The sequence below is a fragment of the Castor canadensis genome, chromosome 8 (genome assembly GCF_047511655.1).
Source record: "Castor canadensis chromosome 8, mCasCan1.hap1v2, whole genome shotgun sequence".
NCBI lineage: Eukaryota > Metazoa > Chordata > Mammalia > Rodentia > Castoridae > Castor > Castor canadensis.
In genome coordinates, this window is record NC_133393.1 from 5269836 (window position 1) to 5341924 (window position 72089).

The 72089-nt window shown below is 42.4% G+C and overlaps 1 protein-coding gene and 1 pseudogene across 3 annotated transcripts; both read left to right on the forward strand.

The window, feature by feature from the left end:
• Positions 1 to 9466: 9466 nt before the first annotated feature.
• On the forward strand, positions 9467 to 48960 carry Gclc (glutamate-cysteine ligase catalytic subunit). 3 transcript variants are annotated; one of them, XM_020184934.2, is made up of 16 exons: positions 9467 to 9988; positions 28403 to 28515; positions 29271 to 29453; positions 32916 to 33029; positions 34517 to 34575; positions 34665 to 34795; positions 39164 to 39238; positions 39674 to 39790; positions 40675 to 40813; positions 41243 to 41355; positions 41838 to 41930; positions 42246 to 42350; positions 46650 to 46731; positions 46808 to 46914; positions 46986 to 47106; positions 47535 to 48960. In XM_020184934.2, exons 1-16 carry the CDS (start codon positions 9839 to 9841, stop codon positions 47744 to 47746), a joined length of 1914 nt encoding a protein of 637 aa, XP_020040523.1. In that variant the 5' UTR covers positions 9467 to 9838; the 3' UTR covers positions 47747 to 48960. The 3 variants fall into 3 exon arrangements, with proteins under 3 accessions (XP_020040523.1, XP_020040524.1, XP_073938020.1); XM_020184935.2 differs by having other exon boundaries at positions 46811 to 46914; XM_074081919.1 differs by lacking the exon at positions 39164 to 39238.
• Positions 48961 to 62452: 13492 nt separating this feature from the next.
• The window catches only part of LOC109699975 (CD63 antigen pseudogene), an 11421-nt pseudogene continuing 1784 nt past the window's right edge, over positions 62453 to 72089 (forward strand).

Sequence of the window (72089 nt, forward strand, 5' to 3'; positions counted from 1 at the left end):
AACTGGCCAAAACTTGAAGACTAAAACTTGGAAGCCTCAAAACATATTTCTATAATTAAAATGCAGCAACCCTGAATCTCTTTTTACCATCTGTAAAATATAAGAACAGTTAGTTTTATTGGGGACTTCATTTTCAGGCAGAACTTATGTTTTTTTTTTTTTAAATGAGTAACCCCTTCCCTGGATTTATAAGCAACCTTGAGAGTAATGCAATCAATATGGATTAAATTATTTCTTAAATATCTAACACTATCGACTGTATCAAGTTTGGGAAAAAGAGGACTATTTGTACTTTTTTTCTTCTTGTTTTACATTCTACCATCCTGAGCAAGAACCTTGTATTAGTCTGATCTTCCTGCAAAATACTTTAATATAATATCAACAAAGCCAAGACATTAATTTGCTTCATCCCAAGCAAATTTTGGGGTTGGGGAGGGGGAAACTATGTAACAGGTCAAGTCAATTTAAAGTATCAGTCAAATATTCTTTGACATTTTAACAACATTTGGCTTAATGAATAAATCTCGTTATGCTGCATACTTTAGCAATTGGTTAAATGTAATGTTTTTAAAGATCTATAGATTCTTAACAGAAGTTAGGGAACTAAGGCATCTCTTTCAACAAGTCACAATGACCTCACTTTGCATTTAAGAAGGAAGTCATATGCCCTACCTGGAGGAAAAGGGGGGGGGGTGAAATTCTACTTCAACTGTCATATTTCACCTCCAGCTAAAGCAAAGGAAAATTCTAAGAGCTGGCAACTCTTTTGGCATGCAAAACTCACAGCACCTGTAGCTAAGTCATTAGCAAAACCAACCAGAAGACAAGCTGACAGTACACATTCTCATAGAGAACAATAGGTGCTCTCTATTACCGTCTTCAAAATGACAACTAAGAAGATCAAATCTAGTTTATTTTGTCTTCTTATTCTAGAAGGAACGCTTGTGTGAGCAGAAATGTTGCCGATCTCATTCACCTACTGTTCCCAGCACTAAGAACAGGACCCACATAGAGTTGGTGTCTAGGATTTGTTAAATAAACCAGCACAAATTTAATCTGACTGGCAGGAAATTTCCTAAGTTATATAATCATTCTGCTTCACACACTGTGCAAACTTCCAAACGAAGTTCTTTGTGGCCCAGATCAACAGTGCCACCAATGTCACAGCTAACTTGTTAAATATTTAGAAACATTTGTAAAAAAATATTTGAGGGGGACTGTTGAGGGGGAAGCCAGCAGGAGGGATGGACAAGGTGTAGAGAGTGAATATGATCAAAGCATAATAAAAAAATTTAAAAGCAGGACAGAGGAAGGAAGGATAAGAGAAAGGGAAGAGTAGGAGAGGGGGTGAATTTGATCAAAGTACACTATATGCATGTATGGAAATGCCACAATGAAACCCTTTTGTACAGTTAATTTATGCTAATAATTTAAATTTAAAAAAAGACTATAACTTCTATCTTGGGAAGTCTCTTCTGTCCTGGACCGGATCATTTAAAGGGAAGCCAGCAGCTGTGTCACACAATGTCATGAGGCAGCCCTTGGACAGATCTACTGAGGTCTGCCATAGCCATGGGAGAGACTGTGGAAACAGCATCATCAAAGACCCTGCACCACAACGACCCAGGGAGACCACCCTGGATCCCTGGCCAAAAGAAAGTACAATGTAATAAATGTGTATTGTTTTTCTTAAAAAATCTTTTCTTCCAGTGCTGGAGCCTTGAACATATAGATAAGCACAATGTCACCGAGCTACATTCTCCAGCCTTGTAAAAGATTCCTTAGTTATTTACTTTGAATAATGAAAACAGAAAGATAGTGCCAATGTAACCCCAGTCAAAACCTACTTTCAAAGACAGATTCTCACATCCAAGGTTTTAGCTACTGCTATCATCATTGCAACTGAATTATGACTCAGAAAAACTACATGCCTGCAACTCCAGGATTGTGGCCCTCACCTTTCTGAGGACAGTGTAAACAGGGGTGAGTTCCCTGCATGGGGCAATAGTTCACCACCTCCCACAAAACAATTTCAATTTGGTTTTTCTGGACTGGAAAAAAAATTCCTTTACTGTGTCCTTGCCAGACATTCTAGATGGAGAATTTTCATTATGGATATCATGAATTTTACTGGATGATATTATGAACTATACTGAAAAGGAACAGCCCATTTTATTCACACTGATCATACTTCTTTAAGGTCTTACTTAAAGAGAAATTTCCTTTAAAAAGAAATCATCACTGCAGGTCTTCTAGCTCTCTTTACTCCTACATTAATGACAATTGCTCAAGTCTGTACTTCACACTAGCATCCCAACTTCTGATGGCCCTTTTGTCTTTCCTTTAGCACAATTTATATAGTATTCTAAAACCCAAAAATTGTGGTCAAAGAAATCAAAGGGCCTGTTCTGCACTCCTGTTCTGCAATTTTGTAAAAGAAAAATAAAATGACATTTTTGTTTGTGTAAGGTTCTGCCTGGGGAGGTTGGTACCAGTGGGAGGGGGAGGATGTGGAGAAAGGGTGTAGGAGGATAAATATGGTGCAAATACTGTACGTACATGTACACATGTATATAAACAGAAAATGATACCTGTCAAAACTACTCCTGAAATGGGGGAGGGGGAATAAAGGAGAATGGTGGAGGGGGTGAGTTCAAATTGTATATCAAGTACAATATATTTGATATATTGTAAGTACTTTTGTAAATGCCACAATGTACCCCCACCCAGCACAATAAAAAAAATCAAAGGGCATGTAGGTCTTTTAAAACATGTAAAAACTAAAAATATCAAGATTAAGAGTTATTTTTGTAGTCTTGACCTAGTAAACACACGTTTTTATTTTGAAAATGTATGTTAATTATACCATCACTCAGCCAAAAGACCTGGGTTTCTATCACCGTTTCTCTGAGAATTGATTTCTATAAATTCTCTTAGAATTTCTCTAAAGTTCTCTAAGTTTGCTAAGAACTGAGATCTGAAAAGTAGTGGAACACAGAGAGAAAATTATGAAAGAACAAATTAAATTCATTTTTAAAAAAAACCCAAGACTGTCTACTGTAAGTTTATGCATAAGAAATTAAAACTGTTAAGATTAAGTAGGATTCTTAGTGTAAAACACAAGGTGTATTGTAGGCATATGAGAAGCTATGTCCTTCCCCTCTCATTTCCTCCTTTTTCTTTCAAAGCCCTCTGTAAGTCTGACCTATTCAAATTTCAGGTGCTACTGTTTGTATAGTTTGGTTTTGTTTTTTGAACTGTGAGGAAAGTGGAGTGAACTTGACCTTTGAAGGCAAACAGACCTGGGCCAAGTTCTGTTTCTGCTCTTTACAAATGTGACCTGTTAGTGTGTTAGTAGCCTTTCTCAACCTTTTTGATAACATTGTACCTTGAAAATGAGAGTATTTGCATATTTTACTTCCCTCCCTCCCTGCCAATACCCCCCCTTCTTCCCTCCCCATCCTTCCCTCATTCTCACTCATTCGCTTTTGTTTTTGTGTTTTTGAGAAAGGATCTCACTGTGCAGCCCAGGCTGCCTTGAACTTGTGATTCTCCTGACTCCATCATCCTAGTGTTGGAATTACAGTCATGTACCACCAAGCTTGGCAAGAGTATTTTCACTGGAAAGGTCATTGCTCCCCGCAGCTAGTGGGCACCATATTGCCAAATCAGTTCCCGCTTAGCTATCACATTTGACAGTACATCTTTAAACATGTAGACCAAGCTTCTCAATTTGATACTTGGTACTGTTGACCTTGTGAGCTGGATGATTGTTGAGGGACCATCCTATACGATAAACTGCTTTTTTAGCTGAGCTGAATGTTTTTTTTTTCCTGAGGTACCTGCTATATTTATGTCTAAGTGGTAAAATAAGTGACAGTGTATATAGTGTGTGGAAAATAACACAAGAAGTATGATTATGCTATTGCTTTTTTGTGGCTTTTAGGAACTGGTGTTATCTAAGCAAAATTGCTCAATATTCAGTACAGTTGTCACAGATATAACTATGATTATCCCCTTTTTACATTTCATCATACATAAACAGTAGGTTGCTGTGTGCTGAGGTCAATTGTTTAGTGTTATCTAATGTAATATGAAGTCTGTATATATTTATGTGAATTTAGGTGAATGAAATAAAAAGAAAAGGGGGTCTGAGGACATGGTTTAGTGGCAGAGTGCAAGAGGCCCTGGGTTCAATACCACAGAAAGTGGAAGAAAGAAGGGGAAGGAGGGAAGAAGGGAGGGAAAAGAAAGGAAAGATAGAAAGAGAAGATAAGAAAAAAGAGAGGAGAAGGGAAGAAAGAAAACCAAAACAAAAATAAATGAGGGGGAAAAGGTGGTTGCTCCCCACACAACTGGGAATGACAGGTGCATATCACCAGGCCCAGCCATTGCTTGAGATGGGGTCTTGTGAACTTTTCTGCCTACACTACCTTTGAACTGGGATCCTCCCATCTCTGCCTCCAGAGTAGTTAGGATTACAGGCTTGAGTCCTGGCACCTGTCTTTAAAGCAGGTGTTTTAAAAGGATAAATACCTGCTTGAAAGCTCTTATTTACTTTTTGACACTTCGCCTAGTCAAGTGTCATTGTGAAGCAGTTTATACTACATGTGACAAGCATGAATATTTGTTTTTGAGGTTATTTTTGAATGCAAGTTAGAACAGCTACATGATTTAGAATGAAAAGTAACTAGATAGGGAAGGTAAAAATCTCCACTCCCATTAAGGAATTAACCTACTGCTCACTCCTTTCCATCTTCCTGGCCCCAACCATTGTTGAAACCATCTTTCATATTCCTCTTCCTTCATCTCCCAGAGCTTGTAGGTAACTACCCAGGATCCTACTCCAGTGAAATCTGCTTTAAACTAACGGGAGGGGTAAATAACTGAAGATTATCCATGTGGTAACACCGAAGTTGGGTAACAGATACATCAAGAGTCATTCCACCATTGTGTCCTCTACATTTGTGTGATGGAAATGTCCTGAATAAAAACATGCTTTTTAAACCATACTCCAGTGAGAAGAATTAAGTCTACTGGACTCACCTTTCATCCTCCCACTCAACACATCATCTTGGCACCTTTTATTATTATTATTATTTGATTTTTTTTGTGGTACTGGAGTTTGAGCTCAGGGCCTACACCTTAAGCCTTGAGCTACTCCACCAGCCCTTTCCCTGATGGGTATTTCTGATATAGGGTCTCTGGAACTATTTGCCTGGGCTGGCTTCAAACCATGACCCTCCTGATCTCTGCCTCCTAAGTAGCTAGGATTACAGATGTGAGCCACTGGTGCCTGGCTCATCCTGGCACCTTCATCTTCTTCCTTATTACCTCATGAGGGAGCCAATGATACTCTTCTGGGAAAAAGAGCTCACCAATACCCATCAAATCATGCCCTCTGAGAGATCTGGCTTCTAAAGCATCCTTTCTTGCTCCCTCTTCCTTGATCTTGTGCTGTGTTGACCCTCGAGCTTCTCTATTTTGAAAAAGGCATTCACTTGACTGTATTGACCTGTAACTACATGAAAATAAGCACATTTATAATTTTCAAAAGTCCACATAAATGCTGCATACCTATAAACCCCAATACTGAAAAAGAATAGCCAGGTGAAGCCCCAAGCTACATAGGGAGTTGAGTTGTTATTATCGTTTTGGAGTCCCCCCCACCAAAAAAAAAATTCATGTAAACTAAAATTTAGCTTAGGCAGCAAGTAAAAACAAAAGTCCTTACATTCTGAATGAAAATGACAGTAGCACATCTCTGCTGCAGGTGTCAGAAACACTACAAGGCAAAAGGATTTGCATTATTTGCAGAGAAAGTTGAGGCTGCCAGGGACGCTGTTCTTAACTCACTCACTAGGGCAGGGAGTCCCTCTCTCAGCTGGAGTGAAAAGCCTGCCTTTAGCTACCGCTCTTCTACCCCAAGGACCTGGAGACCTTCTTGCATATGATCAATTCCACGTCTAATACAAGTGCAGGGAGGAAATTCCTTCTAAAGCTTTTGTATCGTGCCACGATGCACACTTAAGAAATGCAAAGCACTTCCCCGGCAGACCTAGGCCTTGGGAAAGCCTGCCAGTGAAAGGCCATAATGGACGCGGTAAGACCTGGAAGGCGCCATCAGCCTCGCCCAGGCCTGTGAAGTAGCAGACAACACAAGGCTCTGAGTCGCGAGTTCGGGTCCCCACCTGGCCACTAGCTGTCCTTAGTATTCATGACCTTGGTGGCCTCGCATAGAAAACCTGCCACCAGGTCTGTTCTAAGGGTTCCGATAGAACCAGGCATGAAGCAAATGCTCCCTACGGAGGAACTATATGAGACGCCCCATAAAGACCACCAAGCACAAGGGCAGCACGGGTGCGGGGGGGGTGGGGGGTGATCGCACGTGGCTTGAACCTAGCAGTGCTTTCGTCCTGTGCCTCGGGAAGTGGTGACACCGAAATGGCTGCTGTGACCCCGGCATCCGCGTCCAGGCTGCAGGAGCGACGCTATGGCGGGGACTTTGGCCCGGCAACCTCTGAGGTCCCGGCACGGAGCTGCACGGAGCGCTGAGTCACGGTGAGGCGGCACCGGGCGAGCGGTCACGTGGCGGGGGCCGGATCACAACAACGGCGCGGCGTGCCCGCCCACGCCCCGCCCGCGCGCCCCGCCCCTCCCGCGCGCCCCGCCCCGCCCCGCCCCGCCCGCGCTCCCTCCGCCGCCCGCTCCGAGCATGCTCAGCGCGGCGGCCGCCGACTCCCGCAGCCGGAATCCGCACGCCGGGTTTTCTGGACAGCCAGGGGGCGGGGCTTGCGCCTGAGATGGGAAGTGCACGGCGAGGATTCCCCGGCGCGACCACCGCCGGGCTGGGGAGCGGCGTGGGAACCCACTCGGCGAGACTGGGAAGAAATGACCGAGGGTCGGTCTTAGATCGTGGCCCTGGAGGAGCTGATGCTGCAAGATGGGAGCTCCTTCTCCCTTTCAGTCGTCAGAGTGACTCGGCTGGCCGCTGAAATGTACCCCAAATGTCCAAACCCACTCTACAGAGTGAAATCCAGGAGTAGACCTCAAATGCAAAGCGCGGCCACCGGGCAATAACTTAACTTGGACTTGGCGCTTTGATCTCCCCTCCCGCCCCATCTACACGGAAATCGGGCTCTGCGGAGATCATGACTTAAGTGCCACAGCACCTGCACCCAATTTGGGTTTTCTAGAGCCCTGAGACCCTCGCTTTGGGGTGCTGGTTCCGAATTCACAGGGTGGAAGAGGCCTCGGCACGTGAGTGTGGACCAGCATTTGGGGCACACTGACTCGTAGCGTTGATCCTCAGTCCGTTCACGTCGCGTCGGACTTTGCTACACTACAACTCAGTCTCTGTGAGCCGCGCAAGAACCGATTTCCCTGCAGGTGAACTTGACCCGAGTCTCCGCGAGAAACGGCAGGCGTTAGGGGAGAGAGCTTTGCACCGGGCAGCGCGCTGTTGCAGCAAAGTGGGGTGCGGGCCAAATATGTAACCTTCAGAACGCAAAAAACAGATGAATTAATTTAAATGATATATTTCTGAACATGTAATCAATAAAAAAAAGTTGAATGGGGTATTTTTACTCCTTTTTCGTCCTAAGTCTTGGAATCTGGTGTAGGGATTAAATTTTCATTGGAATACTTGATTCGCATTCAGATTTCATAAAATTTACAGTTCAAAATTCAGTGGCTTCACATTTCAACTCATTCCACATTTACTTAAAATAGTTTTCCAATTACCGAATGAAATATCAATTTTCAAATTTATATGTAGATGGTTAAATAAAGCTAAAAACTCAGTTAAGTCATCAGATACATTTCAGATGCTCCATAACCACCTGTGCTTGATAGCTATTGTGTCAAACAATGCAGGCCTGTGGAAATGTGAGATGAGATTATAAAAATAGCGTGATCTTTTGGATGCCTTCTTGCAGGTGAAACACTGTTTCTTTCCTTCCCCCAGAACCTGTGTCCCACAGGCAAGCTAACATTATTAAGCACCTACTCTGTACCGAGCATTTTTCTAGAGTTGAAGGCGCCAAAAGCCTTCCCCAGGGAAGTCACTATCTAGTATGGAGATATATATTTTTAAATGCTTCTATCACAATGTGTAAATAGAAGCATGTACAAATCCAACCGCAATACAGAGAGGACTCACTAGGACTAAAAAGATGAACCGATAAAACATTACAAATAAAACAGAAGAAATACAGGTCTGGTGAGATTGGTGGGGAAGATGCAATCAGAGAAGGGCCTGTAGCTGAGGTTGCTGAGTGGGCTGGGGGAAATTAGAATGAATCTCGGTTTTTATTCTGTGTGCTACTGAGTGAAATCATCTTGTCAGTTCCAAGCATCACCTCCCATACACACATACTCACCCACGCACATCCACACTTCCCGCAGCCGAAATCACAGCCAGACCTTCAGTTTCTATGTTCCCAAGCTCTGTGATGGGCACATTGAATACAAAGGTATGGGAGAAGACTCCTACTATCAAGTCCTCATTCAGCAAGAAGTAAATGCTCATTAAACGTTAACGCTCTACCTCAGGGGAAGGGTGCACGATAAATACTTTCTGGCCTCAGTACATGATCTCGTTGCTATCACCTGTCATTGATCGGTCAACACATATTTATTGAACAATTACTTAGGGCAAGATACCTCCTTCCTTCATTTGCCATCAAAATAGGGCTAAGTTCAGTTGTTTGTTGGTGTCTTTAACGTCTATGGTAAGCACCTGTGAACATCATTTTGCTCACTTATGGGATAAGTCTTAGGTTTGGATGGCAGATACATTTTTGGAGATGGTTTTTTCTTATGGAGATGTTCACAAACCTTGATTTGTTGCAATGACTGGTGTCTGTGTCATCCAGAAACGTCATCAAATAGGGAAATAAATAATAGTAACATACACATGTTTAAAACCTTCGGGACACACTGATTCCTCTTAATAAAATTGAACAGCAACACCTACACTATGTACATTTTTACGATATCAATAAAAGATAGGATTAATTTAACTTTCTATAGGTAAAAGTCATCGCGATCATTAAGAGGTGGAGCCTGACTCCCAAGATAGTATTTTTCACAACACATTCTGCCAGTCTCAACCTGCTTTTGTAATTATGAAGCCTTTTCCACCTAAAAAGTAATCTGATGGGTTCTTCATTAATTCAAGTAATCAGCTTTCTTTACCCAATCCGGATTTTCTCTGTTGACTGGGAGAAAGATTTTCTTACTACCAGGCCTAACTCCCGCCCCGCCCATCGCCCCGCCCATCGCCCCGCCCATCGCCCCGCCTCCCGCGAGCACGGCCCTTCGGCTCCTCCCTAAGCACGCGTGCGCGGGCCCCCTTGCAGCCCCGCCCCTCGGGCGCTAAACCACGCCTCCCTTCTGCACCGCCTCCTTTCCCCGCCCCCCGCCCGCAGTCTATAAAACCTGGAGCTTCGGATCGTGTCCTGGAGTTGCGAGCCAGCGGACGCGGACACTGGGCATGCTCGGAGGCGGCGCAGGTTTCGGTCACAAGTAGGAAGCCTGTGCACGACACCGTCAAAGAGAAGCGGGAGCCGCCGCCGCCCCGCGGCCTTGGGGACCGCGGTCGCCGGGCGAGACTCCTGCCTCTGTCCGCCGGACCCCGGTCTGTCACCTGGGCTGGAGGACCACCTCCCGAGGAGCCGGAACGGACAGGAGCCCCCCCCCGTTTTCCCTCCCTCAGTCCGTGGCCGAGAGCACCCCCGGGGTGGAGCAGCTGCCGCCTCCTGCGGGCCGCTGAGTGTCCTGCCCGCGCCCCGCGCCCGGAGCGAGCGGCCGCTGGCGCCGCGGGCAGGGGGCGGCCATGGGGCTGCTGTCCCAGGGCTCGCCGCTGAGCTGGGAGGAGACCCAGCGCCACGCCGACCATGTGCGGCGGCACGGCATCCTCCAGTTCCTGCACATCTACCACGCCGTCAAGGACCGGCACAAGGACGTGCTCAAGTGGGGCGACGAGGTGAGCGCCCCACCACCCGCGTGCCTTTGTCCCGCCAGGCCGGCCCCGCTCCCCGCACTGCGCCCCGGGGTCCTTGGCCGCCATCTCCAGGGCTGTGCGCGCCTGCTAGCCACGCTCCTGTCTGTCTCTCGGTCTGTCAGTCTCTCCTTCGTTCACTCATTTTGGGAGGTTTCCCCCTCCTCCAGTAAGAGCGCATCGGGCGCTGGGAAGGGTAAGCGTGCAGCCAGGGGTGTCCGTGCGTCCGTGCGCCCGTGTGCGTGCACAGGTCCAGCGCATCACCACCTGCGGCCGCCGCCCGCCGTTCCGGCTCTGGCGATTGGTGTGAACAGCGCCAAGTGGTCCCCCAGGCTGCTTCTGTTAGAAATCAGGTCTCCAGGGTGTGTGTGTTGGTCCGCCCTCATCCAGGTGTTCGTTAAGCTTTGCTTACTTCCTCTCACCGCCCCTCCCCCCCCCCCGAACTTCATGGCTATAAATTGAAACAAAGCAATTAGGAGGATAAGGACTGCAGCTGTTTTCCTAAAGGAGGCGGAAGCTTCCTGACGCCGTTGCTATGTAAGTGGCAGTGCTTACAGTGTCAGAGTTAGGGTGCTGGTGTCTTTTTCCCGGGACAGATGCTGCAGCTAAACTCTACCAGCCAGTGCTGCCACATGTGTTCTGCCTCTGAGGGCATCTCTCTGGATCCTCAGAATGTTGAGGTGTTTATTGGGATGCTTTGGAGTGGTGCTATCCCAGTGCAGAAATACCCCCTTGCAAAAAGTTATCCTTTCTCGAAGATTGGTAGATAGTTCTGTTTCCTACAGCTTGATGGAATTGTGCTTTGTTTAAATTAGACAAGTATAATGATTAGAAATTTACATTTATACAAAAACGGCCCATCACATTTTGGACAGAAAAGGAAGCACAACACTATTTCAGTTTTAATGTAAAAGTCGGTGTTTCTTTACCGCACTGATACTTACATACTCAACTTGTATCAATCCAAGGAGGTCAGGGATAGCCTGCTTCTTGTCAGCTGTTTCGCCCTAAGGCCTGAGCTTGTGCCTGGTGTGGTTAGCACTATTTAACGTTCACATGGTAAGAAACTAGCAATTCTCAAGCAACTAAAAGTTGAAGTTTTACATGTGCCTGTTTTGACGTTTAACTAGGACAGTTTCTCCAGTTGGCAGGAAGAGCATTTAGAACTACCTGTTTTAAGTGACTTGTAGCGTTGAGTAAACTGGATGGGGAGGGAGGAGCTGAAGAATAGCACTTAAAGTACAGTGCAGATGTTTCCATTTTGACAGGCCAAAAGATTAAGGGGAGTGGAGAAGAGTGGCAACAGAACTCCTGTTCTGTTTCTATATGGGGAGAAAATTTGGCCTAGCATTTCAGCCAGGTAACGCTTCTCGAAAAGATGGTGATGTTGAGAAATTCAGCCTTCAGTGTCATAATACTCTAATAAAAATGGACTATATAGCATGGCTCTTACACTAAAGTAGGTTAAGGTGTTCCATGAAAACATAGTGACTGTTGAAACTGCCCGCTCAGATTTCTCGTTCCAATGAAATACAAAGCTATAAATTGATTTTATTTTCCCCCTGCCTGCCAGTGTTGAAAGTCCAGTTGGAAATAATGCAGCCTAACATGGGAAGAATTAAGATTATGAAAACTGCCCAGATGGTTAGGAAAAGAAGACACCCTGCCCTCCTTTTCAGAAGTGCCATTTTAGTGTCCCTCTCCCAACCTGGACCTGTGGGGTACAGTTCCTAATTCTTCGTTGAGGTACTTCTGAATCTCTGTGGGCAAAGAGCATGACCTTTTCAGGGGTCTCAGCCTACGTATGTGCTGAAGCCTCTGACCCTCTAGCCTCACCCTGAGTAATCACCTCTCAGGAGGAAGGTAGGACATGATTTTTCCAGTTACAAGTCATGATCCATTAGTGGTTTGATAAATAAATTTGAACCCCAACCAAGACTCCTTTTTTGATGGTAATAACACTTAACATGAGATCTATCTTCTTAGCAAATTTTAAGTGTACTATCCAGTATTGTGAACTGCAGAAACAATGTCATACCAGTCACTGGAATGTGTTCACCTTGCATAATTGAAACTGTTTGTTGATTCTTTATCCTAGCCCCCCATAACCACTGTTCTACTGTCTAACAGTAGCATTTTAAATATTTTAGAATCTCGTATAAGTGAAATAATACAATATTTGTCCTGTGATAGGTTTATTTCACTTAACATATCTTCGAGGTTCATCCAATTTGTCACATATTGGAGGATTTCTTCTTAAGGCTAAATAATATTCCATTGTTTCTTTATATCAAATTTTCTTTATCCATTCTTTGAGTGAACATTTAGGTTTCTACATCTTGGCTACTGTGATTAGTGCTGCAGTGAACATTGGAGTGCAAATACCTCTGTCAATGAGGACTTCCAAAAATTAAACTGATACTCTTCATTCTATTCCATTTTATCATTTATAGTAGAATATCATGTTTGACTTTTATACTTGATAGAGTGAACAGGGTTGTGTTGCATATGAATTATTTCTTCCTGTGATTCTCAGTTAAAGGAGTTCAAAAGCCAAAGTCTCGGATTTGTGGTGGAAGGCTTCTGTGACAAGGTGAGCCTCGTGAAAAAGAGCCAAAGGTTAGCACGAGTCCTTGCACACAGTAGGCACTCATCATTGCGTACACTGAATGGTCAGAGTTGCAGCATCAGCCTGCAAGTGACTTGCCTGTGTGCAGAGCTGGGAGATAGCCAAGAAACAGGCTGAGCAGATAAAAGCAGAGAGAGGTGTGGTGTGTGGTGTGGACCCTGGAGATGAAGAATAACCCTGCAAGACAGAAAGTAGTGTTTGCCTGTGATACATTGGACAGCACGGGTCTCCCACCAAATGTTGTCTTTCATGGTTTGATGTTGAGCTTCCAGCACTTGGCTTAAAGACATACATAACCCCCGCCTTCTCTTAGAACTATTGTGGGTGATTGGAAGGCAGCCCGCCAGTTTAGAAATTCTCAACCTCACTTACTAGGACTGTTTTTATATATCTCCACACCAGAAAGAACCTGGATTTTGGGTTCAATTTGTGTTCAAGTCCAAGGTCTGTCAAACTGCTGCGTGATTTTTAAACCTGAGTTTCCTCATTTAGAAAATGAAAGGATTGGATCTTACCTCTTCCAGCTTGTATAATTTGAATAAATACAGTTTGAGTAAGATTTTTAATAATGTACCTATTTTAAAACAGAATATTAAGTTTTTGAAATTCACATGGAGATGCCACCAGCCATTGTGGTAAAATAGTTTATATTATAAAGGCCAGAGGGTGCTGGCTTTTGGGAACTCAAAAGTATTCTCTGTGAGAACCTTACAGATAATAGGTAGGTTCCAAGATCAGCCCGTGGATGCCCGTTTCACATATAATCTGACAGGTGCTAAGCCCGGCCACCACTTTTATGGGGAATAAAAGTTCTGACTCCTAGGTGCCACAGAAATACCTCATTCTACCCCAGGATGGGGCTTGTGAGGGAGCGGTGAGGTAGATATTTCGGGGATCCTCTGTTGCCTGAAGGAATGCAAAAAAGTAAGGACAAGCACTATTTTGGCATAGCCCTGCACAATTTTCAAATAAAGATTTTGTTTATAACTTGGTGTGTGAACATTAAACAAAAAGCCAGGCATGATTCCAGCCTTGAGACAGGAGGATCACAAGTTTGAGGCCAGCCTGGGCTGCATATGGAGACCCTGTCTCAAATGACCACCAACAAAAACAATCATGAGAGACCGATGTAGGTAGGAATCTGCAATGCAAGTATGGTAATAAATTCCACTCTTGATTTTCCTTTGTGATCACACCATTGTGAGCTGCTAGGCCTTTTCAGCTTCCTAGTGGCAGAGTTGCTATCAGAATGAAATCTGTCTGGCTCCAGGTCCATTTCTTAAACACATTACTCCAGGTTGTGGATTATTTGCAGTACATGAGATTTCAATCCTCCTTTTACAGTGTTGAGGCTGTACAGGTTCTAGAATTGTCAGGAGACAGCACTTAACATCATCATATATGAAAATGTCACCATGAAACTTATTATACAAATCTTTTTTCTCAAGTTTTAGTAGAAAAAAAAAAAACAAACCACGGTTCTGAGAAAGGCAAGTGGTTATCTTCTAGTTCAGAAAAATCCATGTGAACTTTGAGAGGAAAATTTGTGTGGTGCCTTTAGTATTTATGAGTGCGCTAACATGGATAAAACCAGTAAAACTGAGATGGACTTATTAAGGGCTGGATCATCATCTATTGAGTTTGAACAAAAAATTGGCCCATATTAGGTTTTAGAATGCTTACTTGACTATTTAGAAAATGTATACCTTATAAAATAAATTTATGCTTCTAAAACATATAGTTTAAATGTAGAGTAGGCAAAAGCATAGTCCTTTGAATCTAAGTGGGGGTTTTTGTGTGGCTTTGGACAAATTGCTGTGTCTACCAACCTCAGTTTTGCCACCTGTAGAGCAGGAACAGTAATACCTTCCTTGTAGGATTATAGTGAGATTAAATGAGGTAATGTTTACAGAGGTGATTTGCCAGGATCTAGACTGTTACATAGATACATTCATAAGCAATACTTAAAATGTTTACTTGGGAATTTAAATATACCCAATATATCTCATTTAAACAGCCATGGTCACTGGGGAGTGAGGCCTTCCACGTACAGAGTTTTTCCCCAATTAATTGAATTTGCATAGTCAGATACAGCTGTATGCCATGACCTCAGTAATTTTCATAGAATTTTCTAGATTACATTTCAAAGTCTAAATTGCATTTTCAAAGTACATTTGACTTAAGATATTGAGCAGAAATCATTTCTTAATAAAAGACTCAGGTTTCGTCTGTGGGTCATTGTATGTTCTGTAGCACAAGCAAAGTTGTTGCATCTATTTGTCTGTTAGCTGTCACTGGACATCACTTCAACACCTTTATTAAACAGTGAAGTAAGGAAAACAACCAGTCATGGTTGGAGCCTTCTGGTGCCTTTTTTGTTTTGTTTTTTTCTCCAAAGGTACCCTTTTTTTGGCCTTTTTTGAAGGTTAGGAAACCGAGTAGCAGGAATGAATGGAGGCTGAGATTTAACTAGTCAAATATGAGCTTGACTACTACTTCTGGTGTTCAGCTCATTTTTGGTGGTTTGTTGTGTTTCGTTCTGCTCTTCTTGTGTTATATAGTTTTGTGTGGATGTTCTTTTTAAACCAATTTAATTATACTTTGCATACAAAATTAATATGTATCCATTTACTTTACAATATATACAACCAGTTATCTGCCACCACAGTCAAAACATAAAATCACGGGTGCACAAACACACACAAAAGAAAACATAGGTAAAACACTTCTGTCATCCCCCAGGGGTTCCCTCCTGTAGTTGGCAGAGAATCTGTGGTCTTTAGATAAAGAGAAGCGAAGGCACTCTAGACAGAAGAGCGTAACGGAGCAGGGAGGGTGAGAAATGCCACGTGTGAAGGTTTACGTGCACTTGGTGGTGTAAGTGCAGTGACCAGGCATGGCCAGTTTATAGAGGTCTTTGTATGATTCTGAATAAGTAGAGTTTTGCTGTACTTTAAAAAGCATGAGGTTGATTGAGTGGGATAAAATGGTTTTATTAGTCCTGTATACTTGGCCTCCCCGGAAAGTCTTTCTGGACTCGAGAATCAGTCTGTATAACTCTGCCATATCATTATTGTATTCTCCGTGCAAAGATCCTGCTGTCTAGAAGAGGTACTAGCAGTACTGAGAATTACAGCTCAGGGCTATACTACCTGCCTGCCCACCTTGAGTGAAGCCTTGCCTGGATTCAGACCCCAGCAACCCCCTAATCCCCCCCCCCCCCAAGAAAAAGAGGTAGAAGAGATATTAGCAAATTCATTTATTGATACTCTGGGTAGCTACATTCTAAAGCATAAACATAGGTATAAGGTTCAGTAAAACCCCGTATCTTAAGAAAAGATGTCACAATATTGAGCTCTGAATTTGACTGTACGGGGCATTGTCAGTGTTGCTGAGCTTGCATGAATGCTCACGCATGTTAACAGCTTTATACTGAGGTATAATTGACAAAAAGCAAGTTCTCTTTATTTAAATTTGTAATTTGATAAGTTTTTGTTCTGATTTTTGGTGCTGTGAATTGAAGCCAGGACCTTACACCTGCTGAATGTGTGCTGTACCACTGAGCTACATCCCCAACCCCCGATAAATTTTGATAAATGTAGCTATTTGTGCCATCACAGCAGCCAAGGTAAACAACAGTAAATCAACCATTAACCTTCTTTCTGGCATTATGGCTTCGTTTGCATTTCTGGATTTTTGCATCCAGGAAGTCCTTTTTTTTTTTTTTTTCCTCTTCTAAAGACTTGGGTTCTCATGCTGCTTAGACTAGCCCCAAACTCCTGGGCTCAAGCGATCCTCCTGGCTTAGCCTCCTAAGTAGCGAGGACTACAGGTGTGTGCCATCACACACATTGTCTGACTTTTAGCTGCATAAATCTTTTGAAATTCATCCATATTGTGTAATATATCAGAATTTACTCATTTTAATTATTGGATACTATTCCTTTCTGTAACTACACCACAGTTTATCAGCCATTTGTGTTGTACCCAGTTTTTAGCTACTACAAATAAAACTTCTTTGAACATTAACATACAGATTCTTATGTGGACTCATGCTTCCCTTTATCTTGTGTGTCTTATCTTTTAAGGAAACTGCCAAACTTTTCCAAAGTGGTTGTGCCATTTTTGCATTCTCACGGGGGTGCGAGGACTCTAACCCACTCAGCTGGTGAGAGTCCACCCTGTCCCAGCAGGTATGAGGTCTCATGCTGAATCTTAAGGAGGGCCTTCTGAAGATCTGAGGTTTTGTCATTTGGTTTTGAACTGCATGCCTACAGATACATTTCTGCCATTTTAACAATTTTATAGTTCTGTCATTTAACTCTGTGTGTGTGTGTGTGTGTGTTGCTGTGGATTGAATTTAGGGCCCTAGGGCCCTGTGCCTGCTAGGCAGGTACTTTTAACAATTCCTAAGTGTGTCAGTATGCTGTACAACATGAGGAAGTCAGAAAATGCATATGAGAAACGTCAGAATCCATTTCCTTGCTTTGCCATCTATTGGACTTTGCATTTTCCCTGAAATAACATGCTTTAATGGCTCCTGGAAAAGTGATCTAATTACAAAGCCGTAGAGAAGAGATTCCAGAAACTGTGTGGGCTTTAGCTTCTTAAATAGACCTATCTGGGCCTTACAACTTTTCTATAACAAGCAAGATGGACTGCAAGTTGTGTCCTTCATAAAAACTGACACTTAGACTTTGCATACAGGTGGCAAAACACTAAAGACTTTTTCCATGGTAGATTACTTTTAAATTAGGACGTATTTATTGAGTACCTCCTGTATGCTTCCTGCCTAAGTCAGGAGAATGAGAGGGAAAAAACCTCTCTGCCTTTGAAGAATCCAGTAGGGTGGGGAGAGCAGGAGAAACGGCAGGAGGGAGGAGAAAAGGGGTTTGCTCTATATCTCATGGTCCTAGGGATCTTGTAGGCTGGGAAGGGCTTCTGGTGAAATCTCGAAAGGGAGGCTGAGAAGTCAAGGAAAGGGCATGTACAAATGTGAGACCATGAAGGAGTGCTGGCTAGTGTGGCTTTGACATAGGGCCAAAGCAGGGCATGGGATGCCTGGAGGATGAGGCTAGGAAGGCTGGTTGAATCCAGGTTACTTACAGTACTTTATAACATGCCATGAGGAGACATGGTAGTGTAACTCCAAAAGCAATACGAGGGTCTTATTTTGGTAGCGTGTGAAAAATGGGTTAGGAGGGATCATAGAAACAAGAAGCCTGCACTGTGGGACATAGTCTTTACCAGAACAGAAAGGAGGGTCTGGTCCAAGGCACTAGAGGTAAAGAATTGTGCAAACTCAAAAGATACTCAACAAGTGGACATGTCTTTCACTCAGGTTTGGATATTCCAGTTTAAAGTCCTTTAAGGAAACCAGGTGGACAGTGGAGAGCAGGAGCTGAGCAACACCTGAGCTTGTTGGGTTTGCCAGCACAGCTATTGATGGTGGCTAAAAGGCAAGATGGAGAGTGCGGTAACACAGAAGTGCTGGCTGAACTTCAGAGCCCCATAGATGTGCACTTCAGGGACAGGAATGTAGCCTGGGTCCCAAGAGGAACAGTGTGCAGGCATGCAGGAAGAATGATGGAAGACTTTCAAGAGGTCGGGAAGAATGAGAACTGAGGTGAAGCTACTGGATTTGCCAGTTGGGCAGGCATGGGAGGCTCTCTAACATCCTATCTAGAATGAATAAAGGACTTGGAAAGAGCAAAAATTGATTGCTGGCCAAAATTAATTCCACAAACCCTTACTTGTTTTTATGGTTCCTGTGGTCCTCAAAATCTTGATTATAATTTTAGAAGAAAACAGAGTGGAGAAGCATGTATTTGGGTTGTTAAAGTGGTGTTTCTGTGGCTACTGAGTCGCTGCCCATATATGCTGAAACTGATTGTACTGGATTGAGTCAGTTAGAATGGTGATCCCAACTCCTCACTGAAGGCTGTGTTTCTGTGTAGAGGGTGGAGAAGGAGCTGGGATTAGCGCAGTGACAGAGTGCTCTGCTAGCACACCCGAAGTCCTGGGTACCGATCGAGAACAGAACAGAAGAGAGGAGTAATGAGACTCAACTTTCTAGCCAAAAGAGACAGATTTTCGTTTGCTTGCTTGTTTTGTAGTGCTGACTATGGAACCTAGGGCAGGGCCTCATTCATGCTAAGGAAGAACTCTTACCAGCTCTGAGAGTTCATTTTGGATACATCTTTATAAATAACCAAAAAACTTGGTTATCTGGATTGGGCTGGCCTCAGTTCATATGGGCCTACTCTGTTAGGCTCTATTTAGAGAACCTTCTGTATTCTCAGGGTTTTGTGTCTATTATGGTTGGGATTTGGTAGTTGAACTAATTTCCACAATAAGATTACAAAAGAACCTCCAAAACATGTTCCTGATTACATAACTCTGTAAACATACAGAGTCTTTGTTCCCCTCCTGCCAGATCTTCTTTTTCCATTGAGTTAATTCCTTTCTTTTGAACTAAGTGCTGATTTAGCAGAATTGAAATAAAAACCCTAAGGTGAGAGACTCCATGACTCTTCCTGAAAACTGTTAAGAATCTGTGAGTATGCTTACATTTGAATTAACTACAGGAGTCATAAATTGGGGTTTCCAGAGTTTCAAAAAGGTAGGAAAGGTCAAGTATCTCTGAAAGCTGGCTGGCATCTCTCTGAAGTGGTTTAAAAAGAGTTAGGGATTGCATCGTGACCTTAAAGCTAAGAAAGTTAACATTCAAAAAAAATCCTCATAAAGGATATTCTCTGAGACCAGTGTCAGGCAGATGTAAAGAGTTTAGCTCTATGGATGTGCTGTGCCCTTCCTTCTCCTCTTCAAATGTCACACTTCACCCAGATCAGGTACTTAGAGCTGTGTTCTCATGTAGCACACTTTCAGCTGTCCTGACTCTGCTAGCGTGGGAGGACTCTGTCTTGCCGTGGGGGTGTTGTGTTGTAGTCTACTGAGTCTCCTACTCAAATAGAGCAAGAACTAGGAAGTGAACCAAAGTCCTCTGAGCACAAAGTTTGTGCACTTTACTCCCAGAAGCCCTTACCTCAGATCACTTACTTTACACAGTTCTTGTGGGTCTGGTCATCCTGCAGGAAATCAACAGAGGTGGAAATAAGAGGGACTAATCCAGAGAGCAACTGCAAAAAGCAGGTCTACATCTGGCCACCCCATGTGTCTCCAAGGATCTTATTCTGTGGTAATTCTAGTTAAAGAAATAAATTATTAATGAAGTCTAAAGCCCTAATAAAAAGTGCAAGCATGTTTAGTGTTTTCTCACTGACAGCAGAAGGGGATGTCAATTTCAGAGTCCCCCTTAGGTTCATAAAACTTTGTAAGAGGGCTTGTGTTCTAAAGGGGCAATCTATTCCCCAATAAAATGAGCTGATGGCAATGCAGAGTAGACCATGTTTTGTATTTGATACTGCTGTGGTGGCTCCCCTTAGGGGCAGGGTTGGGAGGGGATCAGTGTTGTGGGGTCAGTAAGGATCTCACTGAAGAGGTAGTACTTGACCATTCAGCTCTGAAGGGCAGAGGTCAAATCTTAACAGAGGAAACAGAAGTGTTCCAAAGGATCTGAAGTGATTGTTGGAGAAACAGAAAAAGGCCATTGTGGCTGCTGCATAGTGGGAAGGGGGTCAGAATGAAGGAGGCTGAGACGATCAGCCCTAATGCTCTTGGCAGAAGTGCTAGAGTTTTGTGTGAGTCATTGGAGCGTTTCAGAGCGGGAATGAGGGACCTGGGGACTGACCGATTGCATCTGGGCAGTATTCCATATTAGTAACTTTCACTGTTAACCAAGACCAGCACACATAAAACATGCTGGGTGAAATAGGGACATATTTCTCTTCTGGATTGCAACAAATACATGTATTTGCAGTGTCAATGACAACCTACTGTGGCCACTAAGGGTTGTAACCAGCCTTCGAAAAACACTCCAAGCATCTGCCTCTGCCAGTGTATCACTGCACTAGAAAATAATAACCACCAACATCTGAGCAGTGTTGTGTGCCTGCTGCTGCTTTAGTGTGTTCCATGCTTTGTTTCACGTAGTTCTTCCCAGGGGCCATGGGGTTAGTATCACCCTTATTTTACAAAAGGGAAAACCGTGGCATGGAGAAGTTGCCAGGGTTCAGGGTGCTGTCCTGCACTCTTTACGGCACCCCAGCCCCTGACACATTGCTGCTTAAATGCGCAAGAGGAAAAGAGCTCCCAGTTTTAGTAGGCTCCAACCAGAGATGAGGTTGAGGGTGGAAAGGGATGGGGTAGCCCAGGAAATGGCCTTTTATTTTTTTTAATAAAAATATGAATACATCTTAGAACCATAGATGCAGACCTAAGCATTTTTCATCACCAGATGGCCAGTCATTCTCAGTGAAATACCAGCACTCTCAAAATGACACTATTCATGGTATGCTTGGTAAATTTCTCGTTCCACAGGACAAATGCTAACAAATTCAGTAATGTGACTACAGCTTCCCAGATAATCTTCTGCTGGCAAGCCAGCCCTGTGAATAGGCAGATGCAGGACTAGCCCTCCATAAGAAAGTCAGGCTGACCTCACTTGGTAGTTATGCAGCCTGGGTGACCTCTTCCAGGGTAGCAGGAAGTCGGGAACTTTGAGATCTTTGAGAGGTTTTTGGTCCTTTAGCACAATTTCACATATGGCAGGGAAGGAACTTAATAAAGAGTCTATAAATTGTATAAATCAGATGAGAATTACTGTCAGTAGGACCTGCTGTAACAACCAGGTATAGCTCTTGAATGGGAACCTTGATGCTCCTTTTATGAGTTGTGATTAAGAAAGAGCATCTGCACTCAGACTCTTACAACATTGGAATGGCATTATACCCGAGACCCTTGAATCACTGCGTCCTGTTTCTGGGGATACGCTTAGGCCCCTGTGCACACAGGAGGCACTTTCGAGTTACAGTCCCTCTGTTTGAGCATTGGCTCTCAGTCTGTTTACAAAGCACCTCCCCACTTTGCTGGGTGATTTCATTACTGAGAACTAAAATCCTGAATTTCTCCTATTTTCCCATAGGAAATTCCCTTGAATTTAGGACAACCTAATGTCAGCTCTCAGGCACTGAGTGGTCACCCCAGGTGGAGGGCAGGTGTTCCTCTAGCAACAGCCATGATCCATGCTAAAGCCCTAACCTCCCTTGCAGCTAGAGGGGCCAGAGATTGTGCAGAGTCCTCACTCTCAAGGTCCTGTTCAGCTCAGGCTGCTGCAGGGCAGTTGATCAAAGCAGCCTCTGGGGACCAGGAACCCCTCCTTCTTATCCTCCACGTGGTGACGACTCTGGCAGGGGAGTGTATTCTCAGGAAAGAGCCAAGGAATTCGCTTTCCATAGAATTCAGAAGCTACAGTGCGAAAATGCAGGGGTTTTGCAGTAAATAAGAGCCACTTGTATTTACAGTTTTGTTTCTTTAAGAGGAAATGCCTCTGACTGGGCTGGGGTTTCTAATTGTGTAGTTCCTGTTGGCCAAAACAAACATCATATCAAAAACTTCACGTGCTACCTTTTCTGAGGTTAGTTTGTGTGAGACGATTGGTGAATTTTAAGAAACAGGGTAGGAGTCAGAAATTAAAACTGACCTATGCTGGAAATAAGTTGAATGACTTACAGATTAGCTCATGTAAATTCAGAGGCCCGGAAAACGAATGTCTTGCGCCATCTGTAAACTGTGAAAGAACAGATCTACATTCAAGGATTTCCTTGGTGCCATCAGTAGTGTCTCTGGGTAAAATCAATCCCAGGGTTCTGGTTTCTTTTGAATCTTAGTCCAAGGCATTCTGCAGTAACAGAAATGTCATTGTCCAGTAGGGACTAGAGAATTGAATTTTTGGTGAATTTAAAATTAGATAACCACCCTGTCCACATGTGCTCAGTGGTTACCATAATCACCACATGATTTTCAGTGAAGTGTCATTTTCCCCCTTTGTGAGAGTCACCACAGTTTTCCCTCCAACCCCCATTTTCATGCTCTCAAAGTCTGAATTTTTCACTTGCATTGATCACCAGTGTAAACATGTGAGAAATGTTTTCTCTGTGAGCCCATCTGACCCATGGAAGTAACTCCACCTAGTTGTATGGGAAATTCACTGCCTGTTGTGCAGTGTTAAAACTGAGATGACTGTTGTATGGAAAAAGCACCCTGCTCTGTAAGCTAAGTCTAGCATGCCAACAGAAGACCAGCTCAGGACAAGGCCATGTTTATTTTGGTTTCCAAATTTTTTTTTTCCCTGTCTTGGACTTGAACTTGGGGCCTTCTCCTTGAGCCACTCCTCTGGCCCTTTTTTGTGATGGGTATTTTCAAGATAGGGTCTCACGTACAACTTCCCCGGGCTGGCTTTGAGCCTCAGTCCTCCTGATCACTGCCTTCTGAGTAGCTAGGATTATAGGTGTGAGCCACCTGCATCCGGCTGGTTTCTAAAATACTAAACTTCCTCTAGAGTGTGTCATGCAGTTCTACAGTATGAATTCACATTTTAAAGTGGAGGGAGGAGGAGTAGCCATTTTCTCAAAATACATTAAATGATTTAGGAATTTGATATAAGTATAAATTGCCAAAACATTTCCTTTTTGAGAATAGAGAAATTTAACATCTCAACAGTTACCAGTGTAAGATACCTGTATATATCTATTACAGATATAAAAACACAGTACAGTTTCTACTTTGTAATTTCTTTTCTCCCCCAAAATGCCTAAATATGAACATCAGAACAGTGGTTATGATGTTTGTAATGTCATACCAGGCAGATAATATCTAACATGATGGTTCACCGTAAATCAAATTCTGAGCCATATCACATTTTATTACATCTATATTAGATTTCTTAGTTTTCCACTATTTTAATCACAGCTGCTCTTCAGGTCTTGGCATTTAGGTTTTCCCTACATAATTATGGGTGATTAAGAATTAAACAGTATCACTTTGGCTAGCACCTTTGGGTGCTCCAAGTTTGGGGATATGGAAATGGTGCAATCTTACTTGATGGCTGAGAGTGCTCGGAAACACTGGTCATTAATATTTCTGTGAAGAAACAGGCTTCTGGTCCTGAACTTTTTAGCACTTATAATCTAGAGGGGGACTGTTGTGGCCTGATGTGGGGGGGCAGTTTATCTGCACCCCTAAAGTCAGCAGCCCCCAGGGGAGTCGGGTGCATGAGACAGTCTGTGGGTTGCATTTATGCTTGAAGTATCTGTAGACCCTTGCCCTGGCCAGTACCCTTTCCATCAGCTGAAACTTAAATGCACTGCCTCTGACTTGTTAGCCTGACTCAACCCTGCTGTTAGATATGCCCAGCTCTGCTTGGTCATTTGGAGCACTCACCCAGATAGTTTATGTATTTTATGTAATTGGCCTACTCTCCAGCTAGCATGTAATCCTAAGAACAGGAGCAACATCTGCCTGACTTCTCAGTGTTCCCAACACCTGTTCAGCACAGGGCTTTGTTGAGGGTGAAAGACAAAGGGAGTGGTGCTGTGTGGAGGGTGGCAAGGCAGTGTGCGTGGCACCGTTTGCATCTGCTGTCACTAGAGCCTGACCCTCAAGGTGGCTGACCTTGTTTGGCATGTAGTATATGAAGAAAATGGGGTCTGTAAAGTGATCAAAACTGTTGCATAGGCTGGTGGAATGCAGCCAGCTATGGAATGAAGGGCTGGCCCTGACCCTTCAAGTGCAGTAAGGTGACGAACCCTGCCCTGCATCCCCACTCCTCCTGGGCTGTTAGGTGGAGCCCTTCGCTGTCCAGCTGCCTCGACCTGACCACCTGCAGCCAGACCCTTGTCATCAGGAGTCTTATCCCACTCTCCACGAGGATGTGGCACCCTGTGGCTCCTTGTCCATCGAGAGTTTGATGATGGGTTAATTCTCTCCAGAGGTCAGGTGTGCTGTGTTAAACACTTTGGAGAGAGGAAGTTCCTCAGTTCTGTTTACATACAAACCGGCAAAGGAGCTTTCTCAAAGTATAATGGCCCCAGCGGGAACTGCCTATAATGTCTTTGAGCCTACACAACTAGATTATTTCCTAATTAAGGTACTGTTTTTACCTCTAGGGAGTAGAAATTCATAAGTTAGGGTTTCATAAAATGCCTAGTCATACCTCAAATTCTAAGCTCCCAGAGACCCTTACCCTCAAGGAAGAATATACAAATGTGTAATGCTAAGGAAAAAGAAAAAGTTTTTTGTTTTGTACTACTGGTAAGTGCCATTTAAATACTTTAACATAAACTAATAGTACTATTACTTGTTGTTTTGAACTTTAATACCACAAGTATTTTGCTGTGTATCTGTTCTGTATTCAGTCTTATGCCAAGCTCTTACATCACCCTCAATTAAGATTCCTTATTTTTATTGGTTTAATTTCAGATGAACATAAAGCACCTCACCTTGTTCAAACCTGCCTTAAGTGACTTAAGGGTAATTGTGATAATTGTGTCCAAGTGGTTCCTAGCAACACTGTATAACACATAAGCCAATAACAAACATAAATCTTTGTTTGTCATTGTCCTTGATTCAATAGCTCAGAGACATTGGAGACTGTGTCTTTGTCCTTAATTCAGCAGCCCAAAGATATTGATGACTTTTATTCTAGAAGGATCAAGTTTACCCTTTACCAAAAGTCCACAGACTGGTTTGTAGAGAAAGTAGTGCACATTTAAAATATGAGTGACCTGCAAAATAGTCCCATTCTCTGCTGTGCAAAAGCAGAACTGATGAGTGCTAAATAGTGGTGTCCCTAGCCCCTTGTAGGGAGTTGTCATCTGTGCTATGGAAAATAGATGTTGGTGTTGTTTTCTTCCCGCCCCCTTCCAAGAGGATATATTAATTACAGGAAATTGAATTAGTCACTTTACAACTTGTTTATGATGTTTTTGAGGTATGTGCATTCAGAAGTGTGTATACAGACAATCCACATAGAGGTGTTGCTGGAATTCTGGGCTTAGAGCCTGTTTAGGTTTGGAAGCTGATATGGCAGTCCTCCCGTCTTGGGGGAAATGTCCCAAGGCCCCCAGTGATGCCTGAAGGCAGGCACAGTATTAAGCTCTGTCTTTACTGTGTGTTTCCTACAGGTATGTATGTGTAATAAAGTTTAATTTATAAATTAGGCACAGTGAAAGAGTAATAAGAATAACTAATAATAAAACAATAACAGTATGCTATCATGATAGTTATACAACTGGTTCTCTCCAGAGTTAAGACAAATACAAGTTTTTGGACTACGGTAACTCTATCTGCAGAAGGCAAACCCTCACTCACCTACAGTGGACTGCTGTATGTTTCATCCTTGAAATCAGCGTTGTGCCTTAGAAGGGCCTCTATCCTGTTGTATTATTTTCTCTTTGACTTTGTTTCTCTCTTGGATGCAAGGAGGAAGTGTAGAGTAGGGACAAAACCAGAAGTCATAAGTTATGGTGGCTTTAGAATTTATTTAGCATTGGGAAAGCACTGTCTTCCTGAATCACTTTTTGTTTCATTCATTATCTGGGTTACTGAGCAAATCCTGCAATTCAGCCCTAGTTTGGCTTTTAGAGATGTAGTTAATTGAGTGCTTTTATGAATTAGAATTGGACATGAACATAAATGTGTTAAGTAGCAGGCAATGACATTACAAAAAGCAAGAGGCTGGAGAACCATTTTGAGGAGTGATGCAGAAAGATCAGGGGACTGGAGGATAAGCACTTCATATGGCCTTATATTTGAGTTTGAAAATGTTCAGGAAATACTTGGTTTCCAGCAGAACTTGGACCTTATCGAAAAGTAAGTTGCTTTTCTTTCTCATGTGGTAAATATTCTGTTTTCCTGTTTCATTTGCTTAACGAGATCAGGGGATGGTTATTTTGTAATTAAGGAGAGTCTGGTTTGTTCACATTTTAAATTTCATCCACTTGGCTAGTACTAAATCTTAGGATGAGTTTTGAGATTTTTGTCCTTCTACCTACCCATGTGTAAACTTGGCACTAAGTGATTTCATTTTCTTTTTGACCTAGTAAACCAGCAATTTACCAGTACAATTGCTGAAAAGTTCTTGCTCATTTTGGACATAGATATGATGTAGACCCAGTAAGCAGGGAGATAATCTCTCTTTCTTTGAGGAAGCATATCACCTGGCTGGGAGGTTACTCCTGTAACTGTGAGGCCAGGTAGCTGTGTTGGAGCCAGTGAGTGAAGAAGGCCCCTTCATCTTAGGGAGTTAGAGCTTAAATTGGTGACTGTAACTTTAGCCGTACCTCAGCTTCTATACTGTGACATCAGGCCCACTTCATAAAATAGAGGTGTAATCCATTTGAGAGGTTTTTAGCCAGTACATAACATTTCACTGCCTTATAGTTCATGACAACTTTTTAAAAGCCTATTAAGTCACTCACAGGATTGGCATCTCTTTGCCCACCCGTAAAATGGGTAATCAAGCACAGTTTTGCATGATAGGCTTAAAGATTGGGGTCCATATCTAAAACATTCATGACACTCCCTTTCTCATTATGCTCATTTAAAGGGAAACTTGTCTCCTGTCCCATCAGGGTGTAGCTGGTCTGTAGTTACTATCCAGCAGCTGCGTGTGACTGGGGAGCCCTTCTAGATCCTACAACCTCAGTTCTCCATTGTTGTCATTGAGTGAATGGAAGATAGCACATTTCTGTTTCACATTCCAAAAATCAAGCATTCTTACCCATTTCTTAAACTAAATTCTGATGGGAATGTAAACCCCTCAATAAGATAACTAATAAGTTAATTGAAAGGGTTTTTGTTTTGTTTTGTTTTTTGCTGCTGTTTAAATCTGCCATGTTACTTCCTATGGTTAACCACATTTTTTCTTTATATTTCTTAGCTGAAGAGAAAGATAGTTTCTTAAAAATGAGTTTCTTTGATGGGGTAGGGTAGCTCGCATTCTTCCAAGACTGGACAGGTCCACATAAATAAGTGAATAGGTACTGCAAACCAAAGTATGCACCCCCCAAGAGAGAGCACCCCTCCCAATCCTGGAGACACAAGCCAAGTGTTAGTTTCTGGGTGTGATTTTTAAGGTTGAAAATCTGGACTCATATGTGAAATACGGTTACTATTGCCTACTGTAAACCAACCAAATATATGTGGGACTCGTTAGTTTACTGGGACATCCTTTTGCCTCCTGTTCTCTACAGCCACTGTCTTGGTGCTGTGTGATTTCAGAGAAAACTAAAGCAGGTTCTAGCTGTGCTTTGCTCAGAGAAGTCTTTCTTTGGTATTTGACGCTTGATTTTATCAGAACTCCACCAGGTATCATTATAAATGCCTCAGGGTACCCTGCACTGTGAATTTTATACTGTTCAGGAGCACAGAAGTTATCTTGAATTATTTGTGACCTACCAAAACTAAATTGTTGAAACCCTAAAATAACTTCTGCACATTGGTGTGTTTGAGGATGGACTAACTCCCAGCATGGGATTTGTTGTGGGATTACAAAAGAATCTACCAGTAAGTGTGATCTGCCTTGACTAGAATGCCCCTTTCTATAGGATGTTAAGAAAAGTAGGGGAAAGAAGGGATTGAAGAATGAGTTCTTGGCCTCAAACAATGCCACTACTGACTGACCATCTTCTGCAGGTTTTCATATTATGCAAACAAGCCCTCTGGTGCTGGAGTGTAAACAAATGTGACTGTCTCAAGTTACTATGAATTCTTTCCAACCTTCATATCTCCCTGCTCTATCTCTAAAGGTCACCATGCTGAGCTGGAGTCTGCAAAAACATTCACTTTTCTCACCTTCATTGTTTCCAATAGGTGGAATACATGCTGGTGTCTTTTGATCATGAAAATAAAAAAGTCCAGTTGGTCTTGTCTGGAGAAGATGTTCTTGAAACTCTACAAGAAAAGGGGGAAAGGACAAACCCAAAGTAAGCAGATGTACTAAAGAATTGATTCAGCATTTATGGAACCGCTAGAGCTACTTAGTAGACATAGAGCCTTTTCTCAGACTTGTAGAAAGTAGGATGGCATAGCAGTTCAGGGTGTATGCTCTAGTTCCTGGTTGCTGGGTTTCAAGTAGTGTTTACTCAATAGCAAGTTACTTGACCTATCTGTGCCTCGGTTTCCTTACCTGTAAAGTGTAGATACTTTTAACTTGCTGGGACTAACTCCATTAATATATGAAAATAGTACAGTAAGCTAAATATAATGCTGACGTAAAGCATTGCAGAAACATTGGGATCACACCTCCTGGTGCCAGATTAAACTTGTAGATGTGTTTTGTTTGGCTAGCACAATGTTTTAAAAGTATTTAAGAGTACAAGAGGGGCAGAGGGTATGTACTTTAGTTTGTTTCCTCTTGCTAGTCTTTGGAAGCTGCACTGAAGTTTGGACCCCAGCACTGGACTAAAAGCCTTTGAGGCCTCAGTTCATTTCCTACCAAGTGGACTGGCTTTCTCCTAGGTAGGGGCAATGTGCCCTGTTGCATTCTTGGTTGCTTATAGATATTTCAGACCCAGTACTTTTCAGCCATTGTAAAGCTGAGGAGCTATGGAAAATTAACAACCTTATAAAAAGAGTTCTTTGCCTCATTTATACCTAAAATTTAAAACTTCTGAAAACTGATCAGGTTGCAACAATAATAACAAAATAAGATGAAACTAAAAATATTTATCCTCTGTAGCCATCCTACCCTTTGGAGACCAGAGTATGGGAGTTACATGATTGAAGGGACACCTGGACAGCCCTACGGAGGAACCATGTCTGAGTTCAACACGGTCGAGGACAACATGAGAAAACGCCGGAAGGAGGCGACTTCTGTATTAGAGGAAAATCAGGCTCTTTGCACAATAACTTCATTTCCCAGGTTAGCTCCTAAGTCAGTATGTCCTAGCTGGTATATCAGAACTGTAAGGTTATAAAGAGACCAAATCATGGCATGCATTTCACTCTCCGATTCTCATGCTTAACAGATGGTTCATACCTTATATACTACATTTAATAAACTGTTAAGGTAGAGCTGCAACAGAAGTTGTGTGCCAGCCTCAGTTGGTGGTGGTAGCTGTGTGGAGCACTGTGGTAAGAGCACACATCTCAGCCCAGTGGGAAAGACCTGTGACTGCAGTGACTGAGGTGCAGTACGAAGGAAGCATGTCTGCCACGCAAGCCTGATCCAGTGGGGAAGAGCCAAGTCTCCTGGTAACTGTTGGCTGCTCTTGTCATTGGACTTCAAAAGGAGCATTTGCCAGCTAGTATGTATCAGAGCGTTCCAGGCCACAGATCTCAACTCTCACAGTCCTTTGAACTTTGAGGAGGTGAGCACACCTCCTCAGTCTAGATATCTAGCACAGTAAGTAAGTGAGATGTATGACTAGGTAGAGCTGCATTCTTACACAGAGGTACTATGTAAACATAGGCAGAGATATTCACATATGCTAAGCTAAGAACACATTGCAGCAGTATCCGAGCACATCAGAGGGTCACCTGTGTCCCCACCATGCTTCCGATACATATCAAGTGTGAATGAGATGTGTCACATTTGGACATTGTGCTGAAAAAAAGACTTAAAGTTTATTCTCAAATCTCGTTCTGACAGTACATTCCTCTAAGTAAATATAAATAGTGAAGATGTATTCTCAACTTAGAATGAGGTACTGAGCATCCAGAAGGTAGCTCTACCCTGTCACAGGTCTCACTTAACCTATGCTAGATATCTGCCAGATTGCGGAAACAGACACCTCCTCAGAGCTCACAGAACTTTGGGGGTTGGTATCCGTGACCTAGAATACTTTGAACTGTGTTTTTTCTGATGATGAACACAGGCATTCAGAACCATGCTATTAATCTAAGAAGGACATTTAAAATGGGATTTTATTTTTAAGAGCTCCATTTTAACATTAAATACAGAAGTTAAAATCTTGTAGTTATCAAACACCTGGAGATACTGAGTACCTGTGCCATGCCAGACCTAGGCAGTGTGAATATTCCATTATGAGCAAAAGCAGATAGGCTTTGCTCTGCAGAACTGAGGGGAAGACATAGATTAATCAAATACCCACATGATAGAGGAGTATAAAACTGGGGCATGCCTTGAGGGAGAGAGGTGGAGCCCAGAGAGTGTGACCTGGCCATCTGATGAACTCTGGGGATGAAGGAAGTCTTCTCTGAGGAAGGATGATTGCGGTGATATCCAGAGCTCTAGGAGGAAATGCACAGGAAAGCACAAGCTCACTGAGCAGTGGAAGAAAGCAAGTTAGCTGGTATGACCAGGAGGCTGAGAATGAAGTGCAAATGGAAATGGTGAGGCTGGGCAGATTAGGTTAGCTAATCTGAATTTTAATTATGATCCTGAAGGCAGTATGAGGCCTTGAGCAGGTTGGGGTGGGTGGGTTGTGACCTTGGCTGAATAGTGTCATGTTTGCCTTACAGCCTTCATCTGGGCTGTGGCCTGAGAATGGCTGTGAAGCAGGCACAAGGGCTTAGCAGGAGAGAAGAGGGGCTCACTTGGGGACGCACTGGTGGCCTGGATGGGAGTGGGTAGTGGACATTATAAAAGTCGATGGATCATAAAGATTGCAAAATCAGCTAACCTGCCAGAGAGAATCCATGTCCAGGCCATTGTTGTGGGTAATTATTGGGAAAACCTTGGAATGATAGAGTAGCTGCCAAGAAGCAGGCTACAAGTGTATGACAACATTCAGTGAACGTGAAAATCCAGTGTCTTATGTTTTCTTTTTCCTACTTAACATTGAGGGTTATAGCTTCACTTAGCAAACCAGACTGTTTCTCTTACATTTTAAAATTTAGGAATGTTCAGTATTGATAGTAGTAGTCACTCTTTCCGGGCCACAACGTAAAGTATTTGGTCACACCCTACCTGTTTCTTACTTCAATTGAGAATGGCTCTGTATGGAATAGTTGTCACTTTTTAAAAAGGTTTAGCTTCTTTAATCATCATGATGAAAGAGTTGAGGCCAAGGTGTAAGTTTTATTATGAAAATCTGTAATTCTTAAAACTGCTTAACCGTATGTATAACAATGAGAGGTTATTTTTGGACATGTGAACAAAACAAGAATAATTATTAGTTATTCGGTTCTCAGAAACCTCCCCTTACATCTACAGTAAGTGATAGAGTTTCATTATATTACAGGACCATTTCCATCTCTACAGAAAGTTCTGTTGGACAGCATTGGTCTTGAAGAAAGCAGTGCCATGGCTGTCAGAAGGGTCGAGCTCTCTCTCTGCCTTCTCCCTGCCACACAGGACATCTGTCTTTACCCAACCAATTCTGGTTAGACCCAAATCCCCCAGATTTTTTGCTTGTCACTCTCCTAAAGGACTTTAAGAGTACAGGCGTGGTAAATGGTGAACATAGCTTTAAGAACCCCCAGGAGCCTTTCTAGCTAAGAATTGCTTTCCAGACGCAATCAGCAACTTCAGTTGTTGTTTACAAGGTGGTGGTCAGCCCTCGGCACTTTACGTTAAGAAAGGCGGGGATTAAAAATAGGACAGGACAGCCCTGGGTCCCAAACGACTGACCCAAAACCCTGCCAAGAGCCTCCCCCTTTTGCCTTCACTAATCTTGGCAATCTTTGTGCTCCCTCACACCAAATTTAGCACTGACCTTCAAATCCTAACTTGGAAGAACTGGTGGCCTCACTGCAAAGGAGGTGGGATTTGAACTTTACACTTGTGAACGAGTATGGAGCCTTGTTTTCTGTGTTGGAATTAGAACTCTTCTTGAGGTCACGTAAGATAATAGGGCTGGGATTCGGACTTCAGAGGAGCTCTCAAGTAGATGGGGATACCCAAGACACTGCCTAACCTTGAGGTGTATTCCTGAGGAGACCCACAGAGGCAAAAGCTAAGAGACCCAGATTCAAATGAGGCCCGACAGGAGGTTGGGGGCAGTGGTGGTGTGCAAGGTCAAAAGATAATCTGAGAGTTTATAGCTAGTGCAAGAGGCCACTTCAAAAGTCATGTAGGGTCACCAGTAACCCATGACATGTGACTGAGGGACATCACCTGCATGCAGCCAGTGACATGAGAACCTTAGTAAATGCTCTGTGAGTGGAGACTCTGATAAAAGTCAGCATGGGCTGAAATCACAAAAGTTGATGTGGATGCAAGATGTGGAAATGTGTGGGAGTGGTTACAGAGGGTCCAGCATTTACAGGTCATTTGCTTCATAAACCCAAAACCTGGGCTAGACTCTGATAAGGGGAATGATAGAAATGAGATGTTTTGACAGGTCCAAATGTATGTCAAGACTGCAGGCAGTTACTTCTGAAGACAAACCCAGTTATTTGGTTCTTCACCGTGTTGCAGGTTAGGCTGTCCTGGGTTCACATTGCCTGAGTACAAACCCAACCCAGTCGAAGCAGGAGCCTCCAAGTCCCTCTTCTTTCCAGATGAAGCAATAAACAAGCACCCCCGCTTCGGGTGAGTATGGCTATGTGCCAAAATGCCCCTCACTTGGATCTCTACCTCAGAGATGGTATTTTGTCCTGGAAGTCCTTTTTGAGCACTTACTGAATTCTGATTCCTTTGTTCGTCCATTTTCCAAGTCGTCTTTAAAGTCATTTGTTTAGCCAGTGGTCCTCCCTGCTAACGAAAAGGTTCTGTAAACACCTAATTAGGGAAGTTTTCCCTTAGTTGTTCCTTCCTTCCCCCCCCCATCCCCCCCAGTCTCTGTTACCACCAGTATGATCTACTCGTCTCATTCTATATACCGTGACAAGTAAAATATGTACAGCCACTGATGTATTTAAGAGGTACTATCTTCTGTTCTGTTAACCTCTAGGGCTGTTAGGTTGTAGTTTAATTCTTAGGTTTTACATTGCTTCAGAACCTATACCAGCTTGTTCTTGGCTTTGTACCTTGAGTGCTCACCTATCCTGAGCACATAGGCTCCTGACTCAGAGTTGGGGGTGCTGGGACTTCTCAGTGTTCATTTCTTTAACAAGCCTCCATATCTGTATGTGCAGGATCTTTGGGGTGGACAAAGATATATATAGTTCCCAACTTCAAATCTTTGCACGTGTTTAAAGGGAAATAAAAATGTTAAGCTGAAAGAAAAGAGTAGATTATAAGCGATGTCAAAAGATGGTAACAGCAGAGTTCCTTTGGAGAAAATAAGAGTGCTCCTGACTGACTGAGGGCGTTAAAGCAGGTTTCACAGCAGAAATGAGATTTAAGCTGAGTGATCAGAGCACTATGCAGTAGAAGCATAATACAAGCCATAAATGGAATCATAAATATTGTGGTAGTCCCATTAAAAAATATTTTATCAAGTATTTTATTTAACCCAATACATCTGAAATGTTATTTCAACATATAATCAGTATTTTAAGATTAATAATTTTTATTTTATTTGTGCTAAGTTTCAAAACCTGGTGTGTATTTTACTCTGATAGTATTTTTTAATTAGGACTAGCAATATTTTAAGTGCTCAGTGGCCACAGTGTGCCTGGGAGCTTCCAGATCAGACAGAGCAGGTGTCGGTCTTAATCTTGCACACTGGGGAAGGGAAGGGGTCAGGCAGTGGGGCTCTACAGCTGCCTGGGGAAAATGAGTACTTAAATTTGACTAAAATCTCTGGTACTAACGTGGGAAATGTTAGAAACAGAATGACCTAAATCATGGCAGACCATGAGCACCTGAATTTTGGTTTAATAAGTAACGGTGCCATGGCCCAAGGGGTGGGCAGGGAGGGAGTGGTATTCTCATAGAAGAGCCCAGTGTTGATACTAACGCAAGACATCCTTCAGGAAGTCCCTATGGAACGTCTTGAAACATGTTTTCTGTAGAATTGTCTTAGATGTTAGTTTGAGGTAGGATTTCAGTTGATTCATCTGTGTATGGTCAGTTCTTCTTTTGCATGGTGGTTCTCAGGTGACCAATTGACGAAGTTTGGTTGTCTGTTTTAGTACCCTAACGAGAAACATCCGGCATAGGAGAGGAGAAAAGGTTGTCATCAATGTGCCCAGTAAGTCTGCAGAGAAGAGGGGGGGAGGACTTACTGAGTTGTGTAATCTGTGTCTCTCAACTGTGTCTTCTTTTTAATTAATAATACAGTATTTAAGGACAAGAACACCCCATCTCCATTTATGGAAACATTTGAGGATGAGGAGGCAGCCAAGGCTTCGAGGCCGGACCACATTTACATGGATGCCATGGGATTTGGGATGGGCAACTGCTGTCTTCAGGTATGGCTTTAGTTCCATGGAGAGGAGAGGCAAAGTGTCCTCATGTATTTCTCTTTAAAACTTTTCTTTATATATACATGTTTCTCATTTTAAAAATCACATTTTAACCAGGTTGAAATAGTAGCTGGTATGCCTTTCTGAAAAGCAATGAGATTATTTTAGTAAATTTATTTGAAACTGTCTCTTGAATAAGAGTTCAGCACAGAGGTGTGTAATTTTTAATTAACTTTAAATGCAAAGTGTTCCATGATTACGGTCTCTATTCTGGATGCCCAGTTTTTACTGCCAGCTAGTGGCATCTTCTTTCTGCAAATGAGCTGTGATGGATGTATGCCATTAATTTTGTGATCTCAGGGAAATGTGTTTGGACTTTAAATTTTTATATTCACTCAAAACCACCTAGCAGTATAAAGTGAATAAATATTTACAGTATAAAGCCTGTGTTTGCCTTGCCCCTAAATAAGTTACCCAGGAGGTGAAGTAGCCTGTCTGTTTACTCATTTAAAATCTTCTGATTAAATGACTGATGCTTCTGGCAGTGATTGTGCCCAGGTTCACTTAGGACCCACGTGGAGAGCACAGGGCCATTGTGTGACTCTGTCACTGTTCAGGTATTTGGGTAACTCAATTTTTGGCTCAAATTTCTCAGTTTTTGCACAAGAGTTTATATTGAGGCCCCTTCAAGGTCTGCCTCTAAGCTAATATTTATTTCAGACCTAGTTGTTAGCAGCCCTCATTTGATTAAAATCACAGTGTAACCTGAGTAGAAGTTGCACAACATATAAACTTCTAAACTGAGAATTTCAAATGGGGGAATAAAAGGCAGCTTGTTATTATCCAAGGAGATGTTTTTTGAGTTCTAATTACTTCTGCTGATTAGAAACAGCCCTTAGGGACCCATTGCAGGTAAAACCTGGCCCCTTGTAAGGCCCTTCTGGGTTCCAGCCTGATGTCTCTTTAACATAGGCCAGAAGACCAGCATTGTTCCATCTCAAACAGCTATAGTGCAGACATGCATCTTCTTGCACATATACCTCCAGCCTGTTTATTTTGGAAACCGTAATCCAACTGAATGGCCATATCACATTTTTCCCCACTGACTGTGTTTATAGAACATGGCCAAGGAAAAGGGTTTTTTCTGTTTTTCCTGACATATGTAGGTAGTATAAGATAAGTGGTTTCCAAACAAGTACAAGCCAGTAAATTTCCTTAGGAATGGTTGCACTTAATTAAAAAAGAGAACTTTTGACTTTTAACTGCATTATCTACTTTCCTGTCTTAATTACTAGTATTTCTAAAGAGAGCCATTAAGTCCTAATATTTACAGTGCATAGCTTCAAAATTGTGTGAGTGCTATCAGGGTAGCCATCGCCTTTCCTTGGTTTAATATTAAACCACGGTGTTCTGCCATGGAAGCACAGATCCTGTGATACAGTTTACTTTCAAGGGAAAGAGATATTCTTTCCCTTGAAACACTGCATTTGTACAAATGCGTGCGTCTTAGTGGTAGAGGAATAAACATTTTTGTTATGTGAAGATACAATTCTCTATCCTACTTAAGCTTTCTTGAAATTTAACACTGTCTCCAAACCCAATGACATGTCTGTCATTAACAGATCGTGTAAAGTATGTGGCAAATGAACTCCACAAATAACCACAGAAATCCCTGCTTTGTTTTGTTAAAGGAACCAGAAAATTTGCTTGTTATAGTAAACCAGGAAAAAAATAGTTTCAAAGTAATATTTAAGTTTAATGGAATACTTATTGTACAAAACAAAAACCATCTTAACCACATTCAGATTCTTAACTCTTGAGCTGGGCATGGTGGCACACACCTGTAATCCTAGCACTCAGAGGCTGAGGTAGGAGGATTGGGAATTCTAGACCATCCTGGCTTCCACAGCAAGATCCTTTCTCAAAACAAAACAAACAACCCACCAAAGTTTGCCATTTTGGCTTTTCAGGAATTGTTTAGTAGGCAGTAAGTTCATGACATGCTATAACAGGTCTTTCCACCCTAAGAAAATCATGCAGCTTCAAAACGCAGTCTAGGTGAAGTTTAGATTAGGTTTCTAACATCTGCTTTTCACAGGTCCTCCTTCCTTCCTGTTGTCACTTTCCTAGTTTAGATGATGTATTCAAGGGATACCAGAAGCCAAAACTGTTTGCATATTCATACCCTCTTTAAGGTTTAAGAATTTTTTTCCTTTCTCCATTAAAACCGTCACCCGCAGTGATGTTTCATCTGATTTGGTGAGCACGCTATGCAGACAGAGCAAGGAAGGTAGTTACTACAGTCATCTAAAGTAACTTCTGTTGCTGTTGTAAATTCAGTTGCTTTTTTTCTTTACTTTTTATTTTGTTTGGTTGGGATGGGGATTTGAACTCAGGGATTCATGCTTGCAAAGTGGGTGCTCAACAGCTTGAGCCACACCTCCAGTCCATTTTACTTTGGTTATTTTGGAGATGGGGTGTCAAACTATTTGCCTGCACTGGTCTCGGACCATGACCCCCCAATCTCAGCCCCCCAAGTAGCTAGGAATACAGGCATAAGCCATCGGCACGTGGCTAGAGTTGCTTCTTTTCTTAAGTACAGTTTTCTAGTGTTGGTTTTTCCAGGATTTGTTTATGAATTATCTTAAGCCATCTAAGAGATGCCAGTCAAAACACTGGCAAGCAAAAATGTATATCATAGTATCTTTGAAAAACCAAAAAAGTAATATACACTAAAAATACCTAAAAGTTACAGAAGAACCTAGATAAACTAAGAGACGCATGTTCAACAGAATTCACCAGTCAGAATGATTGGGACGGTCTGGTGTGTTCAATCTCAATCCCTGTAAATCTGGTTTTAGGGTCACAGTTTTTTAAGTGCCTCGATATCCCTTTGCTCCTGTGTCCTCCTTAACGTCCTCTTTCCTTCAGGATACTCTGTAGCTAGGTGTCAGACACTGTGCCACAGACTTGCAGAAAATAGCAAGAGAGATCCCTCCTGGAGCCAACATTTCATGTCCTTACTTCACAGTAATGGTTACTACACACAATTTGGTCTCCCAAATTCCTGCCTTCTCACAGAAAGAGCCCTTGTTTTGCTTATCAGTTATGTAATAGACAATCTTCCTCCATCTTTATTTTAACCTTTGAAACTCTTTTTCCTTTATGACCGTGACATAACTCTTCTCCATGTTGAATTAATCTATAATGGCTAATTATCATAGTTTTTAATTGAAATACAGTGGAGACTTAAGCATTACGTGGAAACCAGGAAGATCTGGATGCTACGTTGTTGAAATCATTGTTTTCTTTAGTTGGTCAGCATGTGGACATGAAATGCAATTGTAATTCAACAGAGATTCCCACAGAAGCCGTCTGCTGTTAATGAAGCAGAGCTGAGGCATAGTTAAACTATCAGAACTAAGAGGTGGAGATGTTAACATGAACCTATTCCTTCATCTGCTGTCATTTCAAGTCCTGAGCAGTAAATTGTTTCCCACACCACCACCAAACTTAAACTGTCATGACTGAATAGCAGCACTGTTCCCAATTTGCATTTATGACAAATGTGCTAATACCAACAAATCCTGTTCCTTGCACCTTTCTACACCACTACCACCCTCCCCCATGGAAGGGGGCAGAACGTTTTTATTTAGAGGATTTGTGCTAACCAATTATATGATCTTTTTCTCTGCCTAACTTAAGTATCCTACTTTTCCCCTTAAGGAAGGCTTTCTGGTGGTCTCCCCATCTTCAGGACATCATCATCTGAGCCTAATCCCTAAATATTTCTGCAGCTCACATTTTTCCTCTGGACACCATCCCTGGAGAACAAACCATGTCTGTCTCCTTGACCTCATCGCCCAGGACCTCCCCCTCTCTAACCTTACTCGTGTCTGTCTAGGAATACCCAGACCAAACTCAAGTCCTCCCCCACCTCTGCCCCACTGATCACTAGAGCTGCTGCTTTTGCTGTGGTCTTGCCCTCTTCCAGCTGTTCTCCACACTGCCCTCAGTGTACTTTAAAGCTATCCTTAACGTCTCCCTAATCCTTTTGTACCAAAATTCAAGTAAGCCCTTGAACTGAAGAGATGGGAAGCTGTAGAAGGAAATGCCCCACTGAACTTCACCATGCTACCTGTTTTTCCTAGGAACAAGGTTACTCATCTGAGCTGCCCATTTGTAGTAAAGCATGATTAAATCCCACCTTCCAGTTAAGTTCACTTAAGAAAGCTTTGAGACAACACTCAGTAAGCATCAGTGAGGTGACTGGCCTTGCCCACTCTGTTCTCCAGTCACTTCCCTAGTCAGACTTCAGTGCTTGGGAAGCATGCCAATGACTTTTCGTCTGTAATAACTTGCATTCTTAAACAGGTAACATTCCAAGCCTGCAGCATTTCTGAGGCTAGATACCTTTATGATCAGTTGGCCACCATCTGTCCAATTGCTGTAAGTAGAAAATACATCTTATTTTAAGTACATCTTTGTATAAAATGAGACTGTATTTGCTGAGTGTGCTGTTTGAGTCCTATTAAGTCCATTAGTTCATCTCTGAATAATTTTTAAGTAGTGTGCAGACTTAGAGCTGAGGAACTATGCTATAGACTCTTACTGTTGTTAGTAAAACATGCATTTGCTAAATGTCAAGTTTGAGTATGGCCGTTCTCCTGTTATATCCTCACACTCTACAGGGAGTCATAGAAGTGAATGGGATCCAAGGATTTGGGGTGTTTCAAGTGTATTTAACTTTAAACACAAGCCATAGGCATATGTAGTAAAACTCTGGATTGCATACAGCGGTTCTCTTTCATCAGGAAAAGAATGTGTGAAGTCTTTCAGTGTGTTACGACTGAGTGGCAGGAGCTGACTCATGTTTGTTTTTAGATGGCCTTGAGTGCTGCGTCTCCCTTTTACCGAGGCTATGTGTCAGACATTGACTGTCGCTGGGGAGTGATTTCTGCATCTGTAGATGACAGAACACGGGAGGAGCGAGGCCTGGAGGTAGGAATTTTTCCTTAATATCCCTTTTATTTTTTAAATTTATTTTTTAATATCATATTATTGTTGTACATTGTGGCATTTACAAAAGTGCTTAAGATATATGATAGTTGAATTCATCCCCTCCATCATTTTTCTCCTTTACTTAGTAGTCCTTTTAATCAAGCAGGTAAAATGGGTTTTGTAATCACTTGGAATTTTGAAGTCTCCCTTAAATGTTTATCATGAGGGGATTAGTCCTGTGGGAAAAATAGAGTTTATAAACCTGCCTTTGTTTTAGGTGGATGTGTGGAAAGAAAGTGACTTGTGTGAGGAATCAATTTTTATGTTTTGCTGAAATCTGTGTTTGTTTTAACTTCTAAAAAGAGCAGTGCCTGTTTTCTGTATTTTGGGAGGCAGTGCTGATAGCTGTTTTATGAAAAGGCTCTGGCCACAGCCTGAGTGCTTTGTGTATGATGCTTTCTGCTGTGAAAGCATAATTTGTTGTCAAACTTGGTTTTCCCATATAGACAGTCATGCTTTGCCTAGGAAGGGCAAGTTAGCACCTCTTGTTTGCATGTTGAACTGTGTGCCCAAGGGTGGGCATCACAACCACCTGTGGAGAGCTCCATCCATAGACACCCAGGCCTTCCTAGACTGATACATGAGAGTCTCCAGGACTGCAATCTGGACTTGGGTGGGAAAGTTCCAGGAGTGATTCTGACAATCTTAACCAGGACTGTTGGGCTCTAGTCCTTACGTAATTATTCACAAATTGTTCACCATGCTGTACAAGTAGAAATAAACATGCTTTTATGTTATTATAAAATGTATTTTGATATTAGTGCTTGGGGTGTTAATTTTCGTACCACTTTTTATGGCGTTCACTCATGTTTTTTGTATTGTAGCCACTGAAGAACAATAACTATCGCATCAGTAAATCCCGATACGATTCAATAGACAGCTACTTGTCCAAGTGCGGTGAGAAATACAATGACATCGACTTGACTGTGGACAGAGGAATCTACGAGCAGCTCCTGAGGGAAGGTGAGAGCCCCTCCAGGTTCTGGGTTTGATTGTATGTACACCTTTTGCTCTTCAAAGCACTTTAAACCTTTGCTGACTCCTGGTCTGATTTCTGTTTTTAGTGTGAAGTCTCTAACTTTTCTTATGAGGCTGCTTGTTCCTAAAGTTTCAAGTTCCAAATACTTGTGAGATCTTCTTGACTTTTAGCAAAAGGAACTTACTTTGGAGCTCTGTATCTAGGTCCACATCAGTGCCCAGCAGGCATTGTGTAAGTAGTGAGTGAAACTCTGACTCTCCCCCAGTGTCCATAGGATAAAAATCTTGGGCAAGGTGAGATTATTAAACCAGCCCAGCCATTTCCTAGGCTTCTAGACACCTTCCTTCAAACTGGACTTAGAGGAGCAGCGTCCTCCCCGCAGTCAGTCAGTCCTGTGCGGTCTGTCTTCGCAGGTATCGATCACCTCCTGGCCCAGCACATCGCTCACCTCTTCATCAGGGACCCGCTGACCCTGTTCCAAGAGAAGATCCACCTGGACGATGCCAACGAGGCCGACCACTTTGAGGTATCTCCTCCGGTTCAGGTGCACATGAGGCAGCTCTCTGTACCTGTGCAGAGCTGGTCACAGAGAAATCTCATAAGCATTTCATTGCCTAATGCAGTAAAGAAGTGAGAAAAGTTAAAAAGTGGTTAAAGTACTCTTATTTTATGAATCTTACTGATTGTTTCTTTGAGCCTACATTGTTGTTGTTTGGTAATTTCTCGTTTGCCTCGTGATGAAAAATTCAAACATAAAACACAAAAATAACCTCATCAGTCCTTCAGTGCTGCAGGTAATAACCTGACTTTATTATTAAACACTTGCTGGTTTGTTTTCCAACAGGCCACACTCAAGACAGTCTTAAATTGTGCCTTTTGTGTTTATAAATTGAAAATTAACTGGAGTAGACAGTGAACAGTCTTCCTCATTAACTAAATACCACATCATCTTAATATTTTCCTGAGGGTGTGGAAAGTGGGTTCACCCTCTGTTTTTTTTTATTGCAGAACATTCAGTCCACAAATTGGCAGACAATGAGGTTTAAACCCCCTCCTCCAAACTCGGATATTGGGTGGAGAGTAGAATTCCGGCCTATGGAGGTGAGACATACACACTGGCAGGAAGTGACTCAAAAGCCCTCTTCTGACTTCTTGTGTCCCTTCTGGGGCTCTTCTCAGAAGGATCTGCATTAACCTAAGGCAGTAAGAATCCAAATGTGTCTGTTAAAAGCACGTCCAAAAGCCAGTGCCCGGGGGAGAAGGAGGGTGGATGATTTCTTCAGTCCAGGCAGAGGGCTTCCAGCTCCAGATGAGGAAGAAGAGATGACTTGGAAACAGTGTGGTCTGAAGAGGGACAGGGTGAAGATCAGAGCCATGTAGTTGGTGGCTAACATCCCTGGGCTTCTGCTTGTCTAGGTGCAGTTGACGGACTTTGAGAACTCCGCTTATGTGGTTTTTGTGGTACTGCTTACCAGGGTGATCCTTTCGTACAAACTGGATTTTCTCATTCCACTGTCAAAGGTGAGGATGCCTTTCAATACAGAGGTGGCCATAGATACCTGTAGGTATGTTAACTCACTATGTACACTTCATCTCCAGTCTGGCTTCATGCAGAATTTACCCTTCAGGAAAAAGTGTTCCTCCCTTCACCTTGTTTTTCCTCTTAAACCTAAGCTTCATTTCTAGAGGTTTTCCCACAGATCCATGTCATCACCCAAGAATCCCGTCGTATGTAGTGTTAAAATTAGGATGGCAAGGGAAAGGGTAAGTGCTAGAATTTGGGGAAAGTTTTCCTCAGTTCAAAACTCGAGTTGTTTTTGGAGGATGTAGATATCATTGGATATCAGAAAAACAAATCTGAATTACTCGGCCCCAGTCTAACAAAAAAACAGAAGAGGAGCTTTCCGGAGGAAGGCAGCAAAGTTGTGTGTCCTGGGCAGTAGCTGAGTAAGTTGAAGCCCTGGGTTCCTGAGCCCATGGTTGTCTTGGCATGAGAGTTGCTGGAAATGATGGCCAAGCAGGGTGAGAGCTATGCTGCAGTGGGCTCTGGAGAATTTATGCCAGAGAAGTGGAGCAGCCTTGTCACAGCAAACATGGAAGGAAGCATAAAACTGTTCAGCCTCAGTCTCTGCCCCAGGAAACCTCACCCCCTGGTCTCTCCATAGGCGGTTTGCCAGCTTGTCCCTGTCAGCTCACGGACATGCTGAGGGAAGTCTGGCTATCAGCCTGTCCATGCCTGCTGAGCATACCCAGGCCTGAGATAACCTGTGGAATTCTGGGGACCTGTGATGCTCCTATGGGTGTATGTGCCAGGAAGATCAAGTCTATCCAAGACAGAGTCAGTGAGAGCTGCCAACCTAAGCCTTTGCTTATAAATATAAATAGATCTCTGAAAGCCACCAGAGAAATAAGAACAATAAACAGCCATGAAGAGAAAGTCCCTTCTTCCTCCCTTGGTGGAGGGTCCTCAGTGAAACAGCTGACTCAAGAAACTGAAAGGAATTCTTAAAGAAATCCGAGTTAGTGTGCTAAAGAAATTTCAGAGAAAAGTCACCTCCATAAAATAAACAAGCACATGGACCAACAAGCATCTGGAGCATAGGAATTCTTAGAAGCAAACACTTTCAAATTCAGGATGCTCACCAGTAAAACGGGTGCTACTGAGGGGCCCAGTTAATTGACTCGGGAAAACAAATTAAGATTTCATCCCAGCAGGAGAGCAGTGAAATGGAAATTGTGGAAAACCAACGCGTGGAGAATTGCACTGGAAAGTTTGTGTTTGTCTAATAGTTTAGAAAAAGGGAATAGTGTATAAGAGATATGAGATATAAATAATAATTAAGGATATAATGGACAGAATTTGTCCTTGACATAAGAGTTCATTAAGGATCAGACAGAAATACTAGAAGAACCCAAATCTAGGAATTTCTGAATCTCCAAAAATGAACTGGATGGGACAAAAAGGATACTGCTAAAGGAAAAAAAAGGATTATAAGGGGTCTCCCATTCATGAGGCAAACCTTCCAAAGGCCCCAGAGAACCGTCACATGGGGTCAGGTTCCAACATACGAGGGTTTTTCCCTCCACTTCTATTAGCATATATTCATTGTACAGAGGGATTTGTTTTGATAATTCTGAATAGCCTTACATTGTGCACTGTTTAGCTCATCCCCCTCCATCTCCCCGCCCCTACTGCCACCCCTCTCTACCCCGCTTCAAGTAATTACAAGAAGTTTCATCATTGTGTTTCCTATTTGTATTTGAAGCCCATCAACCATATTCCTTCACCTTCATCTCTTCCTTTCACCCTCCCACAAGTGCCCCCCCACTGTACCTGTTTCACAGTCCTGTCTTTCATGATTAATTACCAAGTCAATGTTCAAAGGGGTTTCTTGCTGTGTCCCTGCTTCAGATAAGATATGCTTTGCTTTGGTCACTCAGCCCCCTCTGTTACTCTCCCTCACCCCTTCCCTCTCACCTCCTGTTATTCAACAGCTGTCAGTACCCACAGTGTGTCCTCTACCAGCACAAATGTGAAGTATTTCAATATTAACTCTATCCTTCTCTTTTCCTTTCCCTTCCCCCTAAGTTCCATAGTGTAGTTCCACTGTTGTCAACATGTCCTACCTGAGATGTGTACACATACGAGTTTGTTGGGGTTTTTTTCTTGGTGGCATTGGGAAGTGAACTCAAGGTCTCAGGCTTACTAGGCAAGCGGTCTCCTACTTGAGCCACACTGCCAGCCCAATTCTGGGTTTTAGAGGATGCAGACATTCATACTTAGCATCTCAGAAGGGGATGGTGGTCAGTGAGGAATGGGAGGTACACTTTAGTGCTAGACATTTAGGGAAACAATACTTTGGGAACTACTGTTTGAAAGTAAAGAGAACTGGGTCAGGGTGAGGCTTGCCTAATATGTGCAGGGTCCTTAGTTCTATCCCCAGCTCTACAAAATAATAATGTAGGATATATTTAATCTAAAACTAAGTTACTAAATTTACTTCCAAACTGCTGGCCAAAAAAGGTGAGGAAAAGAACAAAGAAAACTTAAGTACCACCAGAGTGGGAGTAAGGTGAGAATGTTAAGACAGTATACCCCACAAAACATAAAGTGGTGACAATAAACTGAAAATAAATTTGAATAGACAAAACTCATTACAATGCAAAAACAGGCCAGGCATAATGGTGCACGTCTGTAATCCCACTAGGGAGCCTGAGGCAGGAAGATCACATCACTACAGGATAAGAAGAGCCATAGGAGAATTAAGTGCCATGGTTAATAGGTACAGCTTGTGTTTTCAAGTGCTCTGGGGAAGATGTGTAAAAATACCAAGACAGAGGCAGGTGGGTTTCAATTTTAAGGCCATGCTAGTCCACGAGCAAGTTCTAAGCCAACCTGGCCTGCATACATAGCAAGACCCTGCCTCACATGCACACAAGAGAGAGAATTTTAACTATTGCAAATTTAAAATGTCTTTCCTAATAGATTTTTTTTTCCTAGTCAAAACTAGAATGACAGATGGGTAGAAAAGTGAATGACGTTGGGATTCTGACAGAACCAGTCACTAAGGAAAAATCTTGGCTTTAAATCTTTTAAGAAAAAAACTGAAAGTAAACCTAAGCAATTGATCTGAAGAGCAATCATAAAATATACTTTTAAAAAGGAACTTACATAAAGCAGAGATTAAAATAAAACCAGCAATCTTCATGCACTTTTATTAAGATTAAGAAGGAAAAAAAAAGAAAAAAACAGATTCCACCTCAGCCATGGTAGAATTTTTCTCCTAGAAGTGCCTAGTGTGCCTTAAAAAACAAAGCAGTAGAGCTAGAAGGTAGCTTAGTGTTAGAGCACTTGTCTACCTAAAGTTCCTGGGTTCCATCTCTCACTACAAAAAAAATTTGTATTTAATGAGAAATAAAAATCAAAGCAGTGGCAATAATAGGTCTCCCACACACACAGTGAGTGTGGAGGGAGGTAAGTAATCAAAAAAGACTTTGCACCTTCCATCCCATTTTCGCCTGCCCTGTGTCTGTTTTATGCATTGAGATTCCACCTAAACTAGGGTTATAGAAAATAAGAGACTTCTGAAAAACTTTAAAAGGTCTGCTTTGAGGGTCTTAAAAAGTCATTGCAGAAATGAGAATTCCACAAGTATAAAAAGATTTTGTGACTTCTATGAATGAGTCACCTGGGGGCACATAGCACTGGTCACCAGCTGCCCAGTCTGACAGGCAATGGACACTTTTCCTTCCCTCCCTCAAGTGAAGCCACCAACCCCAGTGTCAGGCAGGAGAGGCCATCAGGCGTGAAGTCAAGAGGATTTTAACCCTGCAGGTCTCTCTTGCCCTGGGACCTTTGAGCCACTGTGCTGTGTAAAGAAGCCACCATCTGCCATCCCAGCCCCTGAGACTTCTGGCAAGGCTCAGTCACAACGGTGCTTTGAAATGCATGTGTCCTACATCAGTATGCTGTTGTTTCATTTTTTTTAAGTGAGCTTCTCTTAATTTCCCACCATTATTAAGAAGCACAAACCAATGTGCGGTGAGCGGCATAGGCTCATATAAACTGTTCTTTCAACCAGGAAGAACTGGAGGGGAAAGAATTCTGTTTTGTTTTGTTTTGTTTTGTCTAGTTAGTCTAGACAGGGTCTTGCTTTGTATCCCAGGCTACAAAGCCTGCCTACTGAGTGCTGGGATTATAGGTGCAAGCCCCCCTCACCTGGTTCAAGGTGGGGACAAAATTCTTAAGTTAGTGAGGCAGGCACTATAACCTTTGATCAAAAATGTCTTGACTTAGTCATGATTCTTTTTCTTCCTTAGGTTGACGAAAACATGAAAGTAGCACAGAAAAGAGATGCTGTCTTGCAGGGAATGTTTTATTTCAGGAAAGATATTTGCAAAGGTATGACATTCACTTGGGTTTATAGGGTCAGTTTAGGCTGCAACAAACCACCAAAGCCTCTCTGCCCTCTCCTCAGCAGGTGGCAACGCTGTTGTGGATGGGTGTGGCAAGGCCCAGAACAGCTCAGAGCTGGCAGTGGAGGAGTACACTCTCATGAGTATAGACACCATCGTCAATGGAAAGGTAGGGCCTGCACAGCACCCTCACCTGTGCACCAGCTGGCAGAGGGCTTCACATGTGTCCTCTTCTTGTAGGAAGGTGTGTTTCCTGGACTCATCCCCATTCTGAACTCTTACCTTGAAAACATGGAAGTGGACGTGGACACCAGATGTAGCATTCTCAACTACCTGAAGCTAATTAAGAAGAGAGCCTCAGGTACAGTAGCTTTCCCCTTCTTTTCCTGACTCCCTATAACCAATGTTCAGTTCCTAAAGTCCCTTTAAGTGCACACTTTTTCACGTTTTAACAACTCTACAGTTGGATACACCTTATATGTAATCTTTTACATATGAGTAGGGTTTTTTGTTTGTCGTTTCTATCCAACTATGTTGATTGTACACCACTGTAAGTTCTTGAATGGCTCTAAGTAACTGTAGTTAAATGAGCTGCACAGCAGGATGTCTGGCTCTTCAGCCTACCTCTGTCCATTGACGCCCTTTCTTTGTCAGCTTTAGGAGATGACATTCACAGTGCTTGACTTGTACCTCACAGATTGCTGTCACCTGCAAATGTTTATGCTGACCACTAAGTATCAGCTTCTTTAAAAATACCTCCATTACATTGTCCTAATTTTTTTTTTTCAGGAGAATTAATGACAGTTGCCAGGTGGATGAGAGAGTTTGTTGCAAACCATCCTGACTACAAGCAAGACAGTGTCATAACTGATGAAATGAACTATAACCTTATTTTGAAGTGTAACCAAATTGCAAATGAATTATGTGAATGCCCAGAGTTACTGGGGTCAGCATTTAGGAAAGTGAAATATAGTGGGAATAAAACTGACTCTTCCAACTAGACATTGTGCAGAGAGAAAAGTGCATTACTCATTCATTGAAGAACTGACTGCAGTACTGTGACTCAGCCCAAGTGTAAGGTGTAAAGACCAAATGGTAGACGTGCAGTGTTGTCTGAGCCAGTGGCCAGACATTGCCTAAGGCTTCTTCAGTAGGTAAATCTAGAGTTTATACAGTGTACATGTATATAGTAAAGTATTTTTATGATTAACAATGTATTTTAATAACACTGTATCTAAAGTCATTGTGAACTGGCTTGTACATTTTTGAATTCTTACTCTGGAGCCACTACTGTCTAAGCAGTTTTGTAAATGTAATCTACTGGTAATTGTACCATACCTGCATTCCAGAGTTTAAAATATTTACTGTAAATGTTCCTTTAAAGACTACCTGGGACCTGATTCACTGAAATTTATCCCTTGTTGATTTTTTTTTTTTTGAGTCATCTCTTTGGTGTGTACATAAAATCACTGGAATCCACAGAAGTGCTTCAAGGGCAATTTTGGATTCCTGGCACCTTATCCATGGTGTTTCTTTTCAGTTAGAATAACTAACCACTGGTCACCTGGCCCCAAGCTTTCACTGCTGAATAAAACCCATTGCACTCTGATGACTGTTGTACAGGACCTGTCCTTTATTTGTTTACATATGCAGATTCATTAAGTCCAAAGACAACTCTGTAGGAGGAAAAGAGAATTACCCAGAGTCCAGGTGTGAGAATATCGGGAATGATTTTTGGTTGTTGTTTTAACTAAGAAGCGGGAAAAATCATTTTTCTTCTTGTGCTTACCACAGTCTTTGCTTGTCACCTGTTCTGCTTACCTTCCCTGTAAAACTCATAATCATGAAATGCACTAAGTTTTGTGAATCAGGACCCTAAATGTTTAATTGTAAATAATTTAACGTTCAGATAATCCTTATAGCTTTGTGTTGAAGTTTTCTTTTTTCCCCAATTAAAAGTCTTAACTGCTTTTGAAATAACTATATTGTAGATTATGCAAACCTTTATAGACATAAATATTTAAACTGCAATGCTAATTTTAAAAGACTGCAGTAAAGCTGCTGCAGCTGAAACTTTCTATTTCATGTATTTTGGAGGGTGAAAGAGTGGCCTTTATCTTTGCCGTTTGCTCGTGTAAATCAGGTTGTAAAAAGGTGGATAAACTTAAAATGCTTGTAGTATGAGGAAATAAAAGAATGGAATTAGAATTCAAAAGATCCCGGGTGTGTATGGTTCTACAATTAAAGGGATGTTAGCTGAGTTGGTTTTTTTTTTTAAATTAGCCCAGATTCTGTGAAATGATTTCTTCATCATTAGAAACCTCGTACTTTTAGAAGGAAGTCTTGTGGTGAGGACAGACAGATGCCCCATGTCCCTTCACAGCTGTTGTCAGCCTCTGTGGGGAGGGGACACCTTGAAGTATGGCTGATTTACTGCTGTGGCCTGGAAGGGAAATTCTTTTACCCCAGAGCTTCACTGTGCTGGGTCGTTGGTGACATGGGGAGCAGCAAGTGACTTGGGTGTCTTGTGCACTCCCCAGTCTAAGCCGGAGACACTTGGACTGGGAATCAGCCAGTCCTGCCAAGAGCTGTTTTCAACCCACATCTTTAAATTCATATCCAAAGTCCCCTTACCCCACTTTTATCACTAAGTCCATGAAATAACGTGGACAGTGCATGTTTCTTTTTCTGAATGACCTAGTACAGTGCTTACCAAACTCATCCACAGAGGAAACTCTTGGGGTCTTTTTTTTGGCTCAGCGAGTCTGACCTGGGGCCTGCATCTCTGCACTTCAACAAATGCCCAAGTAACAGTGGCACTGCTGGTCTGTCTGCCAGCCCCCGAGTAACAGGGTGACATCACTTTTTCTGTAAGTTACTGACAAATCAGTCTAAAGGCACCAGTGGCCTTTCATTTTAATATCATGGTAATCTTTCCCCAAGACAAAGTAAGTCCCTTAGGGTTTTGTGAGCGTTACCATCTGAACACAGCTGAGGAGCAGAACTATAATCACCAAAAAAAGCAAAAGATGCTTTTTCCCTGGCAAAAATAGCTATGGCAAGCCCAGGCTCTCAGACCCCCACCTAGAACACACCAGCTCTTAATGGCTTCTAACCCAAGGACCATCTGCTGGTCATGTCTCCTGGTCTCAGGATGCCTCTGCCACTTATCCCTCTCTGAGACTCCTGCTGAGCAAGCCTTGGCCTCCTAAACCACTCCCTGATAGAAAGACCAAGAGGCACGGAAATCCAGGTTATGCCATAGGTGAGATCATGTCTCTGGAGCTGATGGGAGGTTTGGTTTCTTTTTTTTTTTTGGAAATGAAACCTAGCAGAGAAAAGGTGGATATAACCTGCAAGGCTCTTGTAGTGCTTACCCAAGGGGGAGGAGGGGAGCAAGCCTGTGATGCCAGGGCCTTTCAGAGCTGTTCATCGGGGGACCCTTTTCATAACAGTGAGAATGCTGTGTGGTTGCATGGTTTCCAGACATCCTGCTAACAAGTGTTTCATTGCGGGGAAGGCCTCCACACTCCTTGAAGACCCTGGGTTCTACCACAGCAACCTCTCCATTACACATTTGTGTAAATACTTTCCCTGTAAACACTGACATAACAGAATACCACTGACCTGGTGACTTCAATAGGTATTTCTCAGTTTTGAAGGCTGAGAGTCCAAGATCAGGTGCTGGCAGATGTTCCTCTTTTTTTGGGGGGGGGGAGAGGTGGTACTGGGGCTTGAACTCGGCCCAATCTTGCTAGACAGGCACCCACCTGAGCCACTCCACCAGCCCAGGTAACTGCCTTCATGTCTTCTGACCTAAGGCCACACCTCCAAATACCATTACATTTGGAGTCAGGCTTCAACATAGGTAATTGGAGAGGCACAAACCTTCAGTCAGAAACAAGGAAACGGCGAGGACAGGACTGGAGGTGAGACCTTAGTGGTGGGCTTAGCTGGGAAGTGTTTACTCCTTGGACTTGCATTTTCATGGTAAGCAGTGGCTGAAACTGGCTGGATAATCCCTTCCCTCTACATAGTCTAAGAAATGAAACTTAGGCATGGAGCTGCGCTGGAAAAGAACAATGTCCTATATGATCAAAATAAACTGCCACACCACACAGGGATGAGTCAATCTGGGGGATTCACAGTATGCTTATAAAGTCACTGAGCTTACACACCTTTTATTTCTGTTTTACTTCAAACAAAAAAGTGGGTAAAAACTATTCCATAAGAAAGGGGGCAAAAAAACTTGCACCAAACCCATGTGTGTGTAATAATCACATTGTATTTTTGAGACAGTCTCACTATGTAGCCCAAGCTGACCTCCAACTTGAGGTCCTTCCTGCCTCAACCTTCTGAAGGCATGCACCACCACTTCAGGCTTTATAACTGCATTTCTTATACCTTCTGAATATGTGTTCATCATGGTGTCTCAATGAAAGCAGTTTAAAGGCTTACATCTCAATCAAAAATGCTGTGTTCTGAAGTTCCTAAGAGGTTTAGCAGGACTGGGTTCAGACAGGACACAAGAACTTCTAGAATAAAAGCAAGAATACAGACTTGAGGGGATTCCAAGATGGCGGCTAGAGGGAGGAAGCAGAAAGCGAGCCTCCTATAGTGAAATCTTGGAGAGACTGGAGACACACTTTGCAGCATAATCACTGAGAAGAGGCATAACTTTGATCCCTCCACACCTCCACCCGGCGCAGAGAATCTCCACTTCACATTAAATGGAGAAACCAGGAGGGCCCCCGGGCCGCCAGTCGCCAGTCGCCGGCGCCCAGACGGCTTGGGAAGACGCGGACCAGAGAACAACCAAATTACACCTGCAAGCTGAAAAACTTACTGAAACTGTACTGCATTTGAACTTGGGACACTTGTGGGGGGTTTTTTTGTGCGTGTGTGTGTAGTTTTGGTCTACTTTATGCGTCCCCTTTGATGAGACAACTACAGAACAACATCTGAGGCACCATCTCCAGGATTGGAGACTGAGACGGACACCAAAATTATTAAGACAGAAACTTCATTGCATTTGAACTTGGAGGTTTTTTGGTTTTTTTTAATTTTCTATTTTTTAATTTTATTTTAATACATTTTTATAAGTAGATTTTTCTTTCATTTACTTATTTTTTATTTTTATTCTTAATTTTTTAATTGTTGATTTTCAATCCTCTCTCTGTCTCTCTAATGTCTGTTCAGCTTACTGTCGATTAGTACACTAAAGCTCCCTGTTTATACCTTTGAAACCTTCTTGTCTAATACCTTGTTCTGCTTTCTCCCTCCAGTCTGTGTATTTGTTTTTCCCATTTCTTTAACTTCTTGCTTTCCATCTCAGCTCACTCTTCCATTCTAAATATTACCATTGTTATTATTACAAGCTAGAAAATACTTAATTACACACAGTACAGGGACAGTAACAACACCAAAGACAATGACGGGAAGACAGAAAAAACAGGGAAACCAGTTTCCCCACAGCAAAAAATTAGTACAGGAACCAGAGGGGAATGAAGAAAAGAGAAACTCAGATCCAGACTCCAATAAAATGAAGATAAACTATGCCAAAGGACCCAATGAAGCCCACAAGAATAATTTAAAAGAAGACATACTACAGGTACTCAATGAGAATATTATAGAGATGATAGTGGATAGGGTCAACCAAAATGTACAGGAGACACTCAAGAAATCCCAAGACAACAAAAATAGAGAATTTGAAAAAGCAAAAGAAGAAATAAAGGAAACCATAGAAGCACTGTATAAACACCAAAGTGAAAGAGAGAACACACGATGAATAAACAGATAAATGAACTCAGGACAAAAATAGACAACATTAAAGAGGAAACCAGCCAGGATATGGAAAACCTCAGAAAAAAGAACGAAACAGAACTGCAAAACAAAGCGGAAGGCCAATCCAACAGAATAGAGCAAACATAAGACAGAATCTCAGAACTTGAAGATGAAATGGTAATTAAAGGAAAAACCGAAGGACTATTAATTAAACAACTCAAGACCTGTGAAAAGAAAATGCAAGAACTCACCGACTCCATCAAAAGACCAACCTTGAGAATCATGGGCATCGAAGAAGGAGAAGAGGTGCAAGCGAAGGGAATGCAAAATATATTCAACAAAATAATAACAGAAAATTTCCCAAATCTAGAAGATGCAAGAAGCCTCCAGGACACCAAACAGACCAGATCAAAATAGAACTAACCCACGACATATCATCATTAAAACAACAAGTTCAGAAACTAGGGAAAGAATATTGAAGGCTGTAAGAGAAAAAAAGTAACATACAAAGGTAAACCCATCAAAATCACAGCAGACTTCTCAACAGAAACATTAAAAGCAAGAAGAGCATGGGGTGAGATCTTCTGGGCACTGAATGAAAATAACTTCAACCCCAGGATACTCTACCCAGCAAAACTATCATTCAAAATAGATGGAGCAATAAAAGTCTTCCATGATAAGCAGAAATTAAAACAATATGTGACCACAAAGCCACCACTACAAAAGATTCTTCAAGGAATTCACACAGAAAGTGAAACCCAACATAACCATGAAAAGACAGGCAGACAGGCAGCACCAAACTACAGAAAAAGAAAAAGCAAGACAGTAGAGCGTAACCTCAACTTAGGTACACACAACCAAACCTTCAAACACCTAAGACAACTAAATGACAGGAATCACCACACACCTATCAGTACTAACACTTAATGTTAACGGATTTAATTCACCCATCAAAAGGCACCGCTTGACGAAATGGATTAAAAAGGAAGAGCCAACAATTTGTTGCTTATAGGAGACCCATCTCACCGACAGAAATAAGCATAGGCTTAGGACGAAAGGCTGGAAGAAGATTTACCAAGCCAATGGCCCCCGAAAACAAGCAGGAGTAGCAATACTTATCTCTGACAAAGTAGACTTCAAACCTACATTGATCAAACAAGATAAAGAAGGACATTCCATACTAATAAAAGGGGAAATAGACCAAAAGGAAATAATAATCATCAATCTGTACGCACCCAATGTCAACGCACCCAATTTCATCACACATACCCTGAAAGACCTAAAAGCATATATAAACGCCAACACAGTGGTTGTGGGAGACTTTAACACCCCATTATCATCAATAGATAGGTCATCCAAACAAAAAATCAATAAAGAAATCCAAGATCTAAAATATGCAATAGATCAAGTGGACCTAGTTGATGTCTACAGAACATTTCATCCAACTTCTACACAATATACATTCTTCTCAGCAGCCCATGGAACCTTCTCCAAAATAGATCATATCCTAGGGCACAAAGCAAGTCTCAGCAAATATAAGAAAATAGAAAGTATACCATGCATACTATCTGATCACAATGCAGTAAAAGTAGAACTCAACAACAAAAGTAAAGACAAAAAATATTCAAACAGCTGGAAACTAAATAACTCATTACTTAATGAAGAATGGATCATCGATGAAATAAAAGAGGAAAATAAAAAGTTCCTGGAAGTCAATGAAAATGAAAACACAACCTACCGGAACCTATGGGACACAACTAAGGCGGTCCTGAGAGGAAAGTTTATAGCCATGAGTGCATATATTAAAAAGACTGAAAGATCCCAAATCAATGACCTAATGATACATCTCAAACTCCTAGAAAAACAAGAACAAGCAAATCCCACAGCAAATAGAAGGAGAGAAATAATAAAAATAAGAGCTGAAATCAACAAAATAGAAACCAAAAAAACCATACAAAGAATTAACGAAACAAAAAGTTGGTTCTTTGAAAAAATAAACAAGATCGATAGACCCCTGGCAAACCTGACTAAAATGAGGAGAGAAAAAACCCAAATTAGTAGAATCAGGAATGCAAAGGGGGAGATAACAACAAACACCATGGAAGTCAAGAAAATCATCAGAGACTACTTTGAGAACCTTTATTCAAATAAATTTGAAAATTTTAATGAAATGGACAGATTTCTAGATACATATGATCATCCAAAACTGAACCAAGAGGAAATTAATCACCTGAATAGATCTATAACACAAAATGAAATTGAAGCAGTAATCAAGAGTCTCCCCAAAGAGAAAAGTCCAGGACCTAATGGATTCTCTGCTGAATTCTATCAGACCTTTAAAGAAGCACTGATACCAACCCTCCTTAAACTGTTCCACAAAATAGAAAGGGAAGGAAAACTGCCAAACACATTTTATGAAGCCAGTATTACACTTATCCCAAAACCAGGCAAAGACACCTCCAAAAAGGAGAACTATAGGCCAATCTCCTTAATGAACATTGATGCAAAAGTCCTCAACAAAATAATGGCAAACCGAATTCAACAACACATCAAAAAGATTATTCACCAAGACCAAGTAGGCTTCATCCCAGGGATGCAGGGCTGGTTCAACATACGAAAATCAATAAACGTAATAAACCACATTAACAGAAGCAAAGACAAAAACCACTTGATCATCTCAATAGATGCAGAAAAAGCCTTTGATAAGATCCAACACCATTTCATGATAAAAGCTCTAAGAAAACTAGGAATAGAAGGAAAGTACCTCAACATTATAAAAGCTATATATGACAAATCTAAAGCCAGCATTATACTTAACGGAGAAAAATTAAAACCATTCCCTCTAAAATCAGGAACCAGACAAGGATGCCCACTATCTCCACTCCTATTCAACGTAAGTACTGGAATTCCTAGCCAGAGCAATTAGGCAAGAAGAAGGAATAAAAGGAATACAAATAGGTAAAGAAACTGTCAAAATATCCCTATTTGCAGACGACATGATCCTATACCTTAAAGACCCAAAAAACTCTACTCAGAAGCTTCTAGACACCATCAATAGCTATAGCAAGGTAGCAGGATATAAAATCAACATAGAAAAATCATTAGCATTTCTAGACACTAATAATGAACAGATTGAGAAAGAATATATGAAAACAATTCCATTTACAATAGCCTCAAAAAAAATCAAATACCTAGGTGTAAACCTAACAAAAGATGTGAACGACCTCTACAAGGAAAACTATACACTTCTGAAGAAAGAGATTGAGGAAGGCTATAGAAAGTGGAGAGATCTCCCATGCTCATGGATTGGTAGAATCAACATAGTAAAAATGTCAATACTCCCAAAAGTAATCTACATGTTTAAAGCAATTCCCATCAAAATTCCAATGACATTCATTAAAGAGATCAAAAAATCTACCATGAAATTTATATGGAAACACAAGAGGCCACGAATAGCCAGGGCAATACTCAGTCAAAAGAACAACGCTGGAGGTATCACAATACCTGACTTCAAACTATATTACAAAGCAATAACAATAAAAACAGCATGGTACTGGCACAAAAACAGACATGAAGACCAGTGGAACAGAATAGAGGACCCAGATATGAAGCCACACAACTGTAACCAACTTGTCTTTGACAAAGGAGCTAAAAATATACGATGGAGAAATAGCAGCCTCTTCAACAAAAACTGCTGGGAAAACTGGTTAGCAGTCTGCAAAAAATTGAAACTAGATCCATGTTTATCACCCTATGCCAAGATTAACTCAAAATGGATCAAGGATCTTAATATCAGACCCCAAACTCTAAAGTTGATACAGGAAAGAGTAGGAAATACTCTGGAGTTAGTAGGTATAGGTAAGAACTTTCTCAGCGAAACCCCAGCAGCACAGCAACTAAGAGATAGCATAGATAAATGGGACCTCATAAAACTAAAAAGCTTCTGTTCATCAAAAGAAATGGTCTCTAAACTGAAGAGAACACCCACAGAGTGGGAGAAAATATTTGCCAGCTACACATCAGACAAAGGACTGATAACCAGAATATATAGGGAACTTAAAAAACTAAATTCTCCCAAAACTAATGAACCAATAAAGAAATGGGCATGTGAACTAAACAGAACTTTCTCAAAAGAAGAAATTCAAATGGCCAAAAAACACATCAAAAAATGCTCACTATCTCTAGCAATAAAGGAAATGAAAATTAAAACCACACTAAGATTCCACCTCACCCCTGTTAGAATAGCCATCATTAGCAACACCACCAACAACAGGGGTTGGCGAGGATGCGGGGAAAAAGGAACCCTCTTACACTGTTGGTGGGAATGTAGACTAGTACAACCACTCTGGAAGAAAATGTGGAGGCTACTTAAAAAGCTGGACATTGATCTACCATTTGATCCAGCAATACCACTCTTGGGGATATACCCAAAAGACTGTGACACAGGTTACTCCAGAGGCACTGCACACCCATGTTTATTGCGGCACTATTCACAATAGCCAAGTTACGGAAACAGCCAAGATGCCCCAGCACTGACGAATGGATTAAGAAAATGTGGTATCTATACACAATGGAATTTTATGCAGCCATGAAGAAGAACGAAATGTTATCATTCGCTGGTAAATGGATGGAATTGGAGAACATCATTCTGAGTGAGGTTAGCCTGGCCCAAAAGACCAAAAATCGTATGTTCTCCCTCATATGTGGACATTAGATCAAGGGCAAACACAACAAGGGGATTGGACTTTGAGCACATGATAAAAGCAAGAGCACACAAGGGAGGGGTGAGGATAGGTAAGACGCCTAAAAAACTAGCTAGCATTTGTTGCCCTTAACGCAGAGAAACTAAAGCAGATACCTTAAAGTACCTGAGGCCAATAGGAAAAGGGAAACAGGTACTAGAGAAAAGGTGAGATCAAAAAGAATTAACCTAGAAGGTAACACCCATGCACAGGAAATCAATGTGAGTCAATGCCCTGTATAGCTATCCTTATCTCAACCAGCAAAAACCCTTGTTCCTTCCTATTATTGCTTATACTCTCTCTACAACAAAATTAGAGATAAGGACAAAATAGTTCCTGCCAGGTATCGAGGAGGTGGGGGGGAGAAGGAGAGGGCGGGGTGGGTGGTAAGGGAGGGGGTGGGGGCAGGGGGGAGAAATGACCCAAGCCTTGTATGCACATATGAATAATAATAAAAAAAAAAGAAACAAAACGGGTTACAATACATGTATATATGGAAATGTCACAATGAAATTCCCTGTATAACTATCATATAGTAATAAAAATGTTAAAAAAATGAAAAAAAAAAGAATACAGACTTGAGTTCAAATCCTAATGTTTTCACATACTAGCTGAACGACTTTAGGTAAATGACATAACTTACCTCTGTGTCTCTAAGACTTGCACTGGGATGCAAATGAGGTGATGCACATCAAAAGAAAATGCATAGGCTGTCTGCAGGGGAGCTCTTTCACCCTGCTCTCTGCCCTGGATCAGAGGACACTCTTGTACGACCCAAACTGCACTGACTTTCCACCAGCCTTACACATTCTAACAGCCTCCTTTGAAATTATGTGCCCATCTCAAGAATGAAAGCAAGAAGTCAGAGAATTGTAGTGATAACCTGGAAACTAAGATTTCTGGGAGAGGGGAGAATGAAACACGAGAAGCTCCTCATATGTATATATACAAAATCATTTCACCTCTCAAACAGCCCCAGTGAGCTTCCAAGAATTATTTTGCTTTAGATGCAAGTAACAGAAAAACTGTATAGCAACTGGCTTGGAAAAGAAAGAACGTAGAGAGGGAGGGAGGGAGGGAGGAAGAGAGAGAGGGAGGGAGGGAGGAAGGAAGGAAGGAAGGAAGGAAGGAAGGAAGGAAGGAAGGAATCAATCTACCTACTTGCATAACTGAAAATGTCCGAGAGGTGGCACTGACTTTAGGCACACGTTGCTGGAGTGCAAATACCATCAAGTTCTGATCTCCCCACCCAGCCTGTGCTTTTCACTGTGATTTCCGTGTGGTGAAAACTCCCTGCATCTCCCCGAGCAGCTCCAGGGACTCCAGGGGCACCACACAGTAGCTGGACAATCCGTGGAAAAACTTCTCACTGGCCCTAACTTCTAGGGGCCCTGAGTCTGCTTGTGTTCACGAACAACCAGAGTGTTACAGTCAGGAGACTGAGTCTTATTCTGACTCTGTTACGAGTATTCCTGTGATAATTTGCTCCCTCTGGGCCTCCATTTTCTTATTTTCAAAGTAGAGGGACAAATTTGCAATGTTATCTCAGATTTGTTCCCTGGGGTGACCTTTAAGTTTTCCACATTAAAGTCTTTTTCCTCTGAAGTTAGATATTAGTGCTGTCTATTCAGCTGGTGCCTTTTATTTAGTTTCACCTGGGGATTTTGTTTTGTTCTATTGTTTGCATATATTTCCCTAATCAGATGAACTCTGTTGACATAAACTCGTACTAGCTGACGTGTATGTGTGGCCCAATTCTGAGTGCTTTCTATGTAGCATCTCATTTGCTCTCTGCTTCAACCTTCTGCAAGGGTTATTGCTGCCATTTGCTGGTGAGGAAACCAAAGCATAGTCAGGTTAAATAACTTAACCAAGTCATTTTTTTTAAATCTAAGACCTATCTTTAGTTGAATTTTAGTGCTAAGTAAAGACCATTGGATTATTCCAAGTCTTAGGTTCTAGTTCCACAATGGGATTGATTCATGGTTTAACTTGAAAAGTGATTCAACCACTTGATAGCTGTATATGAAGAAAGAGAATGGAGTGCATCTCTAAAACCCTCACCTCATAGACAGTGTATATCTTAATGACTCCCTGGCTCTAGGATGACCAATAAAAAAGGTTGCTCTCCGTCCCCATTTTGGCATTCAGTGCCTCTTCTGATGACATTACCCCTCTTTCCAAGCCCTTCAAGGGTTCACCAAGCATTCACTCTAGTAGGTGCACTGGGCCTTCCTGGGTTACTGGCACCCTCTACCCTCCCCCTCTCTGTCTCTTCCTGCAGAAAGCAGGCTTTCAAGCAAGGTGATGAAAATAATAGTCATTTATTGAGTGCTGAGGATTGGCACAGGCTATGTCATTTAGTCAACACAAAGCCCAGTGAAATGAAATTCTCTCTCTCTCTCGTTAGGGATCAAACCCAGGGCCTCAGCAAGTTCTCTACCTATCACTTCTAGCTCTGTCAGAGCCTTTTTACACTTGTGGTGTAGAAGACTTAAATGTCTGGCCTAAGGATGTTCTCTAGTAGTGATAGTTTACATGAGGCCCTGAGGACAGGTGTGGTGGCAAGTGCCTATAATCCCAGCTGTGTGAGAGGACATCAGTAGGAAGATCACAGTCGAAGGCCAGTGTAAGCAAAAACATGAGACCCTACCTGAAAAGAAACTAAAGCACAAAGGGCCAGGGGCATGGCTCAAGTGGAAGAGTACCTGCCTACCAAGCATGAGACCCTGAGTTCAAATCCCAGTACTTCCAATAAATAAATAAAAATAATTTTTAGAAAATGAAGTCTCAAATTCTTCCCTACCTGTGTTCATCAGCTTTCCATTGCTCTGACAAATACCTGAGAAAATCAACATAAAGAAGGAAAGATTTATTTTGGCTTTGGTCCACAGTCACTTAATTCCATTGTTTCTGGGCCAAGGTTAAGAGAACGAGCTTGAGCTCATTCTCTCCAGGAAGGAGAGAGAGAGAGAGAGAGAGAGGCGGGAGGCTGGGGATAACATATACCATTCAAAGGCACTCCCTCGGGAAATCACTTCTTCCGAATACCCCATTCAGGTGTGAGCTCATCAATCGATTAAGCCATTGATGAGGATAGTATCTTCATGATCAAATCACGCTCTGAACATTGAAAATCAAGCCGTCGGGGACACTTCACGTTTAAACCATAGTGCTGCCTAACTCCAACACCTGGCAAGGCTGTCCAGCCCTTTAAGCTTTCCAGAAGGTCATGTTTCAAGACACAGGTTGTTCCATTATGAGTTTTTATAAATTATTAATTTAAATATAATAATACTATTTAAGTTAAATTTAAAGTTAATGTAATGTAAAGTTAACTTGCTCACTTTCCTTTCTGAAAAGTGACATTTGGTAACAAACTGTTTCAAGGAAAAGTACCTTGGAATTCCAGCAGTGCCCTCAGGATGGCAGTATAAGACTAGTCCATATAACCTACAGCCTTCAGTACCAGTTAGCTAACCTGCAGACAACATCTTCTCAACAACCAGCTTTTGATCAGTTCTTGAGTTACATAAGATGCAAAATTAGGCTACTCCTATGTGGGGGGGAAAGTCTCAGACATATAGCCTATTGACTCCAGGAACAAAAGAAATTCAGCAAATCTGCAAAACCGGGAAAACAATTTCCTATGGGGAAAAACAAAGCACCTGCTTGTGACTGCTCACCCCTTCAATGACCGGCCTTGGTAGTCATCCAACAGCAAACACAATAGCCCTATCGACCACTGTTTTTCCCACTTCCTCTGTCCCCTGGAAACCAAGCATTTGGAAATAAATAGTTCATTTCTTCTTTCTTGATTTGCTCCAATGGTTGTAAACAAAGGGACAACTGGTACACAGAATTGTCACATATTTTTCTTGACCACATATGGCCTTATGAACCCCTGCCTGGGAATTAAATGAAAAACAGAAGAATAATTCAGTGGAAGTTCTCAAAGTGTTTGGTGGAGACTAATAAAAACAAAACCCCCAAAATATCAGGCAATGAGCATTTATTCAGTTATGTTCAAGTACAACAAACACCAAGCACCAGATTGTTTACTTCAGAGAACTATCCATGGTGACAGAATCAGCCCCAGGAGTCTTGCTTGACTCTTGGTCATAGCTGATTGGACTAGAGGAAACCCCTGACTTGGGAGGAAGCAATCCACTGGCTGGCCAGAAGCCACTGACCTTCTCTTCCAAAAGAACTCCAATTAAGATGGCAGAGTGGCTCAAGTGGTAGAGCACCTGCCTAGTAAGTGTGAGACTGATGACCTGAGTTCAAACCCTAGTACTGTAAAACAACAACAACAACAACAACAAAACCCCAATTAAGAGCAAGAGACAAGGATACTTTGTTCAGTTGTAATGGACATTAGAGAGAAAGCACGAGGACTTCTGCTGTTGGCGCCTTTGTTATTCAACTTTTCTCATATTCTAGAATGTGACCAATCTCTCTCACACCAGATTAACAATTTTGTTAAAATTTATTTTTACTAAGTTTCTTCTACACTATGCTCCTATGCAAAGTTCAGTGGGGTTGTAAAAGGTCACTTCTGACATGTTTTCTGCTCCCATGGAAGCTTCCATGCTATTGAAGAGAACAGGGCCTCTGGAATTTAAATAAGCTTTGTGACCCCCACAAATGATCTTTCTCTCTCAATAAACACAGAAATGATAACATCCGCCTAACAACGTCATTTCCAGCAAAAAGTGTCCATCTGGCCGTTGGCCGGGTGGCCGGGTGCATGGCAGATGCTAAATGAACATTTAAGCTGCCTTGGGGGCAGCTCCTTTGGCTGCATTTGAATGCAAGTCACACAAAGATCGTGGGAGTTCTTCAAAATAGAAAACACATCATTCCTCTAAAGAAAAAGAAGCAGTCATAATTGCAGCCATTGAGTCAGAAATAGGGTCTTACTGTTTGGAGATGGTGGAGTTGGTGGGAAGCAAGGGTCATGGCTCTTGAGCGGCAGTTTGTGGAATGGAAGACTGTGGCCCATTTCTAAAAAGAAGGGGTGTAACTCCTGCCTCTTGACCTAATGGCGAAGATTGGGTATGAAAGCCCAGAGGGAGCCGGGAGTCCACTTTCTTGGAGTATTAGTGCAGAGTAAGTGTAGCCCTCCTAACTGGGCAACTGCCCCCTTCTGCCCTGCTCGTGGTCTCTCTTGTGGGGAAAGTGTTCACCTGATCAACTCATTCATAGGTAGGAGCAAGGGCCCAATGTGAATGTCCCCGTCTCTGGGAGTTTTCAAAGAAGTCAGTAAGGATGAACGAGGAGGGAGAGGGTAGGGTAGGGAGGCAGGGGGAGAAATGACCCAAACAATGTATGCACATGTGAATAAATGATCTGCCCTCACAAATCTCGTATCAGGACCAGCCAGGAGCCAGGAAACCAAAGCCTCATTCCTCCAGCTGTCCTAGGCCCAGCAGCCATAGTGGAGAAAGAAGGAGTGAAATGTGTCAAGTCCATGCCTTGTGTTCTTCTGTAGGCCTTTTGCACCTGTGCAGTGGCATTGATCACCATGAGGTTAGGACCCCAGCTTGTCCTGAGTCATGCCAGAGCCCAGGGGACTACGCTTAGCTTCCTGTTGTTTAGGTCACCATTGTAGCAGATGCCTTCCCCTTCCTGGCGACTGCTGGGGTCTTGCAAGGAGAACTACTGTCTGATGGTCACATTTGCCGTTTTCCTGTCTCTCGTGATGCTAGCGGAGGTAGTCACCGTCATTGCTACCTGTGTGTTTAGAGACAAGGTGATGTTGGAGTTAATAAGGACTTCTGAAAGTAGATGCAGAATTACCTGGAAAACTACCACACCACTTTGATCCTGGACAGGGAGACAAAAGATTCTAACTGCCGAGGGCTGCTAAGTACACAGATTGGGAGAGCAACCTAGCATGGCCAAGGGCTATCACCCTGGCTCCTTCTACATCCACATCACTCTGAACTGTGCTATCGATTTCAATGTGAGGGTGATTTGTAATACCAAGGGCTGTATTTATAATACCAAAATAGCCATTTAGCTGAGGACGGATGTGTTGATGTTGGCTACGGCAGCCCTGGGCATTGCTTTTGTGCAGACCCTGGGAACTGTCTTTGCAGGCTGTCCTGTGAAGAGAATCCGAAGTGGCTATGAGGTGAGGGGAGGTGGGGGAAGGGAGGGGAAGGAAGGGGAGGGGAGGGGAGGGGAGAGGAATGGAGTAATATCCTCTATGATTTTCAATTAAACAGATTATTTTTTCAGGTCAAAAAAAAAAAAAAGAAAAAAAGCCTTACTTGTAAGTGTCCATCAAGTGCCACACAGGGCTTATGACTCAGATTGTTGTCACACTCCAGTTCCCCTCCCCTGGGTTCACGTCCAAGTTCTATGGAGGATGTAGACAGTGGGGCACCAGCATTTCTGTTACTCTTTTTTACAAACATGCAAGGCAGTGGATGTCCTTCAGCAAGGCAACTGAATCTCGATGAGCTTTGCCACCTCAAGTATTCCATCCCCAACTGGCATTGTTTCCACCTACCAAATAAATCTTTCTTGGGCCTCACAGTCTGGCTACCCAAGTTAGACAAGTATGGGAGGTGACAGACTTGCTTGTGAACACGCATTGACAGCCACAGGGAACATACCCAAGTGTCACAGGGACTTGCTATGAAGCGAAGGCAAACAAAACATCACTTGCACAATCGAAGAACAAAGAAGAGAGACATTTTCAGAATCAAAGGGCCGTGTGTAAATGTGATTCTTTATGAAAAATAATCAAGCCATAAGATAAGGATCCAGGTTTGTTTGGGTAGCACTGTGGTTAATGGGATGGCATTGATAGTCTTTTAAATGTTTTCTTCTCTTGTGGAATATGTTCCCCAAATAAAGCACATCTAAGTTTAGTCCGTATGCATTCCCTTTGATGGGACAACTTTAGCATGCTGCTAAGTTGAAAAACAAAAATCAAAACAAAACTAGGAAAGATGCTCTCTTTTTCTGGCTCAAAAGAGCTACTGGTAAGAAAAAGTTGCTTTTAGCAATGGAAATGTTTGGTATTATGGACATCATTCAACATTAAACAGTATTAATGAGCACTTCTGAACATAGCCACCATAAGAAGTCATTGACTGACAATTATTGAAACGGTTCCACACACAATTTTTAATAAACTGGTTACTGTTCCTAGTTTTCCACAGTGTTTTTCCCCTCTTTGTCACTGAGTGTCAGGAGCCTCTTGCTCTAGAGACAGGCTCAATTCTATCCCTGCTAGGGACAAACTCTCTACCCTTACTTCCCTAGTCTAGGCCCAGAACCTAGAGGTGACTTCGTCTCACTATGGCATAATACCATGTTTCCTGGATGGGCTCTATTAGTCAGATTCTGCATTGTTGTGACAAATACCTGACATAAACAACTGGTGGGAGGATTTATTTTAGCTCATGGTTGCAGAAGTTTCAGTCCATAGTCTTTGGCTCTGTTGATTCTGGGCCCATAGTGAGACAGAATATCATGGTGGCAAGAACACGTAGCAGAGGCTACTCACATCATAGCAGAAAAGAAGCAGAGAGAGGAAGGGATAGGGAACTGGGAATAACCTTTAAAGGCACGCCCCCAGTGACATACTTCCTTTAGCGAGGCCCCACCTCCTAACTGTTCTATCACCTCCCAAAATAGTGCCACCAGCTAGAGACCACGTGTTCAACACTTGAGCCTTGTGGAGTCATTTCATATTGAACCATAACAAATATTGCCTGCAGCTTGCAGGTTCCATGTTTCTTATTCATTTTTCATGATGAACATGCAAGAAGTTTGAATAATCATGCATGGCGAGGAGAGCAAGGAGAGAAAACAATGGAACACAGAGATCAAAGGATAAAGTCTTTGACACCTGACCATGTGGCTTTAACCATGTGACCCTGAGCGATTCACCTACCATCCTTCTCAGTTTCCTAATAGGTAGAATAGAGGTGATGGTAGTAGTTCCTATCTCATAAAACTGCAAGACAAAAGGAACTAGTAAGTAAGCTGGGAGCTGGTGGCTCACACCTATAATCCTAGCTACATGGGGAGGCTAAGATCTGGAAATCACGGTTTGAGGCCAGTCAGGCCTCATCTTAGTTCCTAGGACTCTCATCTCCAAAATAACCAGAGCAAAATGGGCTGGAGCCATGGCTCAAGTGGTAGAGTGTCTGCTTTGTGAATGGGAAGCCCTGAGTTCAAACCTCAGTCCCACCAAAAACAAACAAACAAACAAAAAACTAGTAACTGTCAAGCACTGAAGACAGTTCTTACAGAAGAGAAAGCTCTACATATGAGGCCCTGGGCTCATTCTCCAAAAATTATGCACATTAATGGGGCTCAGTGTAACATTTTAACACATGCCAAAAAAAAAAAAAAAGGAATAGAAAGCACTCAAGAAACAATAGCTATTATTCTGAGTGCAGTTTTTAAAAAGTATTCTGAATGGAAAAAGATATTCCCTACCACACACTTTTTCACTTGATGTAAAACTCAAAGCAAAACATCATCCAGCAAAGGCAAAGTTGAATACTTATTGGAGAAATGTTTGATGCAATATAACAAAATGTTAATGTCTATAATATGTAAGAGTTCATAAACATTGAATTAACATGAAAAAGAGAGAATATGAAAAAACTATTCATACGAAAAGGGAAATTTAGCTGGGCAGGGTGGTGCATACCTGCAGTTCCAGCACTAGAAAGGTTAGCACTAGAGGCAGGAGGATGGCAAGTTTGAGGTTAGTCTGGGCTACACGACAAGTTCTGGGTCCAAATGGTCTCCATAGTCAAACCCTGCCACAGTAAAATGGGGGGCGGGGGAGAGACTTGAATGGACATCCCACGTTCATGGACTGAAGGACTTAATATGTGCAGATGTTAGTACAACACAAAGATTTAGTGCAACCCTATCAAAATCCCAATGACACTTTTTACAAAAATAGAAAAACATATTAATGGTATCTCAAAGTGGGGAGAGGGTGGGGGGTAGGGGCAAGAAATGGCCCAAACAGTGTATACACATATGAATAAATGAATAAAAATAATTTTTTAAATGACATCTCAAGAGACCCCAAATAGTCAAAACCATCTTGAGCTGGGTGCCATTGGCTCATGCCTGTAAACCTAGCTACTCAAGAGACAGAGATCAGGAGGATTGTGGTTCGAAACAAACCCCAGGCAAATAGTCCACAAGAGCCTATCTCAAAAATACCCATCACACACAAACAAGAAGAACTTGCAGAGTGTCCCTAGTATGCTTGCCTAGCAAGCATGAAGCCCTAAGTTCGAGCCCTAGTATTGCCCAAAAGAAAATCTTGAAAAAGAACAAAGTTGGAGGTCTCACACTTCCTGATTTCAAAACTTATTACAAAGCTGAAGTAACCAACATTAAAACAGGTATAGAAACCAATGGAGTCGAATAGAATGTGGTCAAAGGATTTTGACATGAGTGCCAACACCATCCAGTAAGGGAAGGACAATTCTTTCAACAACCAGTGCTGGGAAAACTGGATATTCACCTGCAAAAAATGAACTTACATCCTTATTTTACACTATATTGAAAAGTCTATTCAAAACAGATCAAAGACCTAAATGCAGAACTGAAAACTATAATACTTCTAGAATGAAAGCAAGGGAAATCTTTATGACGTTGGATTTGATAATAATTTCTTGGATATAGCACAAAAAATAGGCAACAAAAGCAATAGCCTAGTGGGACTAAGCCAAACTTAAAACTTGTGTTCAACAATGAAACACAGTCCAAATAAAGTGAAGAGACAACCTATGGAGTGCGAGAAAATATTTGCAAAACCCATATTTGATAAAGGGTTGATATCCAGAATATTTAAGGAATTTCTACAACTTAACAACAAAAATAAATAGCCTCACTTAAAAGTGAACCAAGGAGTTGAACAGACAATTCCCCAAAGAAGATATATGAATGACCAACATGTAAAAAGACACTCGATAATCCTTAGAGAAATACAAATCAAAATCACAATGAGCTGTTACTTCATATCGATTAGAACGATCACTATCAAAAGAATAGAAAACAAGTGTGAGCAAGGAGGCAGAAAAATTGAAACCCTCATGCACTGTTGATGGGAATGTTAACGGCACAATCTTTATAGAAAACAGTATGGAAGGCCCTCAGAAAATTGAAGACAGAATTATTATAGGGCGTAATAATTCTACTTCTGCATATATACCCCCAAGAATCTAAGAATTGATTCCTTATATTGGATCCTTATATGGACACGAGGCATGAACACAGACACACACAGAAGGAAGACCCTATGAAGACCCAGGGAAAAGATGGCCATCTTCCAGCAAAAGAGAGGAGGCCTCAGAAGAAATCAACCCTGCCCAACACCTTGATTTTGGACTTTTTACCTCCAGAACTGTGAATAAATACATTTCTGTTGTTTAAGCCAGTCTGTGGTGCTTTGTCCTGGTAGAAACTGATCCAAGTGGTATGACAGTTTGTACACCACTGTACAGACAGAATAGGAAGAGCCTGATAGGAATATTCGACCATCGATACTGCCTAGAATTCTGTGAGCATGGTAATACTAAGAGACCGACTTTCCGTTGGTTTGATCACTACTTTTATGTTATCTACAGGCAATGCTTCGTCTGACTGTCTCTACCTAGGTCACTGCTTCTACCAACCCTCCTGGTAAAGCATTGATTTGAATCAGTGTTGTGGGCTGAGTTGTGTCGAACCAAAAGCCATATTGCACTTATGAATGCAACCTCATTTAGAAGCAGGTCTTTCCATTTGCAATGAAAGTATGAGGTAGTCATGTTGGATTATGGTAGGCCCTAAATGCAATATCTGGTGTCCCTATAAAAAGAATGATTTGGAGACATGTAGACATACAGGGAGGAAGGCCATGTGAACATGGAAACAGAGATTGGGGTTTTTGGCCAGGAGATGTTAAGAATTTCCAGGAACTAGAAGAAGCAAGGAAGGATTCATCCCTAGAGCCTTTAGACAACACTTTGATTTTTAATTGTGAGTCTCCAGAATTGTGAGGGAATAAATTTCTGTTTCTTAAGGCCACCCAGATTGTCGTATTTGTTTACAGCAAAACTCCTAGAAGGAGCTCCCAGTTATTTGGCCAGTCAGAAGGGATTGACATGTCCTGAATGATCTGGTCAGGCTACCAGAGCCTGCACTGCTCGACAGCTTTCTGTGATGTCTCATTAGTAAGATATTTCAAGGGAGAGAAAGGATTCTTCCAAACTTCCCTTAATTCTACTCTTACTCCAAATAATATTTACAATGTGAAACAATAGCTAAAACCATGGCACCTTGAGTGAGGCCTGGCACATAGAAGGCACTCCATACATTTTGTTCAAATAAATGACGGAGCACATATTCCCACGGTGTGAGGTAGGCACTGTTCAATCACACCCCTGTGTTTCCTATCACCCTAGAAACCTTCTTCAATCAGATCAGTCTTCTAAAATCACTTTTTTGCGGACAGAGAGAACTGAGGCACAGTTTCTATTCTCCTTTCTCAGAAGTAAGACAGCTCTTTTGCTTGTCCCATCCCCCAACCCTTCAGAAATGAGGTCTCCAGCACCTGAAGCAGGAGCCTACAATAGTAACCGTAAGCCTTGTCAGCTCACACCTTCGCTGGGACCAGTGACATCCTGGGCCACAGGCAGTCATGGAGTCAGTAAAGATCTGCCTCCTATGTTATAATTTTGCCAAGGGACATCTCAGTGGGGAGCATGGAGCTTTCCCTTCTCCATCCTCAGGAGGTCTCTCGGTGTGCCTGGCTTGCGCTGTTCATGGAGTGTTGCTGGGAAAGCAGGATGAGATACTTCACAGAGATAAGGTTGCTTCAGGCCTGTGGGAACAGGCTCTCCTCAAAGAGGAGACCAACATCTTATTAGAGACTGTCCCATCTGTCCCTGCTCACTGTTGGCAAGGAACCTGGCAGTTTGTGGCTTTTCCTCACTTTTGTCCATGCTTCCTTGTGCAAGCTGCGCATTTGTTCATGGGCCTTCTTCTCATCCTTCAACCTCCCCCTTCCAAGGGCACAGATCCTTGCCTGGGGTGTGCAGGCAGCTGTGACTTCCTGGGCCTTCTGCCTTTGGACTTACTGTTCTCTGTCCGTGACACATGGATCTGAACTGACCCCTCCTATCAGGACCCACTCAGAACCCAAAGGGCTGGTGTGGTGGCAGGGTGATCTATGGGCACACTGTGGCCTGGCCTTGGCCTCCCTTGCAGGCTTGCCTCTCCTTCCCCTTGGCTCCACCAATATCAAATCTCAGAAAATCTCCCGAGTACTGACCCAGGCCAGCATCTGCTGTTTCCACTGCATGTGCAGTGGCTTTCGCCTGGAATTTATCTCCTTACCTGTGGATGACCTTCTCATTGTTGAAAACTGAGCTTGGTGTCTTATATGAGCATTTCCTTCTTTGGCTCTGGCTACCTCTCTGATCTCACTTCCTGATGTGTTTTCATCTCACTGTGCTCAGCACTGAGATCCATGCTGTCTCTAGATCATGATGGACTTCACATTTGCTCTTCCCTCTTCCTGGACGCTGTTCTCCCCACCACTCACACAATTCACCTCTCATTTTATTCCTCTTTTTATGGAAGAGTAGCTTTCCAAGGGAGCCATCACTGATCTCTGCGCAGATACGCACGTTGTGACTCTTCACTCTGGCTCTCCACCTGTCTTCATTGTTAAGTACTACACGCCAGTTTTGTTTTGTCTTCCCTACTTACATGTATGTCCATCGTCTACCTCCCCCGCAGGACTCAGGTCTCATGGCTGCAGGGGATTTGTGTTAGTATTGCAACCTCACCCCTAGAACATCTGGCACACTGCACAGCCCAGTAAACAGCTGAAGAAAAGTCTCTCAAGCTGGTTTCTAAGCTGATATTCTGGTGCTAATAGGAAGCTCTGTGAATGAAGACAGAACTGGGCTGGTGGAGTGGCTCAAGTGGGAGAGCACCTCCCTAGCAAGTGTGAGGCCCTGAGTTCAAACCCTGATACTGCCAAAACCAAAAACGAGAAAAGGCAGAACTATGGGTGAGGCTCATGTGGACTTGCTATGATGTACAGATGTGAGCATGCTTGCATGCGTGTGTACATATATATATAGATAGATAGATAGATGTGGTGGGTACATAGACAGTTTTAATTATAATTCTTATTTTTATTAGCATACGTTACTTGTACAGAGGGAACATATTGTGATATTTACATGTGCACTTACAATATATCTTAATTAGATTCACCCCCTCCATTGTTCTGCCTCATCCCCTTCCCCCCTTCTTAGAACAATCTCGACAGGTTGCATTGTTCAATTTTCATACAGGTCTACAAAGTACCTCCACCATATTTGCCCACCTTCACCTTCTCTGTTTACCCTCCCCCTCCCACTGGTATCCACCCTCAGGCAGGACCTGTTTTGCCTTCCTTTTCCTCATTTTTTAAAACTCTGCTCTCAATCTGCACTACAGGGTCAGGACAACAGTGTTCCATTTTCTTTTTGAAGAACATATGATTGATTGTAGGAGAATTTCCTTTATGCCTCTATTTGGGGTACACTAACCTGAAAGTGTGTTGCAGTCCAGCTTTCTAAGTAAGCAAGAATGCCAGTTCATGCTGTCCTCTTGCCCAAATTTTACGCTTTGAGATAAAAGCCAGCTTCAAGGGTGTGTGACCTGTGTAACCACACAGGACCCTATTCAGAAAGCTCCCACACTTGTTTTAATGCTCCAGTGCTGTCATCCTGGCATTCTTAATAAAATCTCAATAAGGGGCCCCTCTTTTTCATTTTGTCCTGAGCCCAGCAAATTATTAGTCCTGATTAAAATAAAGCCTTGCTCAAAATTCACCACTTCCCTGAGGGTTCTTGATCACCAGGTCCCCACAGGACCCCTTTCTGGGCTCCATGGAGGGCAAGAGAAATGAGATTTTTTTCCCTTTCCAAATGGCCTATCTATCTACTCTGCTCTCAACATCAACCACTGCTGGGTGATCACCACACACAGGTTCCAGCTTTCTCCTTATGGCATGTCCTGTGTTTCTCTTTTTGCAAGGACTCGGGGTCACATCAACAAGCAACCATGAAGATCCTTCAGCTGCTATGCAGAGGTTCGCGTTTCCTGTGACCCTTTTCAGTTTGCTCTGGCTTTATTTAGGTCATTGCTTAGGGCAAGCACTGTTCTTGGCTGCTAAATTTCTGGAAATCAGTACTTTTGGAGTCAGGAAGACTGTTCCTTCTGTAGAGACCCAGAGCAAAAGACTCTCCCACGGCACTTGAAATTTCAGGTTGCTTTTCCACCCTTCTTTATGTGCAAACTCCAGCCCACCTGCAATACAGCATGGTGCCTGGCACACAGGAGGCCCTCAACAAATAGCCATTGAAAAAATGGCTATGGTGATTTCTCTGAAAGGAAAATGAAATCGGTGTTTCTGTTGCTATGACAAATACTTAAGAGAAACAGTTGAAAGGAGGGAGGATCTCTTTGGGCTCGTGGTTTCAGAGGTTTGGTCCATGATTGGCTGGCTCCATTGCTTTGGGCCCCAGGTTAGGGAGAGCATCATGACACTGAGAGCCTGTGGTGGAGCAAAGCAGCTCACCTACGACAGACAGGACACAGGGGCCGGGAGGTTCCAGGGCAAGATGACCCTTCAAAGCCACAACCACAATGGTCCACTATCCCCAACCAGGCTCCAGCGCCTCTTAGTTCTTTGAAGAAGTTAACAGTCTCTTGATCCAATCATGATCCCCACCAGCTGGAGCCCAAGCCTTCAACACAGCCATTTTTGGGGACACTT

Coding starts and splice junctions, on each gene's coding strand:
- Gclc (XM_020184934.2), top strand. CDS start 9,839: ATGGGGCTGCTGTCCCAGGGCTCGCCGCTGAGCTGGGAGGAGACCCAG. Junction 34,576..34,664: donor GGTTGTCATCAATGTGCCCA/GTAAGTCTGCAG, acceptor TTAATAATACAG/TATTTAAGGACAAGAACACC. Junction 39,791..40,674: donor GGGAGGAGCGAGGCCTGGAG/GTAGGAATTTTT, acceptor TTTGTATTGTAG/CCACTGAAGAACAATAACTA.